This window comes from Benincasa hispida, chromosome 9 (assembly GCF_027475165.1).
Source record: "Benincasa hispida cultivar pf3 chromosome 9, pf3_genome.v1.1, whole genome shotgun sequence".
In the NCBI taxonomy this organism is placed as follows: Eukaryota; Viridiplantae; Streptophyta; class Magnoliopsida; order Cucurbitales; family Cucurbitaceae; genus Benincasa; species Benincasa hispida.
In genome coordinates this window covers 37,725,758-37,797,846 of record NC_143486.1, presented here as the reverse complement: position 1 = coordinate 37,797,846, position 72,089 = coordinate 37,725,758, and the positions used below count along the sequence as shown (strand labels likewise).

General features: G+C 33.8%; 2 protein-coding genes and 1 pseudogene across 2 annotated transcripts; 1 reads left to right on the top strand and 2 right to left on the bottom strand.

Annotated features, from left to right (window-relative positions):
- Positions 1-31,212: 31,212 nt before the first annotated feature.
- On the top strand, positions 31,213-31,647 carry LOC120084676 (S-protein homolog 74-like). The gene has a single exon (XM_039040485.1). The coding sequence runs from the start codon at positions 31,213-31,215 to the stop codon at positions 31,645-31,647; it is 435 nt and encodes a 144-aa protein (XP_038896413.1).
- A 1,780-nt stretch (positions 31,648-33,427) lies between these two features.
- LOC120084677 (S-protein homolog 1-like) lies at positions 33,428-33,883 on the bottom strand. Its single transcript, XM_039040486.1, has one exon. It carries the CDS (start codon positions 33,881-33,883, stop codon positions 33,428-33,430), a length of 456 nt encoding a protein of 151 aa, XP_038896414.1.
- Positions 33,884-35,989: 2,106 nt separating this feature from the next.
- LOC150033788 (S-protein homolog 1 pseudogene) lies at positions 35,990-36,433 on the bottom strand (annotated as a pseudogene).
- Positions 36,434-72,089: the final 35,656 nt, after the last annotated feature.

The window sequence follows — 72,089 nt, the reverse complement described above, 5'->3', positions numbered from 1 at the left end:
ATAATTCCATCATATTCAAATTATAATACCTGTCAATAAAATATATAAATTTAATATGAATCATATTCATATTAATTTTAGTGTATAGTTCCTATATGAATCATATTCATATAATTAATATTTGAATCATATTCAAACATTTATTTCTCTCATAAAACTATATAAATTCAATATGAATCATATTTACATTAAATTTTAACATATAGTTTTATATGATTCATATTCAATATTTATTTATCTTATAAAAATGTATCAACATATATTATATTACATAATGTATCAATATACACTACTTAATTGTATCTTATACAATTAATTTCCTTTAATTAATTTAAACAATTCAAATTAAATCAGAATTAATTTGATTCTCATCAGTCCTCATTGAGCTAACGATGGGACCTTATGGACCAATAGATTGAAGCTCCAATGATACGAAATTAATTGATAAAACTGATTTAATACAATTAATCAACGTTCATTAACTTTCGATCACTCCATAAAGAACGATAACTGAACTCTTCGCACTATAGATATATTTATGTATCCATTTGATATTACCAATCAACAGTGGATTGACTTTTCACAATTACTCGTAAGTATAATTGGGTCAAATTGCCATTTTACCCCTGTAGTTACATCTAACTCCTTAACAACCACTGATCCTTCTAATGAACAATTAGTCATAGTCCAATTATGATTGAACCCCTCTCGGGCCAGGAGAAGGTGAGGTGCCTCATTGTTTGAGCCCTGGAATTTGTCCTTTGGAGAGCAATCTCGTGGCATAGTGTTCATACTATCAATCTCGTGGTTTAAGGCTCGATTCCCCCCACCCCAAACTTTAATCACAATACCTATCCAAAAGAAAAAAAAAACCATCAAGGTACATTGTAGACCATTAATTATTTACTTTTGCTTCAAATGTTGGTGGTTACATATTATTTATTATTTTCTCTTTCTTTTCCACTTTGTTAATCAAAAGACAAATAAAGCCCATCAATTCAACAATGTATATAAATAGAAACTATTTCAGTGCTTGTAATTCAAACAAAGCCACTCCAAAAAAAAAAAAGAAAAAAAAAGTTTAATTTAAAACAAAACTCTAAAAATGCATGAAAAAAAATAAATAAAAGAAGCATTTGAATTGGTTCTATTACCACTCCCAACATGGTACATTCATGTGGTAAATGGCTTAAACAATGAAACCCTATTGGTTCATTGAAAGTTCAAAGATGGTGATTTGGGAAGCCATAATTTGGTTGCCAAAGGACAGGAATTCCAATGGACTTTTAAGGTCAAGGTTATGTAACGACATTGTTTTGATGCTATATGGCAAAGCTAAATTTTAACGTATCATTTGAATCTTTTTGGGTTGAAGAAAATCACCTTTGATTCATTTCTAGGTGCTTTGACAAAAATTTCTTCTGGATTGTCAAAGATGATGGAATTTATTTGAGAAACAATCCTACTAATGTTAATGAACTTGTACATCAATGGAACAAAGTTACGTGAGTTCTTGGTATCTTTTCAGCTATTAAAAGAAACTAATCTAAGAAATAATATTACACATTAAGATACAATACAAGTGATTTCTATTCTTGTAAGACTATCATTTATGCTTCGAATTTAAATCTATCTAATGACTTTACTTATACTTTTGGTTAAAAAATATATGTGTCACCATATATTTGATCAATGTTTACTGATGGTTTCAGTTGGATCAATTTCGTTAATAAATAAAAAATGAGAACGAGCAAACTAAGTCTCCGTTTGATAATTATTTTATTTTTTGTTTTTGTTTTTGAAAATGAAGCCTATGGACACTACTTTCACCTCTAAATTTATTCCTTTATTATCTACTTTTCACGAATGATATAAAAATGAAGCCAAATTTTGAAAACTAAAAAAAGTAGCTTTCAAAAAGTTGTTTTTGTTTTTGGAATTTTGTTAAAAATTCAACCACTATACTGAGTGTTGGGTTATTCAAACTTCTCTAGGTCCAATTACTCAAGATCAACACTGAGAAGATGAAGAAATGGTCGAGAAAGACTCTGTCAAATCCTCAATGCTCGCTATGTTTCAACTCGATGCTCAATGCGTATTTCCTTTTATCCTTGACGAGTTTATGTTCAATCCTCAATGGAATTCGGTTAATGTTGAACGATACTTGATATTATTTGATGAGTCTTGATCTTTACTCGGTGCAACTCGAAGGCAAAAACAACTAACTCGAAACAATTTGATAGACGAAATCAATGCACGATTCAACTCGATGTTCTGAAATTTGATACAATTTGAAAGCAAGATTGTTTCGCACGCGATTTGCAGAAAGATTACAGTCGATTGAAAGAAAAAGATAAAGACAAGAAGAAGAAACACACAGGTTTACGTAGTTTGGCCAAGATGCCTACGTCTACGGGAAGATTCAGGTACTTTTTCACTTAGAAGATTGCGTACAATTTTTGTTTATTTATAGAAAAATAGGAAAATGATGAACTTAACTTTGTTTTGTTTTCTGATCAGTGGTCTTTATAAGATATACCAATAGACCGTGTACAAGATAAAGTTAGTTATAAACAAAAATAGCTGAAGTATTTCAGTTATAATTTCTTCCCTTAGAAAAGATGCAAATAATAAGAAATGATTACGAAAGGGAGTCTAAATAAATTATTTTGCATATAGTTTTGAGAACTTTACTTAAATTTGATGAATGAGAAGTTATGTTATTGATCAAATAATTAGAATGAACTATCCCTGATTCTCATATTGCTATGAATTGGCTATTTCTTTTTCTTTTACTTTTTCATGTAATATCTATTTGAATATTTTGTACATATTATGAATAAAAGTAGTATTCTCACTTAAAAAAATTAATTGAACAAAAAATAATCTAACTCAGCTAGCATAGATCATCGTCTCTCAAACATATAAGAAATATGAAACAAGAATGGAGAACTTGTTTAATTTAGTAATATATCTCCTTGTCCTTTTTTTCTGTAATGTTTTAATTTCATTATAATCCCTAGTTTTTTTTTTTTTTTTTTTTTACGAGAAGTTAGAATAATAACGTTGCTACTCATTAAAAATTCATAATCTTTTTCCATTTGCCTCCCATTTTTAACGGTTATAGGATTATATTAACTGTTTCTAATCTTCTAACTAAGTTATGATTAATAAAATAACAATCTATAAATATGTGAAAAATTGAAAATTTAATTTGATTACAAAAAATAAAATTAGAATTTGAAATCAAAATTTTGTCAAAAAATTGGTAAATTAAATGTATAGTTTTCCCTCATATTCATCCATTTGTAGACTTTTTTTTTTTTTTGCAAACATAAACAATAAAATCAAAAGAACAACATGAAACGGACAACATAGCAGACAACCATTGAGAGTATGAGTATAAAGAAAAGAATAAATCCACTTTTCTAAACCCTTCCTTGCGAGAGAATATGTTATGATGTTAAACATTGAAAGGACAATGACTTCAAGGAACTTAATCTCAGAGCATCAGGGAGTGAACTTCAACCTAGCCAAATAAGCACGACCAAAATGATCACAAAGCACCCATCCAAACCTACCGATCTGCCTATCAGTATTCCAAAGCGACATTAGGATTCAAATTCAAGGCATCGTGTGACAAGGGAGATTCCAACAGATAGGGACTAGATAGCACCTATGGCTTTCAACTTCGGAGGAGAGATGTTTTGACTCGACTTTCTATGGTTCTATTTGAGGTCACTACTATTATGAATGCAATTTCAAGTTGATCATTTTGATACAAAATAAGAATTTTCTAAATAACAAAAGGAAATTTGATTCGGCATCCAATGAAAATTTTTAATTAAAATGGAAAATTTAAAATTTATAGCTCAAAACTCAAAGATTCTCATAAAAAAAAAAAAAAAAAAAAAATCCAAACAATCTAAAAAACATAGTACTAAGATGAAGCATTTTCATTAGTCCTATGGCACTGTCAATAGATCCCATGACAAGCACCTTTACATCCTTTCTCTTATCTGGAAAACATTTTAAAAAATAATGAGTATTTAAAACACTCGTAAGTAACTCCACTACCAAAGTCTGGCTACGCAGATACATGTAACATGCTCTTAATACTGTGAACTGGGATGTAATCTAAAGTATTAAATCTGAATATAGGCTATTAGAGTGAACAGTTTAACATGTTCTTACTGTATGTGAGATGTATTCATATAGTATCCGGTGAATTTGAAGGTACACATAATAAGCGAAATATAAGATATACATAGTAACAAATAGGAGGACAATTGTGACCAAACTGATCTAACCTGTAACATGCAATAAATGTCCCACCAAATGAAATCATAATATATCATCTCGTGAAATTCATCGTATGCTTGACTAAAATCTATTAAATCATGAAATCATATCATGCAAACTTTTCTAAAACTGTATAACAAAAATTGAAATATTTATTCCTCTTGCGTCACACGGGCATTTCAATCGTAAGGCTACTTACCGTAATCTAGCAAATTGATCCTCTTTTGACTTGAGAAAAATCTTATATATATATCACTACCCTATGTTTAGCTTTCTTCTTTTTTCCTTTTTACCTTTCAAAACTATTAAATATTTCAAATTTTTAATTAAAATTAAATTGAAATAAATTAATTATTGTAATGACCCGACTCTCTAAAACTACTAATAAAGTCATTACCTTATGCATGCATAAATTTGATGCTCTCTTTTCAACATAAGTAAAAGAATCAGACCGCCTTATAAAATGTATAACTTTAATAAAATAAAAGTTCAAATAACATAAAACCTTAGTTTGGGTACCCCTAAAATTGTAAAACAAAGCTAGACACTTGCATAAAGTGTTAAATAGTGCAAATACTAGCTCTTTGGGTTCAAACATCAAAACCAACATTTACGACATGAAAACATGAGCAAAAGCATCTTATTTCTCAATGGCATAGTTACAAATTCTTCTTGTCATTCCTCGGTCTTTCCTTGCTCTTACCTATAAAACATATCATAAGAAATGGTGAGTACGAAAATACTCAATAAATAACGCACTACCGGGTTGAGACTATGCATTTATGTCCAATACATGCAAACATGATAGTTTATGGGTTTGATGCTCTAAATCTCATAGGGTCCTATAGTATATAATTGTATTGTACAAACATTTTATTTATTTAACAAAATATGAGATGTTTTATTTGACATTTAGTAGCATTAAATCCAAAAACCAATAAACTAGCATCTAAGGTTATCATCTGTAACTTAAACATGCATGTAGAGACATACAAGTGGATCATGTTTAAGTGATAATCTAAATGGTTTGTAGTAGATGGATAAGGTTGGATACCTTATGCTAGTGACACTACGAATACGAGCCACTTTGTAGGTATTACAAATTGTTGTAAAGTGCTATAAATGATATGATCCCGATCATTCATGTGGAGACAGGTGAACGGGGGTATTTTATACAAAGGAGTTTGTATAAGACCGGACTACGAAATGACTAGTATCATCATATAACGTTGTTCATAATACAGACTTACACCTGGATGACTATAGGTGACATGACCTGAATTCTGAGTCAGTTGTGAACTCCTACGCAAGAAGGCAGTTGTTTGATTTGTATAGGTGAGAATGGTCAGATCAACAACTCAATAAGCCTACAATTTTGGGATTCGTCTAATTAGGGATCTAGGAACACAGTTACACAAGACGGAATTCACTCCTTCCCCAACATTGAAGTAAGTAGATAAATTGCTCCCTTAAGAGCTGATTTCGGGGCTTGAACAATGTGGCGCTATACACCCTCCTGGCCCAAGAGAGGTTTGGTCATAGTGGGACTATGACTTATTATTCATTAGACGGATAAGTAGTACTTAAGGAGTTAGATGTAACTATAAGGGTAAAATGGTAATTTTGGCCTAGTTGTACTTACTAGCAATTTGTGAAGGGTCATCGTACTATTGACTGGTTATATTCAATGAACATAGAAATATATCTCTAGTGTAAAAAGTGCAGCTGTCGGTCTTTAGGTGGAGTGTTCGACAGTTAATGGATGTTGAATAATTTAATTAAAGGAGTTTAATGAATTATTCAAGTATCATTGGAGCTTCAAGCTAAAGTCCATGAGGTTCTCTCTGTAGCCCAAAATGGATTTAATGAGAATCAATTTTTGATTAATTTGAATTATTCAAATTAAATGAAGGAATTTATTATATGTAATATAATTAATTTAATTTAATTATATATGATATAATTACTATAATGTATTTAAGAGAAAATAAATATTTGAATATGATTCAAATATTAATTATCTGAATTGGATTCATATAATTGAATTTAATATAAATGGAATTTATATTAAATACGATTGATGAGAGAATTAAAACTATAAATTATATTGTATATGATATAATATTAAACCATAAATTATATGTTATATATGATATAATATAAAGTTATATATATATATATATAATAAGTTACTTATTATATATATGTATATAATGGTTTAAATTTTAAATTAAAATTAATTTATTAATTATATGAATTTTAATTTTAAATTTTATGGTGGGAAATAACTTCCCTCCTCTGATCTTTCTCAACTCACGTAACCAGTGGGAGGTTACGTGAAATTTGGTATGAGATTTTTCTTTTATATGAGAATTTACAAAGATTGGAAGCAATAGGTTTCTCAGAAAAAAAATCCAAAAACTCTCCCTCTCCTCGAAATTTCCTTTCCCTTCTCCAAAATTCATAGAGTCCACACAACTCCTGTGATTCTCATTCCAAGAGAATACAAAGAAAGATTTTATGGTGGTGACCACTTTCGGTCGTGTTTTGTTCATGGCCAATTTTGGAAAAATGAAAATTCGTGAAGAATGGTTCTTCAAGAGAGTGGTTTCTTAAACCCTACTTTTCATTTTCTCAATTTTTTTGGCATGATGTAAATTTTAATTTGACTGTATATTTTTATTATGTAATTTTGCATTCTGTGAAAACCCAAAAATTGGGATGATCCACATTTCTGCTCAGGGCCTTTACAGATTCCTCCAATTGGTATTAGAGCGATGAGGAAGACCGCTTTGTTCTTTTCGTAGTATTGCAACGCTCTGAGATGGAAAGAACAAATCAATTCTCACCCAATTTGTTTGTGACTCGATTGGTTTATGTTTGGTTTGGTTGGTTCGAGCATTTCGGGTCCGATTCGAGTGTTGGGCGGTTCAGTTCGAGCAGCTCAAGGCTCGGTTCACTTGTTTCGAACCAATTGACATTTTTATAATAGTTACTTTTTTAATTAAATTAATATAAGTGTTATATTAATTTAATTAATTGTTTAAGTGTCCAATCTCCATTCAATAATTGTAGTTTAAAATTATGCATTTGATGTATTATTTATTTTATTATTATTTTTCATAATGTATGCCATATAGTAAAAATCTCACTATAGGTTATGCATTATTCATGCATCATTTATATTATAAATGTTATAATATATATAGTTGCATGATTTAATTTTATACCATACTCATCCATCATATAATATAAATGTTATAGTATATGGTTACATGCATTAATAACATAGCCATACATCATTTATGTTATAAGTATTATAGTATATAGTTGAATGTATGTATGGATGCATGTTATTAATTATTTCTTTACTTTAGTATATAAGTGTTATGTATGTTTAGTAATGAAATGAAATTGCATGATGCATGACACTACTTTAGACAATTTTATAACCGCCATAATTTTACTAAGTACGTCATAAGATGAAATGAATGATTAAATTTCTTTCGTTTCTTTTATAAAAGTTATAATTAAATGAAATTAGAAATTAAAATCAATAATTCAGAATTGCATGCAAATCCCAGGTTAAAATTATTTTTTAAAATAGTTTTAAAATATGATTCACATAGACCTAAATCACATATGTAATGAGATCAAAAATTAAGTTTAATCTTTTAATCAGTTTAACAGGATTAAATTGGTCTTAATTAAAAAAAATTAAATTTGTAGCAAATGTATCTATAAGTGACCTTTTGTCTATGACTAGTTCTATCTAGGCTGGGGTATTTAAGTTGACAAAAACGTAACATCCCTACCTGAAAACTTACCTATAAAGGTGAATTAGATATATTTGCTACAAGCATGCAATTGTTAATTAAAGTTTATTAAAGTGTTTAAAAAACATTAATCAAAGTTGTTTAACTATCTACAGTAAAAGTTACTTTTGGGCAAATTTAAACAATCGCTTAGTTAAAATCATTAGACAAATTTTCCTAAGTTAAAGAACCCTTGGTAAAACGCTTAAAGGGAGGAAAATGGAGTATATGATACTTCATTTTTTTTCTTTTCACGTTTCTCCCTAAAAGTTCACACTGTGATATCTATACGCGGCCTTAAGGCACCTTTGATTATATGTCCCTATAGATGGTGTTTGTATAGGTCAATATCAATGTGAATGGAAAGAGTGTCTATAGTAAGTAAGAGTGGGACGTATGTCAACATATCCCACGGTCTCCCTCATTAGTTTGTAGTAAATTTTCATGCTCATCCTCAAGGCACCTTTGCTTTTGTTCCCATACGGATATCATTTACATAACTGTTTACACAAACTCCAGAATGGATAGGGTTGCTTTAGTTTTTGTCTCAATTGGTCTTTCCCTACGGTTGGCACATTGGAGCAAAACTCTATAATCTAAAATGAGGGGATACACTTACAAGAGTGTTAAGTGAGTTTAACAATTTTTTAACCGAATAATGGTTATTGGTAGTTACAGTAACAATGAGTTGTTTTGTATATTTGTTGAGAATGTCTCATTTCAGTGAATGGGCACCTGATCACCCTATTGCCTTGTCTCACCGAAACATCATTTTAAAATAAATGTAATCTAGGGTGCATTAGATTATTTTGCTAAATTTGATTGGTTTTTCCAAATGGGTTAATACATAGAGTATTAATATAAACAAGTTATATGGATTTATGATAGATCATTAATTATTTACTACCGTTTTATTATCTTAAAAAAACTTAGAATGATAGTGGTTACATATTATTTATTGCTACTTTTTCTCCTTTCCAAGAAAGTTATTACAAACACAAATAAGACCATCCATGCATCAATCAACAACTAACACATATAAATAGAAACCATAGGAGTGCATTGTATATCAAACAAAAATAGTCTTAGTTACAACAACTTCAATTTGAAGCAAAATGCTCACAATCTATGAAGAAAAGAAGCAGTTGCGGCATCGATCCAGTCGTACACGACAGTTCCCACTCCCAACGTGGCACATTCATGTGGTAAATGGCTTAAACAATGAAACCCTATTAGTTCATTGTAAGTCTAAAGATGATGATTTGGGAAGCTGTAGTTTGGTTGCCAAAGGAGAGGAATTTCAATGGACTTTTAACGTCAACCTTTTTAGAACAACGTTGTTTTGGTGTTATCTGGCAAAGCCAAATTTTAACATATTGTTTGAATCTTTTTGGGTTGAAAAAACTCATCCTTGGCTCACTTCTAGGTGTTTTGATAAAAATTGCATTTGGATTGCTAAAGATGATGAGATTTTGATAAATATTTTTCAACAAGCCATTTTCATTTAAACACTTTTGATAAAATCTTTCTAAAATAAAAACACTCATCTGTTTGGCAATTTCTTTTCTCAAAAGCGTCTTTCGATATATAAGTTCATTTCATTTGTTATATGCTAAAAGTATTTTTATTAATGTCAAATTTTACCATAAATTATTTGTTTGTATATAATATTGGGAACATTTCTTAAATTTTGATGAACTGGAAGTTAACTTGTTAATCAAATAATTAGAACAAATATGAATATACTTAACTATCCCATTTTTCATATTGCTATAAATTGGTTCACTTTCAGGTAACCTCTATTTGAATCTTTCTCACATACCATATGAGTAAAAATATTCACTTTTAAAATAGACAAATAAAATGAATATAGCTCAATTAGCATAGAGCATGTTTGCTCCACCAAGTTAGTCATAACTTATTTAATAACATAGAATTAAGAAATAAGAAATTATAAAGGAATAACATGATCAATAATGTTTCTCTGTTTTTTTTTTTTAACTTTAATTTTGTCATTCCTAACTATTGATTAAATAAGGAAAAAAAATTAATAACATTGTTGCTCGTAATTTATTTATCTTTATTTCTTATTATATTTATTTGAAAAAAGAATAAAAGAAAAGAGAGAAGTAAAAATAATTAAAAATTAGTATTATTATAAAGAAAAAAGAACTCAGTAGTAATTTCCATCCACTCCTTTCTTGAAGCTCCGCACGCACACAAGCAAATTGTGTTTCAAATTTGTTTGTGTTTTTAACAAACAAATTAAATAATATTTAAAGAAATAAAAACTTTAAGCAAATCTAAATTAAATGCTTTCCTAGAGAAAAAACTGGAATGTAATTATTGTGAAATGAAACTATTTACCCAATAACACTAATAAAAATAGTAATCGATATTTTAGCTTCAAATATACAATCGTGTTTGAAACTAAAACTAATGTTTAGCTTTTGGATCATAATCAAATTTAATTAACGTATTATATATATATATTATACTTTCAACCTCAGAGTAAGAGGTTTGAATCCCATATCCCTCATATTTAAAAAATAATAATAAATGTTTATTATTCTTTCAACTTCAAACTTAGAGGTTTGATTCTCCTACCTCTCGTATTGTAAAAAAAAAAAAAAATTAAAAATGTTAGCATAATTATTTTAAATCTATATTGAATATATTAACCATAAAATCATTCATGTCAAATTAACAAGAATAAATAACATACCGAATTCCATTGAGATTTATGATAGTTTCAAGATGATGTTGGCTTTAAAATGACTATAGTCATCCTCAACCAAAACTCGGAATCACTCTCTCTAGATGGGATTCAAGAAAGACAGAGTACTTATTATTTTGGTATATTGGGGACCATAGCTCTAAGGTCTCTTTATATATTAGTTCAATTAGGGTTCCTATTAAACCCTAGTTAACTAGGAATGGACTTCTACCCATTAAATTCATACTCAATTAGAAATCTGGCCTTAATTAATTAGATCACATAATAGGGTCAAATCTAATAAAATAACCCCAATATGATAAAATGTTAATCCACATACATAGTCCATACTTGAATCATATGTTTTATTATTTAAATGTGTTTAACAATCTCCTACTTAAGCTATGTCTATGTACCTAATGTAATTAAATCACATAAACTTTAAGCACGCATAAAAAGGTTATTTCAATAATAGAATTCTGCTTTTGTTCAATCTGGTCCATCTCTTGTATTAGCACGGAATCAAGGGGACTTTCGTCACTACCCTTATAACTAAACCTTCCTTGGTCACAAATTCTAATACATTCAATGACATAGATCAAGTATGGATTGATAGCATGGAAACTACATGCAAAGTGATCTAGATCATGCCTGTTTCCAATTGGTCCAAATTCTTTAGTGAGATCATTCTTAAAAACTTTATGTTAACTGCATTTGTTAAACCACATGCATTATAAACAAGTTTCGATATAAAACATAAACCATCAATTATATTATATATAGAAAATAAATGAAATATGTCAAAAAAACATCCTCAATAACAAACTCCCACTCCATGGAATTAGAAAAGTGACTAACACCCATGTGAGCAACTTTATACTACCAAACTACTCCTATTACTACAAAAATGAATCAATAGTGATAAGTACGAGGTCGAACCACAAGGGGACATTGAACTAATTCCCTCATAAGTTAAAATTGACTGTGAAAAATAGTAAAAACGAGATTTTGGATTTTGATTAATTTGAACACATGTAGGAAAATAAATTGCAAGGCATAAATGTAAATAGTAATTGGTTTATCTAGTTGTCAGATCAAGTTAGGCATTCAATATAATTTTGATCATCATTTTCTGCCAATTGACTATGCGGTTGAATTATGCATGCATAACTACGATTGATACAAATTAACCAACTTCTACAAAGGTCGACAACTAATTAAATCAAAATCAATCAAACATCCTAATTATTAATCAAGGTCGAAAAGGTCAAACCTTGACTATTCTACATGCTTCTAAATTCAATTGGGTTCGATAGCGGTCATATAAAACTAAAAACACATGCATTATGATTTAGGATTCAATTATGTTGCCTAATTGTCAGGAAAACCATATTCAATTAACCATTTTTTTTTTTTTTGAACCTAGCAATTAGACGTTCTAGGAATAGCCATCAAATGCCCAATTTACTATTGCTAACTAGCACCTCAGCAAAACTAAGAATCATTAACATGCACGATAAAGCGTGAAAGTAAACCAATAATCATGCTTGATAATTTAAATTGATTTAAAGAAAACACAATTCTGAATTGCGTGAATTAATTAAAATAGGAGACTTATGAAATTGACATCGAATCCTTGATCTAAGGAACTTGATGAAGATTAACTCATAAATTCATTGACAAATTCAAGAGTTCAAGCCAATACATGTTTACAATAAAAAATAAAACTAAAATCTAACCTAATGATACCGAAAACATCAAAGGAAAAGGAGATAATAAAGCCTCTCCTCGGATTTCATAACCTCTAAGTTCATATCCCTTCAGCCTCTAAGAATTTTCAACATCTTTTGACCTAAAACCAAAGAGAAGAATTTAAAGGATTAATCAAAGCATGCAACGCTACCCTACATTTGGGCTAAAGATGGAACACGAACGCGGGGCTGGTTAACATCAAAGTATTCAGAACGTGCAACACTGTTGCCATCATTTCAACGTTGCCCTGCACACTGGCATTCTATCTTATGGCTTCAGGCGAGCGTTGGACTTAGGCAAATGTTGAGCGTTGCGACGCTGTCTAGGAGCGTTTTTGTCATTTTTTGCTTCTTTGAAGCCCAATTGCTTAAATTAACTCCAATTTGCTTCAAATTAACCTCGTTCAACTATAAATGATCGATTCTACCTCTTGATTACTCGGTACATATAAAATAAGGCAATAAACACATCAAATTAAAAAACGAGCTCAAATTAAGCTAGAAATAATAGCTCTTTTTTAGAGCTATCAAACACCCCCAACTTAATTCATGCTCGTCCGAAGAAAGGTAGAAGCACGCAAACAAACAAACTAAGACATGCTAGCTCTAATTAAAAAGTTGTTACTCCAGTATCAACAATCAGTAAGAATAAAGTTTGCAATCAAGAACGAAAGTCAATTATAATCAATCAATGGAGCATAATTTTAAGAATGATTCTTAAACTATTCATGCATGAGTGAGCCTAGAGTCTTGCTAGTTAAGCTTGCACATCCTGAAAATGTGAAACCTGCATTCCTATTTCCCTGTTTAAACTAATAACTACGAAAATATGACTAGGTATGAAACCATGCGCTAAAAAGGAAGAACTCTCAGTGTTGAATAAATGTTCTTCAAAAGTTTTGAATTTAACTAAGAGCAAAGTTAACACGGAACCAGGCGATTGGTGTTAAATGCATAAAATAAAACTAAGTCAAATCTAGTGTGAATTTGAGAGCTTGACTCTTGGGTAAAGCTTGGAAAAATTAGCTAATGTAACTCATGCTTTGGAAGCTAGAAAATTGGCTAAGTGTTGTTCCATGCATTGGCCATGCTCATTTTAGAGGTTATTTGGGCATTGAAGGAAGCCAATGTGTGGCCAAGAGAAATGCATGCGGCAGCCAATGTCTTGAGAGGTTAGCAAAGCATGCGGCAGCCTCAAGTTTGCACAGGCATGGGCGCTGGACGATCGTGTAGCAAAGGAGCAGCGCTACACGACGAGGTAGACGATCGTGTAAGCGGGCGCTGGACGATCGTGTAGCAATGCAGGGAGCTAAGCGATGCAGTATTCGATCGTGCGGTAAAGTGCAGCACTAGACGATGCGGAGAGTCGCAGTATGCGATGGGCGATAGTGTTATGCGATGGGCGATAGTGTTAGACGATGAGGCATTGGCACTGCACGATCGGCATCAGTGTTAGACGATGACACTAGACGATGGCGCTACGCGATGGGCGTGTGCGCTAGACGATGGACGTCAGCGCTACATGATGAGTAAGAGCTGTGCGATGGTGCTATGCGGCAATGCTATGCGATGGTGCTATGCGGAAACACTATGCGATGGTGCTATGTGGCAACGCTAAGCAATGGTACAATGCGGCAGCAGTACTAAACGATGAGCTATGCGGCGATGAGACAAACCATGGTGGACATATGGTGAAACGTCTTGCATTGCTAAGGCTTGCAGTACATAAGGTTGTTATGCGTTGGTGATGTGCTATATGCATTGGACATCCGAAGGCATGTGGGCACATAGGACAAGGCTAATAGTATGTGTTGGAAGAGTGTGGTCATAATCCTAGTTGAGCTCATAGGCCAAAGGTAAGCCATGGGGAGAGGAAGGTATGTGGTCAAAGATGAGCCTCGCGAGCATTTAGCATATATGACCAAGTTGCGTCAATTGGATACATAAGGTAAGGTTGGATTAACGCATTTTGATGGATGCATGCGCCAACGGGTGGCGTCCGAACATAGATATGTTGCGACAATTGGATGGAAGCATATGAGGCTAGATGGATGTATATGGACGCATTTGTGGTTGATGGATGCATTGAGGTAGGATGGGTGCATATGAGGGGATGGACGCATTCAAGGTCGTCATCCGTACATGTGGCTTGTTGGCTCTAAGGTTAAATCTCTTTCTGGTACTAGGTTTCTAAGAGCTACCACTTGATAGTACCTACTCTCAGCCCCTTCAAAAGCAAACCTAGGGTTATTAGACTCTGGTTGTAGAGAAGAATCCATACCAATAGAACTGGCAACATTATTTCCCTTCTTAGCAGGACCCATGAAGAATATTCTAAGGAAAGCTTGTTAAAATCTAAGAGAATCCTAATTCACTCTTCTAATAGATTTCTCAATTAAAATAATCACAAACCACTATTCGATTTAGAAACCTGCAAATAGAAAAATCCCAAGCATTTTATTTCTAATTATCCAAGATTCAACAATTTAAAAACAAAATCATTTCTTCTAAGCAAGTCATGCATCCATCAAGCAATCTTAAATTCTCATTAAGCAAAATTCAAATACAACCTAGATAATCATCAAAGAGTTTAAACAAAGTGGAATTCATTACCTTGATTTGGTTGAAGCCTTTGCTTGAGAAGAGAAGAAAAAGCACTAAAATTGGTATTTAGGTAAGAACCCCAAAAATTTTAAGGAGGAAATCCTTGAAAAGTAAGGAAAATGATGAGATTTGGAAGACAAGTTGCTTGGATTTAAAGTTCGGAATGAAAATCGATGAGGGATGGGAAGAAATTTGAGAGAAAATTGAGTTTGAGAAGAGGGATTTCAATTTTGGTATTCTTCGAATGACAGAAACTACTTTAAATCTAGTTTCTGTCTCGCAACGTCGCGACGCTACTTACACAGCATTGCGACAATGTGCCCTATTTTTTTTTTTTTTTGAAATAAAAATTAACACCATCATAGCTTTATTAAGAACAAAGATGTAAAAATCAAATAAACAACTAAAACTAATTCTTAAAAAAATGAAAATTAAAACTAAAAGAAAACATGTTTTATTTTTTATGTCTGAATACCTCTAGGAAGGGTAAATTTTTAACGTCGATTGCTCAACGCGACCCGCCTTTTATGCTTTTCAAGATATCTAAAAGTTTTCATACTTCGCTGATCCTCTCTTAGATGAATTTATATAGCCTGGAAGGGCTGTAAGAGAACTCACTCTTCAACGAGAACCAAACAGGTCGAATTTGAATTTTTAATATTTGGTAAAAAAGAGAAAAAGAAATAATCAAAAGACTCAAATCATCTAAAAGTGTCGAAAGTATGAAAAGACTCAACTATAGACTCTGACTCATAAGGAATAAGCAATAATCAAATATGCAAGAAATATTTGGACAAAGTATGGTTCTAGGCTTGGAAGTCTCTAACTGTTTTACCTGAAATTCCTTAAGGTATGGTGCGGGCTCATATTTATCCTTACTTAGTTGTTCTGAACATGGCGTGGGATAAATATCATCTTCATTGTCAATCCAGGAAAACTCCTCAATTAGATTGGTTTTAGTGCCACAGACGACGGGAGGCTCTGAATGGTTCTCCAATGTCATCGTGGAGTGTGCAAGCTCAGGGGTTTGATGGACCTTAACTGGCACGTGGGCTTGAGTCTTTAGGTGAAACTCAATTGAATCTTGCTCCCAATCAGAACTGGTGGCTCTACTAGATTATCAATGTGAATTCTTTCACCGCTTAACTCGGTATTCTCAGAACATGTATCTTCCCAAAACTCCTCGATCCTCTTAACTGAATCGGTAATATGGGCAATGAGGTCAAACAAATTCTGAATGTCAACTTTGATTTCATGTCCCAAATAAAACTTATTCTGTTGGAAACTCGATGGTTCTTGAGGAAGATAAGAATGTTCTTGCACAAACTCACAAAAGCAGTCAGAAAGTTCATCAACTAAGTTTAATGAGGAATTACCTATATTAGTAGAAGGAAACGACATTGATGATGGAGTTCGGTCGGGCTTCTCCCAAGTTGGGTAGTATTTGCGTTCAGGACCACGCAAAACTTGTATCGCTTGTGCTCTCCAATGGGCCACATACTTCGCTTGAAGCACGTAGTAAATGTTCATATCCGCCATATTAAAACAAGTAGACACAAAAAGAAGAAAATATTTTTGGTGTTTTAAAGTTTTCTAGTCAAATGTAGCTAAGAAAAGGATAAAATGGTTATCCATTTCCCCGACAACGATGTCATTTTTGTTCGGAGCTAAGTAAATGTTGTTAGTTCTACCTAACCCAAAACAAACAATATTTTGTAAAGCTCGAACAACAACCTAAACTAACTCGTAGTTAAAGTGGAAGAAAGAGGTTGATCCACAGGGAAAGGTTATTTAATCTTTTCCTTAACCAAGTTTAACTATAAAAGCTATAAAATGGGGGCTTTTGATTAAGACAAGAAAATTGCTAAAAATCAAAAGACAAATGATAATTGTATACAAATTTAAACAATCTTGCTTCTAATCCAAGTTAGACATTTATTGTAATTCCTATCATTGAATTCTACAAATTTACTTCACAATCGAATTAAGCTCGCAAATACCTAATTAACTAGATTAACATAGTCTCTAGAAAGGTGGACAACTAGCATTAACCTAGTCAAGAGAGCGTCCTAATCATTGATTTAGGGTTAGGTTGGATACCCCTAACTCTAATCAATCTAAATGCTTCTACCTCCATTGGGTTCAATAGCAACCATATAGAAGAGAAAACATGTGCATTAAGTTCTAGGATTCAATTGCGCCGATTAATTGTCAAGATAGCTTACTTAATTAACCGAATTTTCTTCAAATCTAGTAATTAATGCATCCTAGGATAGCCATTAAATGCACAATTACTATTGCCTCTTGTAGATCTTAGTTAGACATTTTATCGAACACATTAAAAGCAACGCATTCAACCATGATCATGATAAAACCAAGCATCTAGGCTAAACATTTTCAAGATATAGATCATTCGACATGCTTCAAGAATTAAAAACAAATTCAAGAATGCTCAAATCAGATTACAAATGATAAAGACAAGTATAAAACTCAAGAGAATTGCAAGAACTCTTGAAATAGAAACAAGATTGATTACTTCAAAAATCCATAGATAAATTCATGAAGAATTACAAATTGTTGATTACCATCGAAAAAGAAATCAAAATCTAACCTAAGTAGAAAACAAAATTACCATAGAGACTAATTGATACAGAGAGAAATTCCAGCCTCCATCGAAATTGTGCATGTTTTTTTTTTTTTTTTTTTTGCAAAAATGAAATAAAAACTATTTATACTTGCAACGTTAAATCGCAAAAAGGCCAAGAAACATTGCACTTGAGACATGACACTGGCTTTGACATTGCGTTGCGTGAGGCGCGTGCGCGTGAATAGTTGCGTCAAAATCTGGAGCATTGCAATGCTGTAGGGAGCATTGCAACACTGCCCTATTTTGCAGAAAAAGTAAGCTTTCTGTCTTCAAGCGTTGCTCGATGCTTCTCCGACGCTGGAGCTTGATGGCATTTTGGTAGTTTATTTAATTCTCTTCAATTTTGTTGGCTTTCTTGGTCATTTTTTATTTTTTTTAACCCAATTTCTCATAATGACTCCTAGTCGCCCCTGGGACCGTTTTACTTACAAAATGAGCATTAAAAGCAAATAATCAACATGATTTTGAAGGAATTAACATAGAAAATACATGTCTTTTAAAGACCTAACAGGGGGCACTCAAGGTGACATGAGGCTGAGCATGAAACTTTACTTTAAACTAATGAGAGAGACCGAGGGATAAGTTGACACCTGTCTCGCTCCCACTTACCATAAATACTCTCTCCTTTGACCTTGGTATTTATTTACACAAACATCATTCGTAAGGTGACATTAAATGTGCCTCGAGGTCAAGTATAGATCTCACGGTGTGAACATTTAGGGGAAAACGTGAAGAGGAAAGATGAAGTATCATATACCCCATTTTCTTTCCGCTGAGCGTTTTACCTATGGTTAATTAACTTAGGGAAATCTAGCTACTGATTTTAACCAAGTGTTTGTTTAATTTGGCAAAAAGTAACACTTATTTTGGATAGTTAAACAACTTTGATTAATGTTTATTAAGCATTTTAATAAACTTTAATCAAATATTACATGCTTGTAACATATCTATCTGATTCACCTTTCCATGTAAGTTCCTAGGTAGGAGTGTTACATTTCTGTCAACTTAAATACCCCAGTCTAGATAGAATAAACCTTAGACAAAAGGTCTCTTATAGATATATTTGTTACAAATTTAATTTTTTAATTACGAATCAATTTAATTCTTTTAAATTGATTAAAAGATTAAACTTAAATTTCTAATCTCATTAGAAAAGTGATCTTAAGTCTATATGAATCATATTATAAAACAATTTTGAAAGATGATTTTAATCTAAATTTTGCACGCAATTCTGAATTATTGATTATAATGCTAATTCATTTAATTATAACTTTTATAAAAAAAATGAAATTAATTAAAACCATAAATTGCATGTGAAAGCATACTTAAGTAATAATATAGTAATTATAAATTATCCTAAAGTGGTGACATGCTTCATGCAATTTCATTTCGTTACTAACATACATAACATTTATATACTAAAGTAATGAAATAAATAGTAACATATATTTAAACATACATCCACACACTAACTCTTATAATATAATTAATGCATGTATATTTTATTAATGCATGCATGCTTATATTATAACATTTATACTATATGATGCATGAGCATGCTATATTAATCAAATCATGCAATTATATATATTGTAACACTTATAATATAAATGATGCATGGAATTAAATGCATAATCTATGGTGTGATTTAATACTATATGACAAACAATATGACATATATATTTAAATAAAAATCATACATCAAATGCATAATTATAAAATTATTATTGGACTGGGATTGGACAATTAAACGATTAATTGAAATAATATAACATTTAAATAATTTAATTAATAAAAAACTAACTATTACATAAATAAATAATCAACCGGTTCAAAACAAGAGAACCGGGCCTTGAACCGCTCTAACTGAACCTTCAAGCCTTCAAATAAGACTCGAACAACTCGAACTAACCAAAGTACAAGCAAACCAAATGAGCCATGAATTGAATAGGCCAATAACCAATTTGTTCTTTCCGTCTTATAGCATTGCAATGCTATGGAAAGAACAAAGCGTTGTTCTTCATCGCAGTATTGCAACATTAGGGCACAACGTTTCAACATTGCGGTACAGTCTCCACTGTAGAGCCACGTTCTCCATCATTTTTCTACAGAACTTGGTCTTGTTTTCTCTAGATCGACACTAAAAAACCCACAAACAACTCAAGGGCTTAAAAAAATTGACTCGATAGCAATTAAATGCCTCAAAACTGGGCCCTTACAAACCAAATTGTAAATACAAAGCAATTAAACAAAGTGCCAATCCTGAAATTATCCAACTATTTTAAACATGCCAAAAAAAAAAAAAAAGACTCGATAGAAATTAAACGCCCCAAAACTGGGCCCTTACAAACCAAATTGTAAATACAAAACAATTAAACAAAGTGCCAATCCTGAAATTATCAAACTATTTTAAACATGCCAAAAAAAAAAACAATCATCACATGAATAGATTGACAGAATGTAAAATTCCACCAGTAAATTCCAAAATAATTCCGAAAATTTGAAAAAATTTTGGGCCAAAAATCCCCGCTCTGATACCAATTGAAGGAATCATTGACGGCCCTTGAGCGGAAACGGGATCGAACCCAAGACCCAAATTTTACAGAAACCATAATTTTACAGAGAACATATAGAAAATTATGCATCTAATTGATAAGTACAACATGCTTAAAGAAATTTAGAAGTGAATAGGAGATGAGACTTATCCTTGAAGAACGATTTCTTTACATTTCCTATTCTCCAAAAGTTACGAAAAGTAAATGCTAATTTTCCGAAACGGCCACTACCAAAATGGTTTCCTCTATATTCTCTAGGATGAGAATCCAATAGTGTGTGGGCTCTGGCTCTTTGGTGAGGGAATGAATTAAGGGAAAAAAAAAAACTTGAGAGATTGAGGAAGAAATTCAAAATTACAGAACACTTTTGTAACATGGAAACTGAAGGTGGAAGAAGATGGAGATGAAAACTGATTCAACTCTTATCCCACTATCACATTGTAGAGAGAAAAAGAGGAAAGAATTACAACTCCCTCCCTAAAATTATTCTTATAAAATGAAATTAATAAATAAAAATAATTTTAATAAAAGTTTATTATATATTTATATGATAACTACTTTATCATATAATATATATTAAACTATATATTATATTGTCACACCCCGCCCCGAGCTCGCCTCCTGGGCCCAAGGAGAGGCGTGACGGACCGTAGATACCACCCTTTTATGATACTTATCGTCCATCTGAAACTCTTTACTATACTCAGGAAACTTCAAGCCAATGATGTAATCAACAATTATTTGACTAACTCATTTTATTATCAATAACACAACGTTTATACAACTCTCAAGCTTAATTACGAGGTTTACATAGAAAACTCTAAATGTTGGAAGTGTGACTATGGCTTGTGTCATACCTTGACCTTAGCAGCATCTTGGAACTTCTCAACCTCCGCTAACTTGAAGGTGGGGGGGGAGAGAGAGAGAGAGAGAGAGATAAAACATGGAAAACGTGAGACAAAGCTCAGTGAGTGGTGGTTTTGTACAAACATAGGTTTGATGTTAGAAATTCAGTTTTGGGAATACAATTCCACAATCAACAACAATCACATAACAAAATGTAACCACCCAAGCCTGTCAGCTTGACAACTCTGGCATGATCATGTATCTTTCCCGGGTATTCTCCGCGAATAACCCACGATGACCAACTTGGACACAATCCTATAGTCCGTTGAGTATATTATTAGTTCTTGCTAGACATGCTTGAGTATGTTGACAATTCCAGTCACGTACCTTGACAATCCTAGCCAAGCGTCCACAAGGCATGCTAACAGTATTTCGGGTACAATTCCGTTCCAACACAATGACACATGCATTATAACAACAATACAACAACAATCAAATCCAGGCAAAACACATTTCTCGATCATGCCAATATTTAAAATATAACCTATATATATTATAATCAATCATACAAACAATAGAATAATCACTCACCTTGGTTTGGTAGGAACTTTCCTCTCTGAAGTTCCTTCGGTTTCCTCGGTTTCCCTTTTTAACCCTAAATTCTAGATTCAAATACAAGCTTATATTACTTATAGTTCCATATCTTATTTTAAGATACTTCCTTCTGAAAACATGTCCTAAATTGTCTCAGAAAGCTTACCTTAAATTCTTAGCCCAGTCCTCTTTGTGGTTTGGCTGAAATCCTTAAATAATTAAGACTGGCCCAAGCTTACCCGAGAGCTCGATCATTCTGTATTTTCCTAACTCTCCAGCCTGCTTCCTTGGAGTTTTTTCTCTGGCAGGTCTGCCTTGAAAACTAGACTCTTTCAGCTTTCTAGTAGCTTTGGAATCACTCCAAACACACGAGTAGTTTGGGAGAACTTGTCATCTCAAGTGGATGTTACTTCCATACCTCACTATCCGACAACATCTCCTCCTCTTAGAACCTCTTAACCAATGCATGGTCTTGCTACCAACATATGCAATCTTTCATCAACGCATAGTCTTCTCTCCATCAGCCCTCACATACTCTTCCTAATGTCATTTGAATAGAATTCGAGTTATGATTTAAAGAGAAATCTTTGGCTCTATTTATAGGCGTCCAAAGTCTCTCCAAGGTCGACGCCTCCTACTTGGCTGCATGTCCAGGCGTCCTCTTTTCCCTATGCCAACACAGCTTCTTGCCACATCCAGCTTGAAGTGTTAGCTTCTCCTTTATCTAGCTTAACCTAACCAGTTTGCAAGTTTCTTGGTGCATCCACCTCCTACTTTGAGTTATCTCCCTCATAGTCGCAATGTTGCAATGCTAGCAAGAGCGTTGCAATGCTCTTCTCGATCAAACCCTCGAGCGTTGGGGTAGAACTACAACTCTAGTGCAATGTTATGTTGCAACAAGGCGCTGATGGCACTCCATTTATCTTCGTAGCATTGCAACGCCATCTTACATCCATGCATACAGCCTTCTGGCATCGCATGGGAGCATTGAGTGAGGGTTGCAATGCTCCGGTCAGAGGTATTTTGGTTATTTCTCCGCCCTTGAAACTCGGATGCTCAAATAACTTCCAAATTGATTCAAATTAATATCGTTTGACATCTTAAGATCGATTCTACCTCTTGGATTCTTAATACATACAAAACAACATAATTAACATGTAAAATCTATTAACGAGCCTAAATTAAGCCTAAGAAAATAGTACTTTTATAGCTCTAACAAATACCCCGAACTTAGTTATTGCTCGTCATGAGCAAGATAGAAACATACATTAAAAAAATACATTCATTAATTCAAAAACATGCTTGCTCAAGTTATAGAGGTTGTTACTCTAGTCTCAACAGTCAATTAGAATGAAATTTGTAAGCAAGAACGAAATTCGATTACAATCAAGCAATGAAGCATATTTTTAAGAATGATTTTAAAGCTATGCATGCATGACTGGGCCTATAGCCTTGCTAGCAATTGCCTGATTTTTATTTCTATTTTTATTTTCACCAACTAATTTTCTCTCTTTTTTACTCACACTAGGCCATTTTTTACCCAATTTTTCTAGTTTTGCTATAAAATAAGTAAGGTTACTTCTAAGCTAAAGGCATTTCTTGGTTACAACAGAAATATAAACCAGACAACCTGATTCTAAGCATGCAAAACTTTAATTTCGCAAAAGCAATGACTTACAAATGCATGATAGACAAGATTTTTTTTTAAAAAAAAAAAAAATTGGGCTAAAAATCATGATTATGCTCCCCTAACATTATTTCATGCAAATTTTATCACAGGAAGAGTACGACATAAACTATTAACATAACCAACTAAGCAACCGAGTAAACAAAACAATTAAGCACACAACATTGTCGAGCCCAGTGCTCTAGGACCCCATGTTATAAAGAAACATTACTCAACGAGTACCCTACCTCCAACTTAAGTTGATACATTGTCCCCAATGTATATCTAATTAAGCTTAATGAAATAAAAAGAAACAAGGGAACAAAAAACCTCCTCTGTAAATATTCTTGTGCATGTGGTGGTGGGTAAGAAGGTGACTTCATTGGATTTTTCTTTCTTTTTTAGGACCAAGGAGAGGAACCTGCAAAAGAAAAAAAAAAAGCTAAGAAAGAAATAAAATAAAGCAAGTAAATTTGTTCACCTAGCTCCCTCTAGAAAGGGAAAATTTGTAATGTTGGTTGCTCGACGTGACCTATCCTCTATCAAGGTAAAAATATATTTTCGTATTTCTCCGGTCATTTCTTAGATGAGTCAATATAGTCAGGCAAGACTATAAGGGTTTCCATCTTACAAAAAGAACCAGATAGGTCAAATTTGTGATTCTTTTTTTATTTATTTATAAAAGAAAAAGGGTTTCCATCTTTAGATGAGTCAATATAGTCAGGCAAGGCTATAAGGGTTTCCATCTTACGAAAAGAACCAGACAGGTCAAATTTATGGTTTTTTTTATTTATAAAAGAAAAAGGAATCAAAATAAGACTTTAGGACTGACTCTTCTGAAATTAAAGACTTGCATTCACAAGGTAATGATAAGCAATGAGATGCTAGAGGAAAGAATAGATTGAGGCTTGGAAGCCTCTAACTCTATCACTTGGGACTCTTTGAGATGAAGCTCGGGCTCATACTCAACCTCAATACTTGTTTTGGACATGGTAGAGAATAAACATCGTCATCACTGAAAGGGTAAAGTTCTTCCACAAAATCAGCCTCAACAGTACAAACGTTGTGAAGCTTTAGACGACTTTCCATTGTTGACATGGAAATTGCAAGTTAAGAATAAGATCCATCTCGGCTAAAACGAGGGCTTAAATCTCCCAGTGAAATTCAATATACTCCTACACACACTGAGAAGAATTATCAACAAGTTCACACATTATAGGACTCAACGTCATACCTTGGCTAGGAGTGTGAGAAATCAGCTACTTAAAGAGGTGATCAATGTCGGTTAACTCTCTTCTCATCCTGGTACACTCAGATGATGGATACACCAAATATTCTTCAAGTCTCCGAACTTATTCAGTGATCTAAGCAACAAGATCACTCAGACTCTGAAAATCAATTCTAGCTTCAGATCTAGAATAGAAGCTATATTGCTGGTAACTTGAGAATTTCTGATGACTATAGGGGTGTTCCTGTACAAACTCAGAAGAACTAATAGAAAGTTCCCTAAACAAATCTTCCAATGAAATACTTGAATTGGCAAAAGAAGCCTCCATCAACGTCGAGCTCAAGCTAGGCATCACGCAAGAGAAATAGGTATCACGCACTGGATTGTGCGAAAGCTGGGGACATGCTTCAGAGGAATGACCTTGAAGTAAACATACTCAACATGTCGCAAGCTCCTACAATTTCCTAGTAGCCAAAACTTGAACAAGAGAGATTAGTTCAGATATTTGATTTCTAAGCTCACTAAATAATCTTACCTATTCTTCACTATGCTGGGTCGATTTCCTTGCAAAAAGCGATAGTAGATGTTCAAATCATCTGCCACGATAAAACAACTAGACATAAGAAAAAAAAACTATTTTTGGGGTTTTTAAAGTTTACAAGTCAAATTCAACTAAAAGAGATGAATTGGCTTGCCTTCCTGGAAACAACGTCATTTTGTTGCGGCTGAAAGAATCATCGTCACCCAAGACATCCAAGTGAACAAGAATTTATTTATAAATTCATCGACTCACTACTTATACTACTAGGTAGCACAAGTGGCAAGCATGAGGTTGAACCACAGAGAAGCCAAGAATTAAATCTCTCCTAAGCTTAATTTAACTATGGAAAGCGATAAAAAGGGGGGGTTTTGTTGTTTGATTGACAAAAAAGCTAAATATGAAAACTAAAAGATAGAAAATTAAGATAGATTGAGAAAAAGAGAGATTGAAAACAAGATTACATTTGTCGGTTTAAAGGTTGTAGGGTTTTCTATGAATCTAATCATCGATTAATTATGAAAACAATCATGAACTAACTATTTCTTAGGTCTAATCTAATGCAGGGACAATCCATACAAACTCCCTAATGAGAATCAATATGTTGTTAATACCTAAATGAACTAAGCTTGTTGCAAGGGAAATTTACTTAGTTAATTGCATTACATTCTTGGATTGATTAAGACATTAAGCAACCCTAATGCATTTTTAAATTTTTAGGTTTTGTTATCAATTAGGTGATCCTAGATAGCCAAGAAATCATGCCATAATTAAAACTAAAACCTATTGCCGCTGAATTAAGCATGCCTTTAATGTAATTACGGACATCAAATTCATGCATAGCAAGACAAACATACAAGACATTTGAGTTTTCAATTCATCAATCCTATATGCTTGTGATAGAAATTGAAGAAAGAATGGAAATCATAAAGAAATAGAAAGATCTAATAAAAAAAAATAACAAACCTCAAAGAATTAAAGAAAATCCCTACAAACCTAAGAAAAACCGATGTCGTGGCCTTGAATCGTTCATCGAATCTGACTCATGATGCCAAGATTCACAATTACAACTAAAAGTCAAAGGAAATCTCTTGAGTTTTTTTCTGGACTAGCCAAAACTGAGCAACATGCTCTAAGACAACCTAACTTTCCTCCTACTCTTTACCTAATTCGTAAAGAACATATTTATAAAATAGTTGCAATGTTGCATTGCTAACAAGAGCATTGCAAAGCTCTTGTTGATGCTGATCTCGAGTGTTGGGTGGAGTTGCAACTCTAGTGTGACATTATGTTGTGACAAGGCGCTGATAGCACTCCGTTTATCTTTGCAGCGTTGCAACAATATTGGCCAGCATTGCAACCCTGCCCTGCATCTATGCATACTACCTTCTAGCATCGCACGGGAGCATTGAGTGAGGGTTGCAATGCTCCAATAAGAGGTATTTTTGTCATTTCTCATCTTTTGAAGCCATGATGCTCAAATTGCCTCCAAATTGATTCAAATTAACCGTTTGACATCTTAAGCTTGATTCTACCTCTTTGGTGCTCAATACCTACAAAATAGCATAATTAACATGTAAAATCCATTAACAAGCCTAAATTAAGCAAAATCCATTAACAAGCCTAAATTAAGCCTAGGAAAATAGTACTTTTATAGTTCTAACAATGCATCAAAGTAAGGAAACAATGAAAGAAAAAATTTAGAAAGCTAAGAAAATTAAGAGAAATTTGAGTGAAGATCGGATCTCTCATGTAGAATGGCTAAAATTTTCTTTTATGCTTAGGTCACAGCATTGCGACTCTGTTAATAGTGTTGCAATGCTCTTATCGATTTTAGACCTCAAGCATTGGAGTAGAGGTGCGATGCTGGCTTGCGACAAGGCGTGCATGCGGATTTATTGAATTTCTGTCAAAAGTCGTAGTGTCAGGACGCTGTGTCATATTTTTCACATTCAGCCTTCTAGCATCGTGTCAGAGCATTGAGGTTGGGTTGTGATGCTGCCTGCATTGTCAAATGCGCTCTATTGAGTGATATTTTGGTTTTGTGACTTCTTCAAATTTATTGTTTCTAAGCTTCCACTTTGACACCAATTTAGCTCATTTTTCTCCTTAATGACTCCTTTGGCTTCTCGGGATGAATTTACCTATAAGATGAACATTTAATATATAAGAATTATACAAAATGAGTAGAGTTAAGGACATAATTATAACTTTTTATTGGAGCTATCAATAACCCAGTTCAATGCAATATCACCTACGTCTAGAGGAGAGTGTGCCTTAGCAAAGAAACTCAACTAATATATAAAGTAAAACAAATTATAGCCTAACTTTAGTGAATACAAACTTAAGCTCCATCTAAGTGTGAGACTTTCTCTTCAAAGAGGATTGATTACCTCAAAATACTACTGACGAAGTTAAATTTTGTGAACACTGTGTTATAGGCAAATCAGTTAGGTAAACATTTACAAAAGCTCAATAAACAATTAAAAGTCATTAATGATATAGCAGAGCACAAAATTTTGAAGGGGTTGTTTCTTCTATTTAGCATCAATGGTAAGTAACTGTACCAAGTTTAAAAGTATTTGATCCAATTCAAATCCAAATTTTAAATTTAATTTTTTATATTTTCTTCACAATTACTGTTTGATAATATACAAGTAATGTTTGAAGAAAGACATAAAAAAAGAATGATCTACATTGAAAATTTCCCCATCTTTCTCTCTTGGTCGCTCTTTTTTGTTTGGAGTGTTATCTCTTGTCTGTTATTGTTTCTCCTATTCTCTCTCTTTATCTTTCTCTTTAATTGTTTCTCCTTCTTTCTCTCCCCATCAAATATGCCCCTCCTCCTCCTCCTCACTCTCTTTCTCTATATTAAGTTTTAACACAAAAACTTTAGGGCAAGACTTTTTCTTTTCTTATCCTTTGTTTTTGTTTGACACAAAAAAACTTCACAAATTCTCATATATTGTTATTCATCCACAACAAAACAAAAGAACCCAAGACAAAGCAGAGACTTGCAAAGTTTGGCACTCCTCAAACACCTAGGTAAATCAAAAATACATCTTCATCATTCAAATGAATATCGTATAGTTGTTTCTTACATTTTTTTTTAATCCAGTATAGGATGGGAGATTCGAATCTCGTACCCTTTAGCACACTTTCACTTTTATGTTTTCATATTTGAAGTTATTTTTTATATAGAGTTTTGGTATGTATCATATTTACTTTCATATTTGAATTACTTCGATTTTTCTGTGTGTGTTGTTTCTAGGGACCTAACATAGAAACATATTATCATGTATTTATTTTCTTCGATAGTATAGTTGATATATATCACGTTGAAGAAATGTGTGAGTTTTAAAATAGATTTGAATTTTATTATAGTTGAAACAACAAAAAAAAATTAATGACAATAAATAAAATATAAAAATATATCTCTCAAAAAGTGGAAAAATATTTAATGATGTGATTTTGGGATAATGTGAAAGTCTAAACCTGAATAAAAATTTGTGAGATGTTTTGGTTAAAATAAAATTTAAGTAAAAAGATAGTAGACATGTAACATCTAAATAGAGGGATATACAAAAATAACTCAAAATTATGTCAAAATAAGTATAATCCAACTAACCGTATAAACTTTGAAATTAGAGATTTGATTCTCTAATTTAATAATAATAGGAAGATGCTAAGACAATGCAGAATTTAAAATTTTGCATTGCCGCATTTTTTGTTTATATATATTTAAGGGATAGTGCTCTAGTAATTTTTCATCAATACTACTTAATCTAGATATTTTATATTAATGCATATTAAAAAAATTACATTTATATGAAAGTTAAATTACAAATTTAGCCCCTACTTTCAAAATTTGAATTTGATAAATCCCTCAACATAAAATTTTTATGCTTAATATACCTCTAAACCTTTAACTTTATGTGTAATAGGTCTTTCAATTTTTAAATCTCTAACATATTTGTAAACTTTTATTTTTATAATGAATAGATCTCTAACATATTTAAGCTTCTTCAAATTTAATTGTTTATTTTGATAAATTTTATGTTTATGTGTAATTTAACTTTAACTTTCAATTTTACATCTAATAAATACATGGATTTAAAAAAGCGACAAACATTATATATCAATTTAAAATTTGTCTAATAAACATTAAATTTTTAACAATTTTGAATATCATAAGCTTTTAAGATAGAAAAAAAAAGTCAGAGATCTATTACATACAAATATAAATTTTATTCTCCTAATTAAAGAGTACAAAGTTTAGAGATGTGTAACACATTTACAAGTTCAAACTAAACTTGTAATTTAATCTCAAATAAATGGTAACTTTGGCTTTTTTTAGTTGGTCAATTATAGAAACTTCTAAGAACAATAAATTTTTTTGTGGTTGCTCTTCAAGGTCTTCTTCTAGCTAGCCTCCATTCTTTTTCCTCAAGAATGGAAAAATCATAGTACTTATAACAAAATTTCACTCCTTGAACCTAATCAACCTAGCAATTAGTTTAGTTTATTCTTTCCATTTTTACTGTTTCATGGTTGAGCTATATATGCTTATGGCGAATGATATAATCAAATTTAGGTTAAAAAACACTTTTAGTCCTCGAATTTTCATGAAAATAACAATTTAGTTCATAAACTTTGGACTATAACGATTTAGTCCCTATACTTTTAATTTTGTAAAAATTTAGTCCATGAAATTTTGTATGTAACAATTTAGTCCTTTTATTTTCGACATTGTAACAATTTAGTTCTTGTACTTTCAGCATTGTAACAATTTAGTCTCTAGCAAAAAAATTTATCAAAATTAGATGTCAATTTTAGTACATTATGATGTAAAATTTGTATTTTGTAAAATATTAAGTCTCTAATTAGTTTATCAATTTATTTATACATGAAATCTCATTAAACCTTAACATTAACTTGTATAATAGGGATTAAATCGTTATAAGTTTTAAAGTTCAATGACTAGATTGTTGCATAGTAATGTTCAGGGACTAATTTTTTACCTATATAAAAGTTTAGGGACTAAAAGTGATTTTTAACCTTAAATTTATTATAACTCATCAACTTAAGCTTTTGAGTCTATCGAAGAGGTTATATTTAGATGATGTGATATTAAATTTGCCTTCACACATATGCTTCGGCTTTTAGGTCCATCGGTAATCAACTTAAGTATTATAGGTTTGAATCCTTATAATTTCATTCTCCCAATTATTATTAATTTCTACTTATCGAATTTTCTATTTTCAAAAACTACAAATGAGACGGAATGTAAAGTCTTCTTATCTACTCAAAAGATTAGAAAGACAAGCAACTTTTTTTCTTTTCTTTTCTGTTTTTTTTTTCTTTTTTTGGAAAACACGCAACCAAAATAAATAAATTTAACAAAATTATTGATTAAACTAATAGAATAATTGCAAGCAGCAGATAATAAGATATGAGACGTAGTCGATTATTTTGCATTTTGCAATATTTTTCTTCTTTTATAACGTAAAAACATACATATGATACGCTCTATATATATATACACAATATTTTGTCAAATCGTTGCAGTATATTGATTTATTTCTCCTTCATAGCTTTTATTATTGTTCCAACCGGATAATCAAAGGTTACTCCCAAAACAAAAATCCAACAATATTAGAGATTAAGAAAATCAATGAAAAGGATGTGATTTAGTATGAAAAATAATTAGTCATTAGATGAGAGAAAGAATAATAGAGCAATACACAAAAGCATTTGAATTCAAAATAAGAAACGGAGACAGGGTTAGAAATTAATCTCAACGTATCATTGAAAACCCAGAATTCATTTGTAAATCCATGAAAATAGATTTTCATATAGAGATAATCCATCAAAATCCCACACACATTCCTCGTTATATAAACTAAGCTTAACTTTTGCTATTTCAGCATATCCTTCAAATTGCGGCCTAATGGGTGCTATCTGCTTCAAGGACAAACTTTTTGTCTTGTTAGTCATCTCGGCCTTGGCTTGCTTGAAACCGTTGAGTGCATGGGAGATCCACATCAAGAATGGATTGAGCAACGGACAAGCTCTATTCGTGCATTGCAAGTCGAAAGACACCGACTTGGGCGAGCAAACCCTTAGCACTGGTGCCGAGTTCAAGTGGAAGTTCAAAGTGAACATTTGGAGAACGACATTGTTCTGGTGCTACTTACGTAAGCCGAACGGGCATGAAATGACGTTTGACGCTTTCTGGGTCGAGAAGAAGACCGAGTGGCTGCGTGTCAAATGTGATGATCAAATTTGCAATTGGACGGCGGAAGACAACGGAATTTACCTCAAAGATAATAGTTCAAATCAGGATGAGTTCATTCATTTTTGGAAATTTCCAGCAACTAAGTAGAATATATGACCTTTAAGTGCTCAATTTTTTGCTTTTAACAATCAATTTCGATATGTTCTACTATTTTTACCTCTTGCTTTTTGTTTATTTCCTTCATACATTATAAGTTTAGAACTAGAACGTATATGATTCAACCTATAATCATAAAAACGTTTCAATATTATGACCTTTAAGATGTGATGAGCATGTTATGTGTCAACTTAATTGAGATGTATGATGCACCTTTTGATTCTTTTATTTGATTCTTCAATAAATATATATATATAAAGTCTATTCGATGTTCTAAAATATCAATTTACGATCCAATTGAGAATATCAATTCCCTAGACATAAATGAAAATATAACTACTACTTCCCTAGATACAATAGCTAAAAGAGAGATGACTTTTTTTTTAAGCATAAATAGACAATTGCTAAAGTCCTTAGAGAAATTGATACTCTAACAATAAATACAAATTTTATAAGATATTAAAGAAAACACGAAAAAAAAAAATCTACTATTTATTTTCGTATTACTATTAAGGCACACCTGCGCAAGTGAAATTTTATAATTTTTATTTTAAAATCTAAGAATATAAATTTAATTTTATAAAATAAAACATAGTTAAAATCAATATATGCACTATTATACACTATTTTAAATAAAATACATTATTTAATAATAAACTATTCATATTCAATATTTTTCGAAATGAGAAAAAAATGAAAAAGTTTTTGCATCAATAATGTCGGACACTGCGATTGATCACTCTCTCAAAAAAAAAAATAATAAATTATTTGAAAGAATAACAGTACTAAAAAAAAAAATTATATTTTTAATTTTGCAATCTAAGCATGATTTTTGGCTGTCAATACAAAATTTATCTGTCAATAAATGCTCGTGCTTTTGAAATTGATTTAAATCCTAATTTATTTATTTCAGAGTAATATTTATCTGAGATACATCTCAAATTGAATTTTACTTGAAATCTTATCATCAATTTTTGATAAATTAATTTTCCCTCTTAGAAAGCATTCTGAATTAATTTTGATAAAATTATCGATACACTAGTTATTACACTTAGAAGTTGAATTTATGTTGATATACTATTAAAATACATCAATGATATACTTGAAATTCTGTTTATAAGGAATGTCGATATCTCTTGCACCAAAATTCAAAAGTGTGGTCATATACTAATGTTAGTCTATCATTGATATGGCAAGTGATCAACAAAGAGTGAGATAGAAATATATCTATCACATTCTATCACTGATATATTTATATATAATAAAAGCAAAAACATCAGGAATATAGAAATCTATGGAATGATAGACTTACATCTACATGACAAGTGAACTTGTAACAAAACAGAAATCTATAGCGCGAATAGAATGAGGGAAAATGAGAACTATTGGATAATTAAAACTTATTTACCATTTTTACGATATCATTAAAATATTTGCTCAGATGTAGACTCTTGCAAAAATAAGGTATTGGATGACATAATTTCATCTCCAATACTCTCCCTTTTATTATGAGTTGTTCTCTTTGACAGTAGATTGTGACATTGTTCATTATTTTTCGTTCTTTTGAATAAACAATCATGAAACACCTTTCAGTTTTTTTCGTTTCTATAAAAATATGAAAATTAAAACAACAAACGAGAGAAAACAAACAAGAAAACTACAATAAAATACAAACCAGAGAGATTACCGAGAAAAGAAATACAACTATATTTCACTTTATTGTATATAATTAATTAAGTAAGCCAATTATATTAAAAGCTCTCTCATTCATCTATCCCCTCTTCCATTCATGAATCTTTTCTTCAATACCATCCGGAATGTTTCTCAAGTAAATTCCATCGTCTTTAGCCGTCCAAAAACAGGTACCTTGTAAAGTGCACCTATAATGAAGCCAATAGTGTTGTGCTTCATGCCAAAACACCTCAAAAGAGGCAAAGCTACCATTTGGGTTCTTCACAAAACACCAAAACAAAGTTGTTCCCCAAACATTTTCCTTGAAACTCCATTGAATCTCAGCTCCATGATTAATATATTGTTCTCCAATATCAGTATCTCTTGATTTACAATGCACAAATAATTTCCCATTGCTCAGCCCATTAATCACATGAACATGCCATTTATCAACAAATGCTGGAGGAAGAACTGCTCCCACAAATACATGCTGCTGATGAACAACCATAAATAATACACTCATCAACACAACCAAATAACTCAAATTTCTACCCATTTTCCCTCTGTATTGTAATTGAGACGTTGAAATATATGAATGGCTATTATATATGTATATATATTATCAAATTTTCTCACTCGCAAGGATAGGAAAGAATTGAATTACTTACCTTCAATTTTCACTAATTTACGTTTTTTGTCAATTGGGAAATTATGGTATTGGATTGAATGTAGTCAAAGATTATGAACTTTAAAGCAACAATATAAAAACTTTCCATTTATACGAAAATATTTATAGATTTATTGTAATTTGATAGCGTCTATGCATCTGGCCATGTTTAATACTATATATCGGTTACCGTTAAGATTGTCTTTCTTTGTTCTGTTTATTTCTATTGAAATAAATGTAAATATGTGGATTTTTTTTTTAAAGAAAGAATTATTTTTTGTTGCGTTAATTCGTAAATGGATTTCTTTGAAAAAATAATATTCATGAAATTACTCTAGTAAAACTTATATCCGTTCGCTTACGGTTATTGCATAAATCATGCACTAAATTAAGAAGGAAAAAAAAATACGTTTTTTCTTATTTGGAGTTTTGTGATCTAATCTATTAAACACACATGAATTTTTGTAGTTACTACGTATTTGACATAAATACTATCTCTAATAACTTTTAATGGCAGAATAGGAAAAAAAAAATCTTAAAATTGTAAATTTAGTGATCAACATTTTGAACTTTACAAATATAGCAAAATAATAATAATAATAATAATAATTTTTATTTTTTATTATTATAATTTTATCCATTTTAGTGTATCAAATGTATCTCAATAATATATTTTATATGTCAACAAGTGCTCGTGCATTTGTTATTATTTGTGATCTTAATTTGAAGCTTTAACTCATTTGTTTAAGATATTATTTTTCTAGTACATTATCATCAACTTTTAATGGTTCAAATCGTATGAACAAAGGATACACCAATGCTACCATTGAAATTGAAGTTTGAATGAGTTTGATCTACTACTGATATACTTGAAGAAATGCATTAAAAAAGTCTTGACATACTCAAGTTACACCAGTGTTATACTTGAAATGAATTTTGAATTAATGTTGATATATATTCAACTAATACACCAATGTTATTATGCTTGATATCAAATTTGGAATGAATGTGATTTACTATTTATACACCAATGTTATTTTTTAAATAGAATGATTATTGACATACTATTGACATACAAATGATATACTTGAGATAAAATATTTTATAATGATTATTGATATATTATTGATACTCTATAAATTTTGAATGTGTGGTGATAAAACTACTAATATACCAATGTACTTAGTAATACATTTTGAACTAATGATGATATTATACTATTGAAACACACCAATTATATACTTGAAATACATTTTGAATTAGTATTAAAGTACAATTGAAATAGGGTAATTACAATTGGTAGCATTTTTAGGAATAATAACCAAGTGTATAACATCATTTAAAAAAATTGCAAATATAGACAAATCTATCAAGATAGACTTCTATCATTGATAGACAATTATCAGTGATATGGTCTATCCCTGATAGACTCCTGCTCCTACCAATAATATGGTATATCATTGATAGACTATTTAAATTTGGTCATATTTGCAATTTTTTTTACATTTTGTTATATCTGCTAATACTTTGGGTCTAATGTCTATATTTGCAACTGTTCCATTGAAATACCAACGTTATACAGTATATCATTTTGAATATTATACTAATTTGGTATATCAATAATATTGTTGCTTTTCTCTCTCTAAATCAAGTATGTTAATAAGTAGAAATCTACCAAATACAAAATATATGCATTATGAATTTGATATACCAAATTAAATTTAATTTAAACACCATCGAAATCATATAAAGATTTAAAAAATATAATAAATTAAATGATATGCTTTTAGTAAAAAAAAAAATCTTTCACCCTAACACAATTAAAAATGCCCTTATATTGATTATTTTTCATTGCCAAACAAGATTAGTAAACATGGGTATGCCTAATTAAACCAATGAAAAATAGAAAATGGAAACAAAAGGAAATACAAATGGATGTGGGTGGAAGGAACTTTGTATTAATCCAAATAAACTTTCATTTTTTTTGGTAAATAATTATCCCCACTTATGAACCAAAACATCTCTATTAACAGGGTTATCTCTCAAATAGATTCCGTCATCTTTAGCAGTCCAAATACAATTAGATTTATAACATCTATAAAACAGCCAAATCGATCTCTTCTCGATCCAAAATGCCTCGAATGACACAGATTCTGCATTGGGTTTCTGCAAATAACACCAAAACAACGTTGTATTCCAAAAGTTTACTCTAAAACTCCAATTAAATTCAGTTCCAACACTAAGATTTTTTTCTCCTAAATCATCGTCTTTAGATTTGCAATGAACCAGCAAGTTTTGGCCATTGCTTAGCCCATTCACAATGTGGATGTTCCATCTTTTCAGCGCAGCACCCTTGGTTGGCTTAATTATGGCCAGTGACAACACAACCAAGAAACAAAATACCAAAAAGTGCTTTTTTATGGATCTCATCATCTCCATTTACTTGAGATATTGCACTTGAAAAAGCACTTTGGTCATAGGCTTATAAACAGGGATGTACGGTGCAATGGATACATCCAAAGCCCATTGTAAAAATTCTTCGAATGACGTATCAATATCAATGCTGTCCGTTTCAATAGAATTTTAGTGGGTTATAAATTAATAAGTTACTTAATTAAGGCTCTAATCATTATTTAATTCTTATACGTAATCATGAATCTTTAGGTAAAAAAGACCGAGAAACAATTGATTTAGAATCCGTTTGAATTGACTTGAGAGAAATATATTTTTTAAAAAACTTATTTTTTATTTAAACACTTTTAATAAAAATTTATTAAAATATATTTCAAAACTATATTGTATGGTTGCCAAACACTTAAATTTCTTTTCAAATGAATTATTTTTTAAATTAAACAGTGAATAACATAATCAAAACACACTCTTATACCAATAGCATTTAATTAGCTAGACACATTTTTTCTAACTAATACGCAATCAAAACAGTCGTAGTATTAAATAATTGTTAAGTTCAATGTTAAGTTAATTTTCCAAGTAAATTTATCATTAATGTATTTCATATTATATATATATATTCTTTTTATTATGTTGTAATTATCATTGGTGATCTTTACACGGAAAATGAATAAATTATATAGTCTATAGCATAAACAAGTATATATTTATCATATAATAACATATTAACCATGTTATTTTGTATGGTTACTTTACATTATATTATAGCTTTGTCTAAAGTTGGAAAATCGGACCATTGTTTTTTTTTTTTAAAAAAAAAATCATAGTTTTGGAAATTTGCAATAAAGGGTAACAAAAACACATAAAGTTATTTGTAAATCTAGCCACGATAATCTAAGTAATTTTTAAATATAGCAAAAAATTTAAATATGATCTTTATAATTTTTATTATTCAAATAATATCACAAGTATATATGTTATAGTTGATATTTGGTTATACCAATGAATCCTATACTTTATTTTGATATATTGTTGTATGATTTTTGCATCATGCAAACTTGCAAATTGTACAGTGTCATGTTTTAATATAGCGATTGAATTTAAGTATCGTCCATAAGATTGGAATATTAATTTGATTAAGTACCATAGCTATTACTTCTATTTTATTGTATATAGAGAACCAAACATCAACATTGAATTATTTAATTTAACACTAGCATACTTCTCACTGATGGAGGCCAAACCTCATGCTTCATATATGAATTTATTAAACAAAAGACTTCAAAGCATACAACAATTTATAAGCTAGAGATATACAAGAACATAACATTCTCTCCCGAACTCAATTAATCTCTCATTAAATCATAGAATATAATCAACCTTTCAGTCTATAATTTTTTCTAACTGGGATGCCTCGATACGGGTAAAAAAACTTCTATTTGTAATACTCGTGACGACATCTCGACACTATACTCTAATGAAATCTTTAAAATTTGAAAACATGTTTTATCATCGAGATGCTAGGGGTAGCATCACCATGCTATGAATGAAATTTTACCAATGTGATTGCACACATGTTTTCCTTGACAAAACCTAATTTCTTGTAGTGTCCTCGATGCTATAAGCAACGTCTAGACCCTACCGCTCTAGGGATTTCTTGGTTGCGGCAACATCTTTTGAGCGCTGAGACAATCGTTTGTTTGAGTTTCGAGAGGGTAATGTGGTGGATTTTTATGCTTGGAACTCTTCCTTGTGCTTAACTCAAACTTTTCCATATTATCACCAAAAACTTTTATTGTATTTAATTTAGTCAAAACCTCTAAAATAAGCCAAAAAATTATGAATGTAATAAGATTAGTTATGCTCATGCTATATAACATTTACAATTATTTTAATATAAAGGTTAAATTTTACGTTTAATGATTTGCTTCTAAATAGTCTCTAGAAAATCTAATAGGTCATGAATTTTTATTTTTGTTCTTAAATAAATTCTTCAATTTTTAAAAATGTTTAATATATTCCTGAGTTTTCAAGTATATTAATTTTTAAAAAATAAATGTTCTAAATTGATCCAAAATGATAGATTATGTCAAATAAAATATTAAGTTTTAAAATTTTATTTTACATATGTCTAAAGACCTATCATAAACTCTTGAAATTTGGAAGACCTTAGTATATCAAAATTTCGACACTAGACTTGTAACTTAACATTATATTAATTTGTGTCTAAAAAGAAGAAAAACCTCTTTTATTAATTTATGTTCGCGGCATGAAGTTCTGGATCCACCACTGTCAACACCAAAAAGGTGTTGAATCTTCATTTTCGATAACTCAATCATAGGAACTTCAAAATTAAATATATTTAACTTGGAAAGAAATCCTATGCTTGGTGATCATATAGACATTTTCTTGAGGAAGGATATGAGTGTTAGACAAAGAAAGGACTTGTGTGGAAAATGTTGAGGCCTCAAAGAGAGGAGAGGGAAAAAGATGGGGCTACGACTTTTCTTTCTCTCTTTTTCTTTTTTTTTTCCTCATTTTTCCTTTTCATTTTTTTATCATTTTCTCTACCTATTCTCAATCTATCATTTTATTTTATAAGTTCGGGTTTTAAATATTAAATTTAAATCTAAGAAAATATTATATTTCCAAAAGAACTATTTTCAAATATAAGAAAATGAACTAAAATATTTTTAACTATAGAAAATTTTTATTGTTTATCTACAATAGGCCGTGATAACTACTATTTATGTCTATCTATATCATGGTTGATACAGATCACTACTACAAAAACAGTGTTTCTTGGCCTTTTTTAGATGTCAAGAATGACTTTTCTTGTTTTAAAAATGTCAAGGAAGCCAATGTCACGAATCTTGATTTTCTTGACGTTTTAAAAACTTCAAGAAAAGTGACACTTGACATTTAAAAAATGTCAAGAAACACTGACACTTGACATGTTTGAAATGTCAAGAATATGTGCATTCTTAACAAGGAAACAACGTCAAGAAATTTTGTGAACTTGGCATTTAAAAAACGTCAAGAAACACAGATACTTGACATTTTTGAAATATCAAGAATATGGACTTTCTTGACAAGGAAAAAAACGTCAAGAAATTTTGTGAACTTGACATTTAAAAAACTTCAAGAAATTTGCTTGTAATTTTTTTAGAAAAAACTACAATATTGACGTTTTTACATATAATTGCTCCTGTATTTTGATCCAACAACCACATTTGGTATATATATGATATATATTCATCAATCAAATAAACAATATACACTCGTTGACAAACTTATATATCAACAAAAAACCACCAATATCTCTTTATAAACACTTAACTTCTTTAACATTGTCAATATATACAACCTAAGTAACATAATTCTAATAGTCAACTCATATGGACACTTCCAAAACAATATAAGGAACATAATTCTATTAAACCAATATGAACAGTATAAAAAATACATTTCCAAAACTTCTATCAACAAAACCATCCATCTACCCACACATGTACCAATCCAAAACTATCTCCCGCTCTATGCATATTTGAATAATACTAAAAGATATTTACACTTATATGGATATGAAGTAAATACTAAAAGATATTTACACCTATATGGATATGAAGTAAATCCAAAAATTGATCAGTCGGAATAAACACATCCAAAATGACCAACCACGATCACAAGTAGCAACCTAAAAATTCAGACAACTCTATCTGCACCTCGTCTAACTCGATTTGTGAGTACGGTTTGCTTGTATCAATCTATAATCATAAAAGCCAAATATTATAATGGATTCTATTTTTTTCTATGCTATTTGAAATGTCGAAATAACGATAACCTACCAAATTTGAGATGACAATGCTTCTTTTGGTCACAATATCCCCCATATACCTTATGACATAGTATCTACATTCGGTGCCCACAACTTCTCGAGGATACTACAGAGAAAAAAAACCAGTAAATAAGATTGAAGTAATCCTTACGCACTAGATGTGTACTTAATATAATAAATAATCGTTGTTAATTTATACTTGCCTTTATTGTTCTCTATAAGATTTGCTTCAGGCTTTTTTTAATATTCTTTTGAGATTGAAACATCGCAATTGACCTATTTATCAAGAAATAACCATAAATTATTCTAAAATAAAGTACATTTTAAAATAAACACTACAAATAAAAAAGGTTAACTTACGTGTCAGTTATATATCGTATATTCACCCGTGATGTTGTCCTTATTGAGTCTAGGTAGTGCACAGTATCATCATATACATTTATAGCAAGTAGTGCCCAATGACCACTAGTTAATAAAATATAATTAGTATTTTTATTGCTAATGGAAAACAAAACGTGTTTTTAACTCACCCAGAATTAAAAGGAGCAATAACTAATTGGTTTGCTTCTAAGACCAATAGTCTGCTACAAAGGTTTTGAGTTTTAACTTCATGAGAGTTATGTCTAGAGGAAATGAGAGATGGATCTACAAAAGTGCATTGTGAACTTTCCTTTGAATCAATAAAGGATGAGTGTAAGTACCTACAAAAGATTTATAACATAAATATAGACGACTAAAATTGGAAAGAAACGTCAGAACTGAAGTCTACAAAAGTAATAACATTACTTACGCCATGTAAGCCACCAAAGTCATTGTCTTGACTTCATCCATGTTACAAAAGTTAATTATGTCCTCTCGTAGGACACAAATTTTTCGACTAATCATCTTCTTAGCATATCTAACAAAGAATTTCAAAGATACCAGACAATTGAGTCACTGTTGGAAATGGCAGGGCCCTCAGAATGATGAACTATAAACCATCAAGGCACGGCGGTCAAGCGAAGAGTATAATGAGGAGGACGACAGACCCACTCACGATCTACTAAAGAGCAGAAACTCGTTATAGGCTGAGTCGCAGAGCTCGCTCTCTTTAAGAAGTTTCGCAGCCCTGCCCAAGTGTGCAAGCAGGTCTGAAAATTGTCACGTTGTCCCAAGATAAAACAGCCAAATGAATACCAATCGGAAATGCACCGTTACCGATCGAAACGTACACCATTTCTAAACTCACTGCTCGGAAAGCTAAGATGAAGGAGGAGAGGAAAATAAAGTGGAGAATTAAGAAAATGAATTTTGTGTTTTTTGAACTGCTAAAGGCCTCGCCTTTTGTAGGCCTTCTGTGTCGAATGGTAGGGAGCGAAATGTGTGCAGACGTTACGAATGGGCAATGGTAGGGAACAAAACGTGTGTGGACGTTACGGATGGACGGATGAAATGCGTGGACGAACGGACCGTTTCCCCCTTTTTTGTTAAAAATAATAATAATAATAAAATAATATTTTTATTAAAAATAATCATCACACACACACGCGTGCCTCGCCTGATCGGACGAACGGTGGTGACGGTGCATGTGTGGGATGTCCATCGAACCCACATTGGTCTATCTCCTCACTCCCTCCAAAACATAGATACCCCTTGGGGTCCAAACCTAAAACACAAGGTTGAAGTACATAAAGGAGATTTTCAACACCAAATTTTCCAATGTGAGATTCTCCAACAAAAAAAGTTGGTTCCTGATGCTCGTATTTATGAAGTGGAAATATGGATGATATGCGTTGGTGGATTTGCGTTGTGTAGTCAAGTTTCCCCAACGGAATTCAAGTGTAAATTCCTCTGAGTTTCCTGGTAAGTCCAGGGTCGAACACAGGGACTTGTGAAAATAGATTATTGGGTTTATGAAGACTTTACGGTAACCGGTTAAATAAATAAATTGTTGGGTTTGTTGTTTGCGTTGATGAAAAATAAATAACAAATGCGGCGGAGTTTGAAAAGAGTTGGTAAACGGGAAATGCGATAAATATTTGATGAACGGGTTGAGAAGGGTTTCGGTTAACACTCCCTAGAATGCGTTCATGCTTGCAATCATGCAACATGCATACAACAATAAAGCACCTCTCGGTGCGAATACCATGGCTTCCAAGGCTAGAACACATGCGATATATGCGATAAGTCTACAGGGTTTACACATAAACCTCTATTTCTATTTATGCAATGACAACATGACGTCCACACAAATATGTGACCACATAATATCATTCCCATCTCTAGGATGCATGGGATGCAAGTTGACAAACAGAGCTTATCTCTAAGTCTCTATCTCTTGTTTATGCAAGCCTAATCTTGCTCTTTCGAGTCCAGATTCTAACCTAGCTCTCTCGAGACATTAGGTTCTTTCTTTAGACTCTCTCTCGAGTAACTCTAAAGGTATTTTGCACAGTATAAAACAAGACAATCGCAAGCACACTAGAAGAAATTCGGCCTTTAATGTCGGTTGGCAACCGACATTAAAGATAGTGTTATTAAAGCCCTTTAATGTCGATTGCCTTTAATGTCGGTTTTAAACTGACATTAAAGGGCTTCAATAACACCAATAACACAGTCTTCAATGTCGGTTGCAACCGACATTGAAGACCTTTAAGGTTGATTACAACCGACACTGAATGTCTTTAATGTCAGTTGCAACTGACATTGAAGGTCTTTAATGTCGGTTGCAACTGACATTAAAGGTCTTTAGTGATTAAAGCCTGTTGGTTGCAACCGACATTAAAAGTCTTTAATGTCGGTTGACCGACATTAAAGCCTGTTTTTTTTTAAAAAAAAAATTCTTAACTGACATTGAAGCCCGAATCTGTCAGTTTTATCAATTATTGTCCGTTTTTTAATGTTCCCTTGCCAAATCCATTTTTTGGGTAAAAAAGTATAACATGACACATCATCATTGAACGCTATGGCTATGACATATTATTCATGTATGGATTGTAAATCTATTACATTTAATCCACAAATTCTGCTATAGAATTATAATTTAAAAGGCGTACGATAATTCAGGCCTTGAAAACATAAATTACAAGTAATACAAAGATTATGATTTTACAAACATTATGAGTTTACTGTCCCTCTCCACTTGGTAAGTATGGATTCCTTCATAATTCTTCTTGAACAGACCCCCTAGCTTTAGCAATGTCTGGTTATAGGCATCTTTGTCTAACCAATGTTGTTCAAAGAATCACAAACAATAAAGATTTGAGCGTAAGCGTAACACATGTAACAGAAGATTGTATCCATTCATATATAAATATATATATAGATATAAATGGATAAAATGTTTGAGACCTTACCCTTAGAAACTCTGCAACTTTTGCCAGCTAACTATTGCTACTCGAATGTACTTTGGTTTCCATGCCAAGAGAAAACAAAAGATCCGAATTGCAGGACAAAACGCTTAGTAGAGTTCAATGAGGTTGCAACCTAGATTATCATAAGTTGAGACGTTACCATAAGACTTGCAATGGCTCAAATTAGTACAGGCTTTCAGCATAAACATGAAACATGACCCAATGACAATGTTATAACATTATTTCCAGTCAACTTGAATATGTATGCACACATATATTTCAAACCTCAAGAGGCAAGATTGAAAGGCATTTTAAAAAGCATGAATTGCACTTCACATAGAAAGAAAATTATCAAAATTACTACTACGTACAACTTCAACTTGCATTGCTTTATTGTTGTGAATGGATGTTTGTGATATCCTAATAAGGGCAACAAAATCTTCTGTGTAAGTTTCATTAGCCAAAGCTTTATCTGCTATGAGTTTCTTGTAACTAGAACTCAAGCCACCCTACACCAGAATTCATTAAGAAAATGATGGTTATCTGTGTCTCTTAAGGACCCTCTCAGTTCCACATCAGAACCTTGTAAAAGAAACTACAACGTGATTCTAATCAAAAGAGATGAGTTAAGAAAGAAGCTTTATAAGACTACCACCTTGAGCACCACTAAAGGTTGAAAGAGGGCAATAAATTGGGGTGGCTCTTTGTCTTGAAATATACAACCCTGCCAAAAGAAAAAAGCATATGATAAGGAAATTCCCAAATATAGAAACCATTTATCACGTATACTTATGTTTATAATACCTAAATAGGCCTCCCTTTCAGCGAGTTGGACATTGTATTCGTCACTGTGTAGCCATCTTTCGATCTTCCTGGGGTTTGAAATAATAGAAAATGGTTTAACAGCAATAAACACATATGTTTATGTACATATGCACTTAAATATGTCATGATATAAAAATGTAAGGAATGAGAAAACATCAGTACACTTGTTTACAAGCAATTATTCTTTTACAGGAATCAAGATTACTTTCATTAGATCAAGGAAACCATCTTCCATTATTCCCTTTCTTAGAGAATCAGCACTAGTTATTTAACTGAATTGGCAAATGTACCACCACATTCCAAGTTTAAGTATGTAACTTACAATAGTTAGATTTTCTCAAAATAAACCCTAAATGCTAACTAACCTCGATGCTATCCTTTCCAAACCAAGAGCACAAAAAATAATCTTCTTTCCTCTCACCAGAGTGGTAGGTGTAAAGAATGATGTAGCAGTCTCCACTATAAAATTTACCAATATCCTCTACAAGCAATAGTTATTATTTAGACAAAACATAAGTTTTCAATATTTTACTGTAGTGAACTAAAGATTTAGGAAAATCAATTATCATGAGTTAGACAAAGAAAATAATATATCAAATTTACAACTCCAAATAAAATCTATGTAGAAGGCAAGAATGATAAAGGAAAAACTGCAAAAACAGAACAATTAAAAGCTGAAAAAAGTTTGAAGATAGAGAGTAGCAGAGAATATATTTTTTTGCACTTGGGGTTACTAATATGGTCTTAGGCACTAATATCGACCAAAACAAAACTTTTTTCCTAAATGATCTTCATGAAAATTTTCTTCCGAAAAGCTCATAAAGATTGAAAATAGTGGCTACATTGGCTAAGTTTTGATCCGTTTATATAAAACCTGTACCAAAACAACTCAGGCAAAGTTTAGAAATGTCGCATAACAGATACATAATCATGATCATAAAAATAAATAAAGAAGACATAAAATTTTGGAAAGGCATAATCTCCTCTTTGCTTCTAGTAAAACAAATGTACTTTCCAACTATCCTCGAATAACTACAACACGAACACCCCTTGCAAAAAATTACCAAAAAAAGTAGGCAAATGACATAGCATACTCACAAAATTCTAATGAATTCAAAATCTACCATGGTTAGAACTTAGTTCAAAAACCTTAATCGACACCAAGAGATTTTCAACAAGTTTCTTAGTTTACTCTGCGTATTAGAAAATGAAAGAGGTTGTTCTATCTTCAAAACTACAAAAGTCAAAATTCTGTGCTTAACCATCATGACAATCAAAACAAATCCATCCCACCATAGATTCCCAATCCCAAAGCATTTAAGAACAAGAAAAACCCATGCTTAACATTATTGCTATAGGTTAAATCCTAATGCTTGAAATTTATGCCCTATCAAAATATCAAGTTATTGGAAAGATGATCCATAAGAAAGAGAATAACAGTTTTGTAAAACTGAGAAAAAAATACTAGTTTCTAAATGGCCTGTCAAAGATCAGATAGATTCTCAATCTGTTCATTGAAGAATCAAGCTCAATCATCGACGAGAACCCAGATGCAAATGGATGATGACAAAGGTTTCAAAATGACATCACAACATGCTATTATTTAGCCAAAACACGTGAAGAACGATCGACAGACAACGTGAAGAACGATCGACGGGATGAAGAACGATCGACGAACGGCGAGGGAAGAAAGCTAATAATGAAGAGAAGGAGCGATAGCGATTTAGGGTTATATTATTTAGTGTCGATGTGAAAGGTAAAGAAGAGAAGGAGTCGCGATTTAGGGTTATATTATTTAATAAAATAAGAAAAAAAAATATTACACTTTAATGTCGGTTTTAAACTGACATTAAAGCCCATCTTCAATGTCAGTTTAAAATCGACATTAAAGATCCGGTTTTTTTTTTTAAATCGACATTATACATCCGATTTCACTTTTTTCAACCGATATTAAAACTCGAATTTCTTCTAGTGACAATGAGTCCTAGGTCATGTTAGCTTAGTTCTTCTCAATCCATTCGACTAGTTTAGCTACCCATGTGTATTAAGAGAGTGAGCAGATGTAGAAATAGAACTTCCATTGAATAGATATGAAGATGAAGTACAAAATAACAATGCAAGTATAATAAAGAGTCTGGTAGCAATTTCTTGTTGCCAGTCGTTTACACTGTTTCTACTCGTGCTCTAAAGATAATCTCGCTCTCGCAAGAGTCGGCCTGCTCTCTGCTTTTATGCCCAAAGGTTCTCTCTCAAGTTTCCCTAAGCGATCTCCAGCACCACCACTCTTCTCTTGCTTCGCCTTAAAATGGAAAGGAAATTATGAACAGAAGCAACTGGTTAACTCGTCAACCCCTTCTCTGAAGAATGCCCTTGGTATTTATAGAACATCCATGGTGAAAGAAGGCTTCTCTCTCCTGGTTGTACAGATGGGACAGCTTTAATTCCCGACTAATGCTTCGGATAATTGTTACCGATAAAACTGAATGTACTTTGTGACCGTTATCGGCTGTCAACTTAATTTGGATTCGACTGTCATCAGCCTTCTGTCTCATCATTCTTAATTGGCCTTTCACCCAGATGCGCCCACCATGTTACGCTGACCAAGTTGCGGCGATCCTTCTCGGCAAATATTTGCGAGCACGATCAATGCAAAGCCTTGCGGTGAAGTTGCGCTCGACCAATGAATTCCTATGATCACAATCTTTGCTTTGCGTTAATGCATATTCTGCACAAAAATACAAAAATCAATAGTTCTAATGCGCTGAATGCATGCAACTGCAATATTATAGAATTTATGCTTAATGGACGCAATTTAACATATTTCATTAACGCAATCCAACATTGTTTAAGAACTTAGCACTATTATAACGTGCATTTCTACCAATTATCAGTTCTCTCTTTATTTTGAAAGTTAAATTTCCACCCAACAATCCCCCACTTGGAAATTTAAATAAAAGGAAAAGAGAGAAAAGATTTTCATCGAGCAGTTTCAATCTATACAGCACTGTGCCAAAGCAAAAGTGTCTTACGACTTGAACCTTTACATAGTGTGGATGATTCAGAATATACTAGAGTAACCCTTGGTTTTGGACTCTATCTATAACGCATCTCACACAGAGTGTCATTAGGGTGTAGTATGAAAGCCCGTGCTTTTAAAGACTAGCACGTGAATCCCGATTTACTGAATGCTCTAGAGAGTTTGCCTAAAAACTTCATAGGAAGTGGCCCTCACTTCCACATTCACACATGTGAGTCTATCAAGAGTACTCCTATAGCTGGCTACCCCACTTGTCAACAAGTATAGATCTCATTAATAACTGAGTTCAACCTTTCTTACACTTCAGGATATCATGCTCAGACTTTAAGTCATAAGAATGGAACTCTATGTTTGGTTTAGCATGATTCACTATATATCACTCGTGATCAGTTATTACCTGTTGAACCTGTTTCTTGGGATCTTCAACCTACAGGTTGGGTTTTCCTCAATGTGATTCATTTTTCGATAGGCATTAGTCCCATCCTTTCTGAGGTTCTGAAAAACTTTTCTCTGGCCAGTCCTTTCGTCAAAGGATTTGCCAAATTTTCATCAGTCCGTATGCGATCCACTTTAACTACACCAGTAGTGAGAAACTCTCTAATTGTACTGTGCTTACGACGTATTTGACGTTTCTTTCCATTGTAGTAATGGTTCTGAACTTTTGCGATTGCTGCAGTACTATCACAATGGATCAATATGGCTGGTACTGGCTTTTCCCATAAGGGAATCTCTGATAGCATACTTCTAAGCCAGCCTGCTTCTTCACTAGCTGTCGCTAGTGTTATCATTTTTGGCTCCATCGTAGATTGGGCTAAAATAGTCTATTTTTTGGACTTCTAAAAGATAGCTCCGCTAGCTATATTAAAGGTATAGCCACTTGTAGCCTTTGAATCATCCGAAAGAGAGTTCCAATCAGCATCGCTGAACCCTTCCACGACAGCGGGAAACTTTTAATAATGTAATCCTAGGTTTTGGGTTTTCTTTAAGTATCTCATGACCCTTTCTATAGCATTCCAATGCTCTTTACTAGGTCTGCTTGTAAACCTGCAAACTAGTCCTACAACATAAGCTATGTCAGGCCTAGTGTAGTCGACAGCGTATCTAAGACTGCCTATGATGCTCGCATACTCAGATTGATTAACACTGTCACCAGTGTTCTTGAACAACTTGACATTAGGGTCATAAGGAGTATAGGCTGGATTACACTCGAAGTAATTATATTTCTTTAGAATCTTTTCTATAGAGTGAGATTGATCTAAAGAAATTCCCTTTTTAGACCTATTTACTTTTATGCCTAAGATTACTCTAGCTTCTCCTATGTCTTTCATGTCGAAATTCACACTCAATATTGATTTTACATCATTTATGACGTGCAAGTTCGACCCAAAGATCAATAAATCATCTATATATAGATACAAGATAGTGCAGAGATTATTATCAAACTTATGGTAGATGCATTTATCACTTTCATTGACCTTGAAACCTCTAGATAGGATAAAGTTGTCAAATTTTTCATGCCATTGCTTAGGAGCTTGTTTTAGTCCATAGAGAGATTTGTCTAATTTACACAGCTTATTTTCTTGACCATGGATAACAAAACCCTCAGGTTGTTCCATGTAAATCTCTTCTTCAAGTTCACCATTTAGGAAAGTGGTTTTTACATCCATCTGATGTACTACAAGGTTATAAAGGGCAACGAGAGAGAACAAGACACAGATAGAGGTAATTCTAGTGACAGGGGAGAAGGTGTCAAAGAAATCTACATTTTCTCTCTGTCTAAAGCCCTTTTTCTACTAACTCGGCTTTAAATTTTTCATCAGTCCCATTAGGTCTAAGTTTCCTCTTTAAGATCCATTTGCACCCTATTGCCTTACATCCTAGGGGTAGATCTACTAAGTGCCAAGTCCTATTTGACTCAAGTTAGTCCATCTCATCATTTATGGCTTCTTACCATAGGTTGGCATCTATTGAGGATAGGGCAACTGTTAGATCTTTAGGGTCTTCTTCTACATTGTAGGTCAGGAAGTCATTTCCGAAATCTATGCAGTTCTAGATCTTTTGCTTCTTCAAGGTTCCGGGTCAGTTTCCTCTCTAAGATTAAGATTTCTAACTAGGGTTATACCACTTGAACCAGAGCCCCCACTATTCCTTGATTTAAAAGGAAACCTATCTTCAAAGAAGTCGGCATCATTTGACTCAATGATCACTTGGTTCACTAGATCATAGAACCTGTAGGCTTTACTATTTAAGGCATAACCTATAAAGACACACTCGTAAGCTCTACTAACAAACTTTATCCTTTTTGGGTCAGGAATACTTACAAAGGCTAGAAAATCTCATGTTCTAAAATAGGACAAGTTTGGTTTCTTATTCTTAAGAATTTCATAAGGTGAAGTTTTAATTTTAGATTTCGGGATTCTATTTAGAACATAACACATGGTAAGGATAATTTCACCCCACCAATAAGACGCGGCTCCTGAACTAAGTAAAATAGCAATTACTAGCTCAGCTAAAGTTCTATTTTTCTTTTCGGCTTTCCCGTTCATTTCAAGAGAATAAGGTGTGATCTTTTCGTGTATTATTCCATTGAGTTAAAGAATTCATTAAAACTGTCTGAGTCGTGCTTGGTTCCCCTATCACTACGAAGTCTTTTAACTTTTCTATTAAACCGATTCTCTATTTCAGAAACAAAAAGTTTGAAGGCATCAAAAACATCACTTTTGTTTTTCAGCAGGTATACAAAAGTAAAATCAGAGTAGTCACCAATGAAAGTAATGAAATATCTTTTACTGTTCCTAGTCAATATACCATCAAATTCACACACATCAGAATGAATCAAATCTAGAGGCTTAGAATTCCTAAGTACAGATTTATGTGGAGTTTTAGTAATTTTAGCCTGACTACAATACTCGCATTTATCAAAATCATTTGTGGATAACTTAGATATCATTTCCAGCCTAATCATGTTACTAATTAAATTCTTATTCATGTGACAGAGTCTAGCATGCCAAATATTCATAGAACACAACATATACACAGAAGATTTAATTTTATTAAGGTCTAGATTTAATTTGAACATTCCCTCAGTTGCATACCCTTTCACTACAAATACATTATTTTTGGTAAAGGTATATAGGTTTGCCCTATAGTTTGAGTAAACCCAACTTTGTTGAGGAGATAGCCCGAAACCAAATTCTTTCGTCTCTATGGAGTGTGCAGAACGTCCTTCAACGTGAGGGTATTCTCAGAGGTAAACTTTAGTTCCACCTCGCCGGTTCTAGCAACTTTCGTGGAGTGGTGATCTCCCAACAGAATATTCTTATCCTTAGTTTCAATATAAGTTTTAAATAGACTAAGGTCGTGACAGACATGGCGCGTTGTGCCAGTGTCTATCCACCACCCTGCACAACCACCGATCACGTTTACTTTTGTGATTATGGCGACTAACGATTCTTCTGTCAGGTTCGGCTGATCAGCAGGACGACGCCTGTTCCTACAGTTCCTAGCCATGTGCCCAGGTTTATTACAATTAAAGCATAGGAACTGTACCGTTTCTCTTGAAGGGGGCTTCTATTTTTTCTATTGGTTCTGGTTGCTGGAGCCACGGTTCTGGCCTTTCCTCTTTGTCCCCTTAGGTTTTTGGTCAGGTTTTACCACGACAGAGGCGAGTTTCCTAGGTACTGCGTTCACCTCCTCCCTCTGGTCCTACTTCCGGGATTCCTCCTCGATTCTTAGTCGGGTTATAAGACTCTCAAAGGAGAACTCCTTAGTCTTATACCTCAAAGTGTTCTTAAAGGCCTTCCATAAGGGGGGACAATTTATCAATAATAACAGCAACTTGGAATTAGCTAGTCGTTAACCGCGACGATCCCTATGGAGGGTTGTAACATAGGATTCGAAACAACCCAGGCTTTAGTAAAATGAATAGGTTTTTATAGTTCTGTCTTGGATATTGTCTTCTATCTCAGAGGCATATTTATACCATCCTATAAGATCTGAAAATGGTGGGCCACACTTACAATAATTACTAAATGTTAGTAAAGATCTTGACCGAAAACGATAACCAAAAGAATTATTGGAATATGAGTTATTTAAAATAATAGTATTTGGTCAAGAACTATCTTGCTTCTCTGAAGGAATTCTTGACTGCCCCACGATAGCACTTGTTCTAAATCACTTAAGTATCGTTGCAAATAAATAAAGATTTATTGCGTATTAGTTTTGCTAAAAATTGATTTAGATGCATTATTTAATAGAGTTTGTTTAAAATGTTTCATCAATGTCGAATTCAATCATTCAATTGCTTGCTTTTAGGAAATTCCACTAATTGCTTTGATAAAAAAATTATTTTTTAAATTATATTCTACAAATTATAAACGCACTTCTACTAGGCTGTTTTTTTTAGTCAAACTGATTCAGATTATTCCAATCTTTAATTATTTATTTGATTTGTCCGCCAAAAAATTTTGTGAATTCCCCGTTGAAAGACATTTTGCTAGCGAAAAAGCTTTCAACGCTGCCCGACGCCCTTTGCTTTTCCAAATATTTTTCCAAATCCCTTTTTTTGAAAGAGAAGTGCGCTTTTTTGGAACTGCCATTCAAAAATTATAATTGATTATTCATTGCTATAATTGGATGTGAAAGACATCTATTGTTCAAAACGAACTGTTCTTTACTATTTATTATCCATTTATTCTTGAAATTATAGTATACTCCTAATATAGCTATAGAAAATGAAAAATTATTATATTCGAAGTAAAGAAAAAACACTATATATATATAACGTTATTTTGTCAAAAAAAAAAAAAAAATTGGTTTAATGATTCATAATAAACGAATTTAATAGAAAGAAGTCTTATTTCACTCGATCAACTTGCAGACTATCTTTTATGATTGATACAAAAAAAAAAAAAAAAAAAAGTGTTTTTCGTCTAATTTTTCTTTCTCTTTTTCTTTTTTTTACATACCCTAAAAAAAGAAAAAGCAATTTCATATTCATCCGCTCAAAACATTAGAAAATTGCACTAATTGCTTTGATAAAAAAATTATTATTTAAATTATATTCTTAAAGTTATAAACGAACTTCTACTAGGTTGTTTTTTGAGTCAACTCGATTCAGATTATTCCAATCATTAATTATTTATTTGATTTGTCCCCCAAAAAACTTCGTGAATTCCCCGTTGAAAGAGATTTTGCTAGCGAAAAAGCTTTCAACCTTTTTAGGCCGACCACAATACAAGTCATGAGCGATAGTGAAGCCAAGTCGTATAAAGGCGACCAGCCCAATTTGCTAAGGTCAGTCGGACCCGGTTAGGACCCTTGATCCAGTACAGCTAGGTTCTTCCATGCAATAATGTATGTGTATCGGTATCCTCTTCAGGACCAGTTGCTTCTCAAATTTAATGGAGAGGGTTACTTGAATTGGAAATCAAATATCAATACAATATTAGTAGTAGATGATTTGAGGTTTGTGTTAATGGAGAAGCGTCCTCCAGTTCCCAGTTCAACGGTTACCCGAAATGTTCAGGATGTCTATGATAGGTAGGTGAGGGCGAACGAAAAAAACCGGGCCTATATTTTTGCGAGTATATCTGATGTACTCAAAAAGAAACATGAGGTCATGCCTATAGCTCGTCAGATCATGGCATCATTACAGGAGATGTTCGGGCAACTGTCATCGTCTGTTAGACACGAAGCTATCAAATATGTGTATGTGACACGTATGAAAGATGGGACCAACGTAAGAGAACCCGTTCTCGACATGATGCTCTAGTTTAACATTGTAGAGGCTCACGGGGCTATGATAGATGAGACAAGTCAAGTTAGCATGATATTGGAATCTCCTCCTGAGAGCTATCTGCCATTCAGAACAAATGCTGTTAGAACAAAATCACCTATAACTTAACAACGTTGTGGAATGAATTGCAAATTTATCAATCTATGATGAAACTGAAGGAAAAATAAATAAATGTTATTTCGAAATCAAAAAAGTTTTACAAAATGTCCACGTCTGTATGAAACCTGTTGATGATAAGAAAGCTGGTCCTTCTTCTTCTAAGGATAAAACCGTACAGAAGAAGAAGAAAGGAGAAGGGAAAAAGAAAACTGCTGCGAAGAAAAACATAAACAAAACTCCCAAGGGAAAATGTTTCCATTGTGGAGAGGTAGGGCATTGGAAGCATAATTGCCCAAAATATCTGGCTGAAGAGATAGCAGAAAAGACTAAACAAGGTAAATATGATTTACTAGTTGTTGAAACATGTATAGTGGAAAATTCTCACCTTACCTGGATATTGATTCAGGCGCCACTAATTATGTTTGTACTTCTCTACAGGAAACTAGTTATTGAAGAAAACTTTTTGAATATGAGATGACTTTCAAGGTGGGCACAAGTGAAGTCATTTCAGCTGAAGCAGTGGGAGATGTAGAGTTTTTTTTTGGAGATTCTTTTATCTTGCTCAAGAATGTGTTCTTTGTACCTAACATGAAAAGAAATCTGATCTTCATTTCTTGTCTTTTAGAGAATATGTACAGTGTATCTTTTGAATGTAATAAAGTGTTTGTTTATTCGAGAGGTGTTCATATTTGTTCTGCTAGACTTGCAAATAACTTATACATATTACAACCAACGGAAGCAAAAGCCATTTTAAATAGAGATGTTTAAAATGGCAGAAACTCATGATAAAAAGCGAAAAATTTCTCCTAACGCCTATCTTTGACCCCTTAGGCTTGGTCACATTAATCTCAACAGGATTGAGAGATTGGTAAAAACGGTCATCTTAATCAGTTAGAAGATAGTTCTCTCCTTCATGTGAATCATGTTTTGAGGGAAAAATGACGAAAAGATCTTTTTCTGACAAAGGTCTTTGTGCCAAAGAACCTCTTGAAATAATACATTCAGACCTTTATGGTCCGATGAATGTTAAAGCTCGAGGAGGATCAGTACTTCGTCAGTTTTATTGACGATTACTCTCGATATAGCTATATTTACTTGATCAGTCACAATCTGAAACTCTTGAAAAGTTGAAAGAATTTAAGACTGAGACTGAAAATTAGTTAAGTAAAAGAATTAAAACACTCAGATCTGATCAAGGTGGTGAGCATATGAATTTTCAATTCTAGAACTATCTAGTAAGTCATGGAATTCAATCCCAACTTACAGCACCTGGAACACCACAACAAAACGGTGTTACATAAAGGAGAAATGAAACCTTGTTAGACATAGTTTGTCTATGATAAGTTATGCTCAATTACCTCAACCTTTTTGGGGATATGAAGTACAGACTGCAGTTTATATTCTGAACGTTGTTCCATCCAAAAGTGTTTCAGAGACATCATATGAATTGTGGAAAGGATGCAAAGCGAGTTTACGTCATTTTCGTATCTAGGGTTGTCCAGCACACATGTTGGTATAGAATCCTAAGAAGTTGGAAACACGTTCGAAATTATGCCTATTTATAGGATATCCCATGGAAATAAAAGGAGGATACTTTTATGATCCCCAAAAAGATAAAGTGTTTGTATCGACAAATACAACATTATTGGAACAGGATCTTATTAAAAATCATCTACCTCGTAGTAAGCTAATATTGTAAGAACTGTCTAAAGATACTACAGAAAGATCAACAAGAGTTATTTATCAAGTTGGTCCATCAACAACAGTTGTTGTCCCGTCACGTCTATCCCAAGAGTTTCCTCGTCGTAGTGGGAGGGTTAGTCTATTGGGGTTGATGCCCTAAAGTCTCATGCCCTGTAGTTTGTAAATAGTTTGTACAAACGCTTGTGTTGTTAATATATGATATTTTCTTTACATCTTGTATTTTGCTCAGTTACTTGTTTTATTTGCTTTACCGCAAACCAATAAACATAAAATCCCTGGTTATCTGTATGTGACTCAAGCATGTATGTGGTGACATACAAGTGGATTATGTCTTAGTGATAACTAAAATGGTCTGTAGTATATGGATATAGGAGGGAAACCTTATCTTGGTAACGCTATGGATACGGCCCGCTTTGTGGAATGGTCACAAGTGTTGTGACGTGTCACAGATTGTCTGATCCTGATCATTTGTGTTGGGGACATACGAGCGGGGGCCTCCTATACAAAGAGTTTGTAGAAGACCTGACCACGAAGTGTTAACATCTCGTTATATAACACCGTTCATGACAGAGACTTCATTTCACTAGGATGACTATAGTTAACATGACCTCGATCCTGAGTGAGTTGGGAACTCCTGGCATTGAGGATGGTCCTTTGATTTGTATGGGTGCGAATGGCCAGGTCGCCGATTCAAACCTACCATTTTAGAGGTTCGTCTAATTTGGGAGCTGGGAACTCAGCTACACAAGATGGAATTCACTTCTTTCCCGAGGTAGGGATAAGTAGATAGATAGCTCCCTTAAGGGCTGATTCCGGGGCTTGAATGATGCGGTGCCACACACCTTCTCTTGGCCCGAGAGGTGTTCACACATAGTTGGACTATGTTGTATTATTCATTAGAGGAATCAATGGTACTTAAGGAGTGAGATGTAACTACAGGGGCAAAACAGTAATTTGGCATGCTGTACTTACGAGCATCTGTGAAGGGTCATCGTACTCATGATTGGTTATATCCGATGGATACAGAAATATATCTGTGGTAAGAAGAGTTCAGCTGTTGGTCTTTAGTGGAATGCCTGACAGTTAACGGATGGTGGATCTCGTGGCTAAAGAGTTTAGTCAACTATTCACGGACCATTGGAGCTTCGAGCCACAGGTCCATTAGGTCCCTTGGGTTGCTTGGATAAAGTTGAGAACCAGTATTTGCGTTAATTTGAAATGTTCAAATTGACAAAAGGAAGTTCGATTATATATAATATAATTGGACTGGTTAATTTGATATAATTAGCTAAATGTATGAGATACATTATTTTAGAGGAAATTAGATATAAATATGATTTATATCAAGTAGAGGAGAAAATACTGTAGTAGATATGTGATATTAAACTATAGGATATACATATAATATGATTATATTAATTAATTAATTAATTGGTTAATTATAAGATAATTGTGCCAACTTTAACGTTCGTACGTGGGTTAGCGGGCAACGTCGGTTATGGTAACCGATGGGTTAAAATGAAAAATGTTTTCATTTTTGAATCGTGCATTCGATAGTTCGTCATTCGCCCAAAAGATTTCGTGAAGCGCGCATTTGTGAAAGAAAACGATCGCTCGAGAGCCTATACGATAGTCGCTTCTCCACCTAAACGATCGTCCACCTCGCGCTAAATGATCGCACATTCTTGCCTACACAATCGGATAACTTCTCTAAACGATCATATAGTGTGCCGGTTTAACTAAACGATCGTATATATTTTCCTAAACGATCGTTCAGCAAATCCTACACGATCGTGTAGCTTCTCTAGATGATAAGCATTTCTGCTATGCGATAGTGGCTTTTGATAACTTGTAGAAATATTGGTTTTTATACTGCTTTATTTAGATATTGCGGTTAAAAGAGAGGAAAGTTGCGTCAATTGTATGGAAATTGGCTAAGAAGTACAATAATTATAAATTGTCGTCAATACACCCACTAAAACCATTGCGATGGTAGAAAAGAATATTTCAAGTCAGTTTTGCATGAAATCCAGTCACCGTATGTGTTCATGGCTCAAGAGAAAAAGATTAATGCATCTACGTCACATTGCGCCCATCATTTAGGAATGAATAGACGATCAACGCAATGACGGCGCATGCGACAATCGATCAAGAGCTTTGCGATCAACACAACTTCAACCGTATGCGATAATAAAAAACAACACTGCATGTGGGCACATGATCGAAAGATGCAAATGAGCAACACAATAACGGAGGATTTTGACACGTGTACAACTAACCATTGTGCATTTTCGATGGACTGTTTATATATCAGAAGAAATATTTATTCAACCATTCTCGGAATTTCCATAACAATAAAGTGGGGACCACACATCAGAGAGTCAAAGCCTTCATCTATAAATACCCTCAAAGAATTCACAAAAAGATATACTTTTGATACGAAATAATTGATACGAGGTTGAGAGAGAGGCTGATCTGTGTGCTGATCAGAGAAGATACGGGAAGAAAAGAGACAAGGACGAGAGGTGAGTCTCAGGGCGAATCATTCCAAATCCCCACCGTGAAGCTCTGTAACTAGATCAACTCTACCGGTTGAGCAAGCCTGAGAGGGAAGCTCATCCTTCCATTCACTCCATCTACGCCAGTAAGCAATCTCTCCATCCAGATTAGTGTCAAGACATTGACACTCTTCTGTATCTGTTTCTAACTCTTATTCATCAATTGTATTTCATCTTCATAGTCTAAATCATTCACAACCATCTATCAGACGCTTGATTTTATAATTAAATGTCATGATCACTTTCATTTCCACAATTCTGTCTATTTCCATTCCTCCATTAATCGCTTTCTCCATGATGTTTTCTTAATCCCGTGGTGATTAATATGAATTAAACAAGTAACCTAATCTGTGCTAAAGAAATACAGATGTTTAGCTAAAGCATGCTAGACGGCATCTTCACCTGCGAGAGCAGAAGTGAAGATGCCATTCTGATTTGTCGAGAGAAGGTTAGAAGAATGCGTTAACTAAAGCAAGAAGTACTTCCAGAGATGGAAGCAACCTTGGATTCACTACGTTCGTCCCTGTTTCACCACAGAGATGTGGGAAACGTGGCTGGTCACCGAGAGGTGTACGCCAAGGGAAAGCGGAACCGTACTTATATCTTTAACGCAATTGAGAAACTTGCCATGATTATATTAATTATCCTTTCTCTTTCTATTTCGCACATAAGCCTTGCCACCGCATAACACGACCTTTGTATAATCTTCACAGTCAGTCTAAACCTCGGTATCTTGTATCATGTAACCTATATTTTGTATCATCATAGCTTATGTTTATTTTATCGCACTTTACTTTTATTGCAATTTACTTTATTATCACATTTTTATCGCTTATCTTTACTTTACCACACAATTTACTTTATCGCATGTACAAACCAATAATTTTATTAAATTGAAAAACCCCCGATCGCATATATCACGAATGTAACATAATCAACCTAAAACAATCCCTGTGTTCGACCTTGGATCACTTCGAGAATCTTGCGGTGAAATTATACTTGGTTTCAACGCAAGGAAACTTGTGACAACGCATAGCATACTACAAGCATATCATTAATAACGTATACATTTAGAAGTAGTATCGCATATCATCGCAATCATCCATGCGTTGTATGATATAAGAAGATAAATTGTATTAATTCATATTCATATTTGTCCACATGTCAACAAGTTTATGGATTAAAATTTTATGCGTAACAAGTTTATGGCGCCATTGTCGGGGATTGGTTAACGGTTATTGTTTAAGAATGTTTGTGGTATTTTACAGGACAGATCTCTTTATACTAGCTGTTCAACGCGGAGAGCAGTATGATGGTTTATGAGCCCTGTAGTAATCCGGATATTCTAAGCGGACCCAGAGATCAGGTGTATTATTCGCGCGAAAGCACATCAGGGCCGAATTAATTGGTGAAGAAGCATGGCTAATAATAACGAGCCACTAACAGGGAATCAATGGGAAAATTGGCCAGCTCAAGATTCCATATTTCTTGATTCTGACCGCAACATCCCAATGAGAGACTATATGGCACTGGATTTCTATAACTTCTCACCAGGAATCTCAAGGCCAACGGTTGAGGAGAATGCAAGATTTAAAATAAGACCGATTATGCTGCAGATGATTTAGAATGTGGGTCAATTCGGAGGATTACAAGGAGAAGACCCACATGTGCATTTGACGAATTTTGTAGACATATGTAGCACATTCCCCATGCCTGGTGTGACTCAAGAAAAACTTAGGTTGTATCTTTTCCCGTATACACTGCGGGATGAAGCAAAGAGGTGGGCTCAGTCATTAGAGCCAGATGAGATTTACGCGTGGGAACAGTTGGTTCACAGGTTTATGAACAGATTCTTCCCTCTGGCCATCAACGCAAGGAGACGAAGGGAGGTGTTGAATTTTGAGAAAAAGGGTTATGAAACTTTGAGCACCGCCTGGGTGCGTTTTAAACAATTAGTGAAGAGTTGTCCACATATCGGGATTATCGATAGCATTCTGATGGAGACAATTTACAATGGCTTAGATCATTCAACACAAGTAGTTGTCGATGCCTCCGCAGCAGGAGGATTAATGGACAGATCATATATGGACGCCAAGAGCATATTAGATCGCATTTTGCGACATTCTGATGTGTGGATTGATATCGGGTTTGAGGAAAGTGGTTTGAAGCAGGGAAGAGTAGAAAATGCCGATGTGTCAACTAATACAATGAGCACACTGGTAGATCAAATGACCACGATGACCTTTCTCCTTCAGACAGTGGCTAATCAATAGAGAAATCTCTCTCAAGGTTCAGCGCAAGTTAATGTGTTGATGCACGTGGCCATAATGAACTACGTTCAATATGGGGAGGGACATCACGCAGAAGTCTGCCCGTGGAATCAACAGGCCGTATATTCTGTCTATAATGAGTCATTTGGCAACATCTACAACCCTGGTTGGTGGGATCACCCAACTTTAAGTTAGGATGGGAATCACAACCAGGGGAGCCATAGTTTCTATCAGAACAGTTATCAAAGGGATCGGGGTAACCCTCCAGTCTTCATTAATCCAGACTGTAGTCCAGGTAACTCTCAAAGTATACTACCCTATGACCAACCGTTCTTATATGACACCTCTTGTAGTACCTCGCCTCTAGAGACTTCACTGAAGCATTATATCGAAAAGAGCGCGGCAATTAGACAATCGCAAGCTGAATCCCTTAGAGGTTTGGAAGAGCATATTGAACAGCTTGCAATTGAGTTGAAAAATAAAGCGCCTGGTACGCTGCTTAGCAGTTCAGAAGCATCGGAGCCACGAGGTAAAGAGCAATGTCATGCAGTGACATTGAGGAGTGGTAAAACCACAGCCCCTCCGCTACCAGTACCTTATCAAACATCAAGGCCAGTAGATCTAACTGTCGATGATGACCAATCAATCAGTAGTGGAAGAATTATCAGTTCAGGAGTAAGTACACCTACAAAAGATGAAACTCCTCAAGACTTGAATTCTGAATCAATGCAACCTCTAACTAATGAAACACAGCAAGAACAAAACCTCAATAAACAACCAACTAAACAAGAAGTAAGGTGGGATGCTCCACCTTTCCCGTCCAGGTTGAAGAAGAAAGATGATAGCAAGCAATTCCAGAGGTTCCTGGATGTTCTCCGATAATTACACATCAATATTCCCTTAATAGAAGCTTTGGAACAGATGCCAAGCTATGTAAAATTTCTCAAGGATATACTTGCTAACAAAAGAAAGAACGGGGAGAATGAAATAATTGCGTTAACGTATGAATGTAGTGCACTATTTCAAAACAATATCCCCACCAAAATGAAGGACCCTGGGCGTTTTACATTGCCCTGCGCAATGGGAGGGAAGAAATCGGGAATGTACTGTGCGATTTAGGAGCGAGCATAAATCTAATTCCCTTATAGATCTTTAAAAAGCTGGATATCGGCAACGCAAGACCAACCACGATCACATTACAGTTGGCCGATAGATCGATAACGCATCCTGAGGGCAAAATAGAGGATGTACTCGTGCAAGTGGACAAGTTTATCTTCCCGGCGAACCTTGATTACAAAGCTGATAGAGAAGTACCTATCATCTTGGGTCGCCCATTTCTCGCAACAGGGCGAGCGCTGATCGATGTGCAAAAAGGAGAAATCACCATCAGAGTTGACGATTAGGAAGTGAAGTTCAACGTTTTCAATGCGTTGAAGTACCCACGTTATATGGAGAATTGCTAATATATTGAGGAATTATGGGAATAACCTTGGCACGAACCCCTGGAAGAATTGGAGGAGGAAGAATTTGGAATCGGCGCAATATGGGAGGAGGATTGCGCTGCAATTCACGTTGAATCAAATTTTGAACCACTCAAGTTATCTGAACGAACTTCACAACGCACTAAGCCATCCTTGGAAGAACCACCCATGCTAGAGTTAAAGCCATTGCTTGTGCACCTCAAGTATGCTTACTTAGGAGGTAACAACACGTTACCGGTTATCATTTCTGCCTCGTTGAGTAAGAAATAACGCAAAGGCTGTAGGATGGACCTTGGCAGACATTCGAGAAATCAGTCCCTCGTACTGCATGCATAAGATTCGTCTAGAAGAAGGAATGGCAGGATCGATAGAAAGGCAACGACGCTTAAATCCTACTATGAGGGAAGTAGTGAAGAAGGAAATAGTGCAGTGGCTGGACGCAGGTGTCATCTACCCAATATCTGATAGCAGCTAGGTGACCTCAATGTAGTATTTCCGAAGAAAGGGGGGATGACAGTCATCACTAATGATAAGAATGAATTAATTCCCACGAGAACGACCACGGGGTGGAGAATCTACATGGATTATCGCAAGTTAAATTTGGCCACTAGAAAGGACCACTTTCCACTCCTGTTCATTGATAAGATGTTAGACAGACTTGCTGGGAATGAATTATTCTGTTTTCTTGACTGCTATTCAGGGTACAACAAATAGAAATTGCACCAGAGGATCAAGACAAGACAACCTTCACGTGCCCATTTGGTACGTTTGCATTCCGACGCATGCCATTTGGACTCTGCAATGCGCCAAACACTTTCCAATGATGTATGATGGCGATCTTTTCAGATTACTTGGAGGAGTCAGTTGAAGTATTCATGGACGATTTTTCAATTTTCGGCAATAATTATGACTCATGTTTAGCTAACCTCGAGAAAGTCTTGAAGAGATCTATGGCAACAAATCTTGTTCTGAACTGGGAAAAATGTCATTTTATGGTTGAAGAAGGAATTGTTCTGGGTCATAAAATCTGGAAAGCAGGATTGGAAGTTGATCAAGCAAAAATCAACGCAATTTCCAAGCTACCCCCACCAGTGAACATGAAAACACTTAGGAGCTTTCTGGGACATGCTCAGTTCTATCGAAGATTTATTCGCAACTGCTCTCAGATCGCAAGGCCCCTAAGAGTGCTTCTTGGAGCTGACCGTGAATATAATTTCGATGATGCGTGTACTGAAGCATTCAACACATTGAAAGATGCGCTCATCACCGCACCCATTTTGATTGTGCCGGATTGGACGCAACCATTTGCATTGAGGTATGATGCGAGTGGTTATGCAGTGGGCGCAATGTTGAGTCAGTGCAAGGAAAAGGTATTGCATCCTATCTATTATGCGAGCAAAACGTTGAATGATGCGTAGGAGAATTATACAACCACAGATAAGGAAATGCTTGCAGCGGTATTTACACTGAAGAAATTCCATCAGTACTTAATCGAAACAAACGTTGTGGTGTATACCGATCACTCTGTGATCAAATATTTGATGACAAAGAAGGATGCGAAACCAAGGCTTATACGGTGGGTGTTGCTCCTGCAAGAATTTGACCTAGAAATCAAAGACCAGAAGGGCACCGAGATCCAAGTCGCTGATCATTTGTCATGAATGGAGAATTGCGAGGTTCATGGGAAAGAAAAATATATTGAAAAAAGATTCCTCGATGAGCTGTTAATGTCAGTAGACATTAATGTTCCCTGGTATGCAGACATTGTGAACTTCATCATTTGCGGTCAAATACCATATGACTATACTTACCAGTAGAAGAAGAAGATAAGGACTATACTTACCAGTAGAAGAAGAAGATAAGACATGACGTCAAATTTTATTTCTGGGACGACCCATTCCTATATCGACTTGGACCTGATCACATTCTACGTCGATGCGTTCCTGAGCATGAAGTCAAGCACATTCTAGAGCTTTGTCATGAGTCCCCTTATGGAGGACATTTTGGGGGGCAGCGGATTGCCGCAAAGGTTTTACAGTGTGGCTATTTCTGGCCAACACTGTTTAAGGATTCCCAGGCCCACGTTGTGCAATGTGACATATTTCAGAGAACGGGGAATATGTCTAAAAGAAATGAAATTTCGTTGATGTCAATCTTAGAGGTTGAATTATTCGATGTTTGGGGAATTGACTTCATGGGCCCGTTTCCACCATCAGAAGGTCATCACTATATCCTGGTCACGGTTGATTACGTATCAAAATGGGTTGAGGCCATCACATGTGCCAAGAATGATGCGGCCACAGTGGTGAAGTTTCTTAAGAAGAATATTTTTGCTCGATATGGGATGCCACGGGCCTTAATCAGCGATGAGGGCTCTCACTTTATCAATCGAATAATTACCAACCTATTGACTAAATTTAACGTCAGCCATCGAGTTACAACTGCTTATCACCCACAGACTAATAGGCAGGCAGAGATTTCTGACCGAGAGATCAAAACTATCTTGGAGAAGGTAGTCAATACTTCCAGGAAGGATTGGTCACCCAAGCTTGATGAAGCACTATGGGCATATAGGACTACTTATAAAACACCAATTGGCATGTCCCCGTATGCCCTGGTCTTTGGAAAAACTTGTCATCTGTCGCTTGAGTTGGAACATAAGGCGATGTGGGCATGCAAGAAGCTGAAGTTCGATTTGGAAAGTGTGGGGAAAATCCAAAAGCTGCAACTGAACCAGCTGGTCGAATGGCAAAGGGATGCCTATGAAAATGCCAAAATCTAAAAGGAGAAAACCATTCGTCGAAGGTCAATAGGTATTACTCTTTAACGTACGATTGTGATTATTTCCAGGGAAATTGAAGTCTCGCTGGTCTATCTTTCCCCACGACGCAGTGGAACTAACAACTTTAGATGAGAACAACGCGTTTAAAGTCAATGGTCAACAGATTAAGCCTTACTACGGAGGCGACATAGATCGACGTATGGATACCATTGACTTGAGCAAGCAGGATTAACTGCTTACGGGGGAAGCGATTGCGGTAATTCTGAGAATCCTTTTCAATCAGCATCCGTACCTATGTTTACTTGCTTTCTTTACAGCTTTCTTTTACTGCTTCCTAAATTACATTATTTACTGCTTCATAGAACTAGCCTTTAATGCTTTCTATATTTACCTTCAATTTAATTCAGTTGAGTATTTGCATGTCATGTTTAATTTCTTTAATTTATATGCATTAGTAGCATTGTTCTTAACTTTTGTGAATGACTGGATGAAACATTGAACATCACAAAGTCTTTTCGACTTGCGTTATTGATAAATTAAAAAGAAAAATAAAAATTGGTAGGTAATGCAATGAGGGGTGCATTGTGGGATAACAAGAGACACCTTGCGTCCATTACACCCAATTGCATTGCGTTGAGGGGTGTGTTGCGCTCGTATGTGTTCTTTGCCCGTCCTTAGCAAAGATGCACTATGTCGAGGTAGTGTTGCACTGGTAGAAATACCGTGTGCCTGTCCTCCAGAAATGCATTGAGTTAAAGGGTGTGTTGCGAGAATACGTGCGTTGTTGCCTGTCCTCAGCAAAAATGTATTTGCGTTAGTGGAAACACGGTGTTAATTTTTAATCGTGCACCCGTCTAAATCAAATTCAAAGATAATTTCAATTCATTATTTTTCTGAGTTAATGAAATTCTTTGATTCTCTGTACAGGCCAAATTTTTTGTATTGCGTTATTTGTAATTATTTGTATACTTAGTTAATTTTAAATACAACTAAGTAACAATTCTATCTTTATGCCTGTGCCTTCTTTTTTATCATCCTTTATTAACTTTACGATATTCTTAATCTTTCTTTTTGCGTTATTTATTGCACTGCCATGATGTATAATATGCATACACTTAGAAACATTTCCCATACTTTGTAATTTCTAACTAACACTTAGTTAATTCATAGCTTAGCAATGCTTTACCTTTTACCCTTCAAAATTCTGCTCAAACCTTCTTGTTCAATTTTTTTTTTTCTAAGAACGCAATGAGGACCTTGCGCATCTCTAAATTTGGGGATGGGGAAGGTCTAAGCAGATGAGATCAAGAGTATGCGGTCTTTAAGAAAATGCGTTTATTTCCAAAAAAAAAAAAAACATTCTCATATCAACTCCAATGTCAGCGCAAGGGGAAACTTCAAAAATATTCCCAACCTGATAAGAGTTAGTTGTGAAAGAAACCTGCTCGTAGTTGGATGTTCGCATGAAACTCATGGGAGCAAGCCAAAACGAAGGTGGGTTTCCAAGAACAACGTAATATGAAAAGAGAAAAATGCAAAAGAAAAATAAAAGAATGCAAGAGACAACTACTCTGAAATTCATCAGTTAAAGTTGAAATTGGAACACAACCGTGGTTGGATGTTCGCATGACACCCGTGGGAAAAAGCCAAAATGAAGAGTATAACCATGACTAATAGTCTCTAATAAATGACACAAAATTTGACCACCGCATACGGATGCATCAAGTTGTTTTGACAAGAAGAGGTAAACATTCTTTTTAAAACTAGAAAAGCAATTTTGAGTAGAAATTTGTAGTATAGAAGAATAAAGTAAGGTTTTGATATGAATTAACAAGGATAGAAGCAAATTGCATTGTTAAATAATGTGCCTAAGTGGAGCATTCGGAGCAACCAATCGACGCAAAAATTTAGGATAGGAACTGAGAATTTTTGCCTTAGTAGAAGATATGCTTGAGGACAAGCATATATCTAAATTTGGGGGTGTGATTACTTGTAGAAATACAAGTTATTTATACTGCTTTATTTAGATATTGCAGTTAAAAGAGAGGAAATTTGCGTCAAATGTATGGAAATTGGCTAAGAAGTACAATAATTATAAATTGTCGTCAATACACCCATTAACATCATTGCGATGGTAGAAAAGAATATTTCAAGTCTGTTTTGTAGGAAGTCCAGTCATCGTATGCGCTCATGGCTCAAGAGAAAAAGACTAACGCATCTACGTCGCATTGCGCCCATCATTCAGGAATGAATAGACGATCAATGTAATGACGGCGCATGCGACAATCGATCAAGAGCTTTGCGACCAAAGCAACTTCAACCACATGCGGGCACACGATCGAAAGATGAAAATGAGCAACGCAATCACGGAGGATTTTGACACGTGTAAAACTAACCGTTGTACATTTTCGACGAACTGATTGCATAGTAGAAGGAATATTTATTCTACCATTCTCGGAATTTCCATAACAATAAAGTGGGGACCACACGTTAGAGAGTCAAAGCTTTCATCTATAAATACCCTCAATGAATTCACTAAAAGATATACTTGATATGTGATAATTGATACGAGGCTATTGAGAGAGAGGCTGATCTGAGTGCTGATCGGAGAAGATCCGAGAAGAAAAGAGACAAGGCCGAGAGGTGAGTCTCAAGGCAAATCATTCCAAATCCCCGCCGTGAAACTCTGTACCTAGATCAACTCTACCGATTGAGCAAGCCTGAGAGGGAAGCTCATCCTTCCATTCACTCCATCTACGTCGGAAAGTAATCTCTCCATCCAGATCGGTGTTAAGACATTGGCACTCTTCTGTAACTTAATCTGTGTTAAAGAAACAAAGATGTTTAGCTAAAGCATGCTAGATGGCATCTTCACCTACGAGAGTGGAAGTGAAGATGCCATTCTGATCTGTCGAGAGAAGGTTAAAAGAATGCGTTAACTAAGCAAGAAGTACTTCCAGAGATGGAAGCAACCTTGCATTCACTACTTTCGTCCTTGTTTCACCACAGAGATGTGGGAAACACGGCCGATCACCGGGAGGTGAACGCCAAGGGAAAGCGGAACCATACTTATATCTTTAATGCAATTGAGAAACTTGTGCTATTTATATTAATTATCCTTTCTCTTTCTGTTTCGCACATAAGCCTTGCCACCGCAAAACACGACATTTGTATAATCTTCACAGTCAGTCTAAACCTCGGTATCTTGTATCATGTAACCTGTATCTTTTATCATCATAGCTTAGGTTTATTTTATCGCACTTTACATTTATCGCAATTTACTTTATTATCGCATTTATCTTTACTTTACTGCACAATTTACTTTATCGCATGTACAAACCCACACTTTTATTAAATTGAAAATCCCCCGGTCGCATATATCACAAACATAACACAATCAATCTAAAACAATCTCTGTGTTCGACCTTGGATCACTCCGAGAAACTTGCGGTAAAATTATACTTGGTTTCAACATAAGGAAACTTGTGACAACGCATAACATACTATAAGCATATCGTTAATAATGCGTACATCTAGAAGTAGTATCACATATCATCGCAATCATCCATGCGTTGTATGACATGAGAAGATAAATTTTATTCATTCATATTCATATTTGTCCACATGCTTAAAATAGAAGCATCAATTTTTATGTCAACAAGTTTATGGATTAAAATTTTATGCATAACAGCTTTCACCCTCCCACTTGCTTATTGCCTACACGATTCGTGTTTCCTCCATCCTCTACCAAATTCACCAAAGCCCACCCTTTAGGTTTTCACTCCGAGAATACCCGGGGCTCATTAGTGGTGGTGTCGTCCCCACGGTGTTCCTGTGCGGTTGTTCGTGCTGCTTTGGTTGACGCTGCTGCTAGGCGGTGGTAGATTGCTTGGAGTTTCCACTGCGTTGGAGTTTCGGAGTGTGAAGATTGTCTTCAACTGGTATGGAACTCATTCTCTTTGTTATTTTGTTGTTCGTAGAATGGTGTTAATTAGAGTTTATTTACATAACTATATGTATTCAATGTATAATTTGTATTTCGGTCACTGTGAGATCGGAGCGATCCGAACCCGCTCATAGAACTCTACGGTATAAGATCCTTTATAGTCAACATCCTGAACATTTCATGGGTTTAACAGAAACTTAAAACATCATACAAGATGATGGTTTAGAGGATCCATTAACCTTTAAGAAGGCAATGGAAGATGTTAACAGGAAACAATGGATAAAAGCCATGGACGATGAAATGGAGTCTATGTACTTCAACTCAGTCTGGGAACTAGTAAATCAACCACAAAGTGTTACGCCTATAGGTTGTAAGTTGATCTACAAGAGAAAACAAGACCAAACTGGCAAGGTATAGACTTACAAAACCAGACTCGTGGCAAAGGGTTTTACCCAAAGAGAAGGAGTTGATTATGAAGAAACTTTTTCTCCTGTTGCCATGATCAAATCATTAAGAATACTTCTTGGCATTGCCACATATTATGACTATGAGATATGAGAAATGGATGTCAAGACAACTTTTCTGAATGGCTATCTTGATGAAAGTATTTTTATGTCTAAACTAGAGAGGTTTGTCGAAAAAGGACGGGAACAGAAAGTCTGTAAGCTTAATCGATCCATTTATGGATTGAAACAAGCATCCAGATCTTAGAATATAAGATTTGATACTATGATCAAATCTTATGGCTTTGAACAAAACGTTGACGAACCTTGTGTATACAAGAGATATTCAACAAAACTGTAGCATTCTTAGTTCTATATGTTGATGATATCTTCCTCATTGGGAATGAGACAAGTTTTCTTGCTGACGTAAAGAGATGGTTACCATCACAGTTCCAAATGAAAGATTTGGGTGATGCTCAGTATGTTTTAGGAATACAGATCTTTCGAGACTGAAAGAATAGAACATTGGCACTGTCTTAGGCATCTTATATTGACAAGATATTGTCAAGATATAATATGCAAAATTCCAAGAAAGGCTTATTATCTTTCAGGCATGGAATTCATTTGTCGAAGGAACAATGTCCTAAGACACCTCAAGAGGTTGAGGAAATGAATAAAATTCCATATGCTTCTGCAGTTTGGAGTTTGATGTACGCTATGTTATGTACACGCCTCGATATATGTTTTGCAGTTGGAATCGTTAGCAGGTTCCAATCCAATCCTAGACATGGTCATTGGACCGCTGTAAAAAATATCCTCAAGTATCAAAGGAAAACGAGGGACTATATGCTTATGTATGAACCTAAGGATTTGATCCTTACAGGATACACTGATTCTGATTTTTAGGCTGACATAGATTCCAGGAAACTACCTCAGGATCATTTTTCACTCTTAGGAGCTATAGTTTGGAGAAACATCAAGCAAAGTTGTATTGCTGACTCCACCAGGAAACTCCATCATTTTTCACTCTGAGTAATGTAATCTAGGGCAAGTGGGAGAATGTCTATGGTATTATAGATGCCCTAGTTTATTCTATTTTTTCCATTATGTATCTCAACATTATATTGTATATCTTTGTTCTCACTAGAGTTTTAGTCTAAGTGGGAGATTGTTGGGAATGTGCTAGAACTCGCAGTTCATATTAAACATTCTATTTATCAACGAATATTGACTTGTTGATTTTGCATCTTATTATGAAAATCCAATAAATGCACCCTTGGCTATAGTCTGAATGCTATAACTTTATGTAGTGACATAAACAGGATCGAGTTGACAGTATATGGCCTAAATGGTCTAATAAGCATATGGATGAAATCGGGTATCTCATCGTGGTAACACTATTGGATGCGACCCACTTTGTAGTTGTTACAAGAAGTTGTAAGGTGCTACAAACGATGTGATCCAAAAATCGTTCATGTTGAGACATGAGAGTGGGGGCATCCTATGCAATGAGTTTGCATATAGACTAAACCACGAAAATAGTTACTTTTCTTTACAACAACTGTTCACTGTTAAAATGGACTATTTCATTTAATATGTAACCTAGGTTAACTCAATCTTAATTCTGAGCTACCTATGAACTCCTGTTTATATGGGATTATTCTTTGATCTATAAATGGTGAGAGTAGTCTAACAACACTGCTCATTAAGCTTACCATTTTGGGGATAAGACCGGATGAATAGCTGAGGACATAGCCTTGCAAGATGGAATTCACTCCTATCCTATTTAGGCTTAATAGATAAGTTGTTCTCTTAAATACTGATTTCAGGTCTTGAAAAATCGCGGCCTCGCCTTCTCATGATAGAGAAAGGATTTGATTCATAGAGATTATGAATCAGAATTGTTCATTAGAGGATCAATAGGAACTTAAGGAACAAGATGTATTCACAGGGGTAAAATGGTATTTTTGACCTAGCTGTGATTACGAACAACTTGTGAAGGATCGACTTACTGATTATGGTTATTAAGTGGACATAATATATCTACAGTAAGGGAAGTTCAACTATGGGCTATAGTGGAGTGTCCCACTAGTTAACGAACGGGGGTTAGATCGGAATAATGAGTTTAGCCGATTAATCTTGAATCGTTGGAACCCATGATCTGTAGGTTCATAAGGTCCCCCTACTAGCTCGTAAATGGATAAACTTTAGAGTAGCTTGAGAAATCAATTTGAAACATTCAAATTAAACGAAACAAGAGAATATATATTTAAATATGATTTAAATATATGAAGATGATTGTTGTGCAAAAATTAATTTAATATTTGATATTAAATTAATTTAAGAAAATAATTTTTCAATCAAAATGGTTTTGAAATCATTTTTTGTTTTTAAAAGAAAAGTGAAATTTGGTTTTTGCATGTCAAGCACAAAATGGAGAATGCAGATTTTCTATTATCTTCATCTTCATGCTCACTAAAAAGTCATTAAGTTCTCTTCATTAATTCTCCAAACATGAGCTGCAAGCCATGCATTTCACTTCTTTGCATGTTTATTTGCAATATATAAAGAAGTTTTGAGTCATTTGAGAAGAACTAATGCAGAAATTTTGAGAGAAAAATCTCTGTGAGAAGAAACTGTTCTTCTTGTCCGATTACTGTGTGTTCTTTATTGTTTTTCACGTTTTCAAGTTGTTCTTGAGTCCCACAACTCTGTCTAAAGCTCCAAAAGGATAGTAGGAAAGACTTTGAGGTGGTTCACGGTGATATCTGGTGAAGACTGCTATTGTACAATTGGATTCTTGGAGAGTACTTCAAAGGTATGATTTTAAAACCCTCTTTTTAGAAAAGCACGCTTTAGTTTCTGCCAAAATTAATGAATTTGAATAATTATGGATCCTTGATACTTGCATTGCATGTTAGTTAACAATAGGCCCTATTTTATTCCATTATGTCTAAACTTTCTTCTAAAACATGTTGGTTATTCTAAAACCAAAAGTTGTCTTATTGAGGTGACAAAGAAAATAAACTAGACCTTACATTTCTAAAACTTTAAGATTCTAAATAAACTTAGAAACGAAGCATTCAATTTTTTTATTAAATTAAAAGAAAAATAACTTTCCTTAAGAAAGACGGTTTTAAAATTTTGTTTAAAATTTTTAAAATGTCTAAAATTTTGCTTGTATCTTACTAAAAAGAGAGTCGTCAAAATTTCATCGATAAGAATCAAGTGATCATGTAAAAATAAATTGAAATATATAAAAAAATGAATGTGATTCTTTTATTTTTTTTTTGTTTTTATGCATTCAATCAATCGTGCATTATAGGTCACACATTTAATTTGGATATCGTTTGACCTTCCAAATGCTGCTAAAATTCGCCCAAAAACCTGACAATTTGAGTTTAATGCTCAACACGAGTAGCCCAATAAAGATTCAGCCATTGCAACGGCAGATTGATTGTCATTAGTACATGAGATGGAATATTTTTGGGTGTTGACTTTCAACCCAGATGCTTTAGCAACACCCATGGAGCTTGGCACAAAACTCTCTAGATTTTAGGGAGGAGATCAA

Coding starts and splice junctions, on each gene's coding strand:
- LOC120084676 (XM_039040485.1), top strand. CDS start 31,213: ATGGGTGCTATCTGCTTCAAGGACAAACTTTTTGTCTTGTTAGTCATC.
- LOC120084677 (XM_039040486.1), bottom strand. CDS start 33,883: ATGGGTAGAAATTTGAGTTATTTGGTTGTGTTGATGAGTGTATTATTT.